Here is a 72,089-nt window from a genome sequence, read left to right as displayed (position 1 = left end):
GTGAACCTAGATGTCCATCAACAGATGAATGGATCAAGAAGATGTGGTATATATACACAATGGAATACTATGCAGCCATCAAAAGAAATGAAATCTTGCCATTTGCGACAACATGGATGGAACTAGAGCCTATCATGCTTAGCGAAATAAGTCAAGCAGAGAAAGACAACTATCATATGATCTCCCTGATATGAGGAAGTGGTGATGCAACATGGGGGCTTAAGTGGATACAAGAAGAATCAATGAAACAAGATGGGATTGGGAGGGAGACAAACCATAAGTGACTCTTAATCTCACAAAACAAACTGAGGGTTGCTGGGGGGAGGGGGTTTGGGAGAAGGGGGTGGGATTATGGACATTGGGGAGGGTATGTGGTTTGGTGAGTGCTGTGAAGTGTGTAAACCTGGTGATTCACAGACCTGTACCCCTGGGGATAAAATATATGTTTATAAATAATAAAAAATTAATAATTAAAAAAAATAAAAATAAAGGACACTTCACTCAAAATTTATTTAGTAGTAGAAGGACCTAGAGAAGCCAAAACAAATTTTTGTCACGAGGTTAGACTTACAGATTAGAGGAACCAAATAGAAAATCAAGAAATAGTCCCACACATAAATAATCAATGAGTTTCGACAAAGGTGCCGGGAAAATTCCATTGAGAAAGACAGGAGTTCAACAACTGGAGCATTTGGGTTTCCATATATAGAGATGAAGCAAAATAAAACCTCAATTGGTATCACATTCCACATACAAAAATCAAATCGATGATAGACATGAATGTAAAACTAAAATTATGAAACTTCTAGAAAAAAGCATATGAGAAAATTTTCTGTGACCTTGGTTTAGGCATGGATTTCACAGGACAGGAAAAAAAAAAACAAAACCCTGAACAATAAAAGTATATGATTCATAAATTGTTCTCCATCAAAATAAAATGTGAGCTCTTTGAAATAAATTTAAGAATCATTTTTAGGGGTGCCTGGGTGGTTCAGATGGTTAAGCGTCTGCCTTGAGCCCATGTTGTGATCTCTGGGCCCTGGGATCCAGCCCTGTGGGGGGCTCCTGGCTCAACAGGGAGTCTGCCTCCCCTCTCCCTTTACCTCTCTCTCCCCTGCTCATACTCTTTCTCTCTCTCCTTCTCTCTCTCTGTCTCAAATGAAAAAGTAAAAAAAAAAAAATCTTTAAAAAGTATTATTATTTTTAAAGCTGTGAAATAGAAGAAAATATTCACCAAAAAAACCCTATAACTTATAAAGGACAGGTATCCAAAATATATAACAAACTCTTCCAACTCTATCATTATAAACAATCCATTAAGCACTTTGGCAAAGCTTTGAATAGACCCTATACCAAAGAAGAGACTTAGATGGCAGATATGCTCAACATCATTAGTTATTAAGGAAAAGTCAATCAAAATCACTATAAGATACATTACACTCCTGTTAGAATGACAAAAACAGAAACAAAGTAAAATAAGAGAAAATACAAAGTCCTATGGAGGATGTAGAACAACTGGAACTCTCACATGCTACTGATGAGAATAAAAATTACATGGCCTTGTTGCAAACAGGGTGCCAGTGTCATAAATTCAGGCATACCTTATGTCCCTTACAACTCATTATTCACACTTGTAATACATATCCGACAGATATGAAAGCACAGGTCCCACAGAGACCTTTGTGCAAACGTTTATAGCCACTATTACTGATAGTGCCAAATAGGATGTATCCCAAATGTCGGCCAGCTGGTGCGTAAACCCATAGTGCTGTGCCCATGTAAAGGGGTACACTCAGCACTACACAGAAAAGAGCCATTGTGACATGCAGTGACATGGAGGACTCTCAAAATGCTTCTGCCAAGCAAATGAGGTAAAGGAAGGCAGAACGCAAAAAGCTATATATACTATATGATTCTGTTTTTATGACCTTCTAGAAAAAGCAAAACTGTAGGGAAAGAAATCAGTGGTTGCCAGGGGCGGGGCACTGATGACAAAGAGGCATTTGGAGGATGATGGAAGGATTTTCTACTTTGATCGTGATTGTGGTTAGATGATACTATACATTTATCAAAATTCATTGACGTGTGCATTTAGGAAGAAAACATTGTATTTATATCTTAATGCATCTATATTAAAAAATGTCAAAGAAAGATAAAGAACAGAAATAAGCCTGACCTTAAAGGAATCCTGGCCTCCTTTATAAATTCTGCTGGAGGTCTCAAAACAGACTTACAACTTCAGTTTTGAATGGCATGCAAATTAGTCTAGGACACTGGTTCACAACCATGTCTACACATTGGAATCACTTGGGGAGTTTTTAAAAAATCAATGCTGTCTAGTTCCAAACTTAGAAAACTAAACCATATGTGGGGGTGACACCAGCATTTTTAAAAAAGCTTGCCTGGTATTTTAATGTTAGGCAGACTTTGGAGCTATTGATCAACTTGTGAATCTCAAAATCTTGAATGCCTCAGAATCACCAGGAGGGTTGTTATAACTCAGGGGTCCTGCCAATCTGGGGACCACTAATTCAATTCAACTACTGCTTCAGAGGTGTTATATGCTTGGGTAGCTATGTGAGAACTAGAATTTATTCTTAATGAGGTCTTTTAGAGAAGTTAATAAGGGGGCACCTGCATGGCTTACTTGGGTGTCTGACTCTTGTTTTCAGCTCAGGTCATAATCTCAGGGTGGTGAGATCGAGGCCTGCATTGGCCTCTGTACTGGGCGATAAGCCTGCCTGGGATTCCTTCTGCCCTTGCTCCCACACCTGTCTGTCTGTCTGTCTGTCTCTCTTTCTCGCTCTTTCATAAATAAATAAATAAGGTTAATAAAGTAGAATTACTTTAAAGATATGCATTGAGATTCCTCTGGATCTACGTTAAATTTTGACCACTGATTTGCAAAGGTGCTACATCCTGCATACGAATCATTTATTTTGTAAGAACAAATGCCCAAGGACATCAGCAATCTTACCAGTGGTTTATGTGGTTCAAGTGATCGGTAAAGCTAGGTTAGTTGTTACTGAAAAAAATTGAAACAGCAGCTTATCTAAACGTATCTTCTTTGCTGTCTATTTTTCTAAATCATTCCAATGACTCAGTGATTTTAAAGACATTGGAATACTGACAAATACACTGATGCTTTGGTCACTGTGATCATTTTGTTTTAGGGTGTGTCAGTGACTGCCTGTTTTTAAAACACAGGTTAAGCTCCATCGTATTCAACAAGAGTTCACTGGGAGCTTGCTATGGACTGAGGTGGCTATGGTGTCCCCCTAATTTATAAAATTTATAAATTGAATTTATAAACTGAAGCCCTAAACTAAAATTTGACTGTATTTGGAGATGGGATCTTTGGGAAGGTAATTTAGATTAGATCAGAGAGACTTGCCCCCTTATAAGAGGAGAAAATAGCACCAGAGATCACCCTCCCTCCCGCTCCCCCACCTCTTTCCCTCTCTTCTCCCCTGCCCACCCCTCTTTCCCTCTCTCTCTGCACAGAGAAGAGGCCTTGTGAGGTACAGCAAGAAGATATCCATGTGCCAGCCAGGAAAAAAAAAAAAAAAAACCTTCACAAGGAGCTACCCCGGCTGATGCTTTTTTCCTTGAATTTCTAGCCTCCAAAACTTTGAGACAATACATCTATGTTGTTTAAGCCACTCAGTCTGAGGTATTCTGTTATGACAGCCTGAGCTAATAAGTACAGACCCCAATCTACGCTAAGTAACGTGGAGTTTGAAAAAAGAAAAACGAATCATAGCGTTTTACTTCAAGGAGCTTACAATTAATGGGAAGATATGACCTGCACTTAGAAACCAATTTAAAGATAACAAAATGCACACTGCAATTAGATGTCAAGCATACAATGCAACACGTATACTGCCAGAGTTCACTGGAGGGAGAGAAGGGGGGATGAGCTGGAAATAGTACGGAATTTGCGCTAATAGTGGCCATCAGGTAGGGTTCCATTTCTAATGAAGACTCAAAGAATGAAAAAAAAATGCTTACAAATGTACTTTTTTGCAGGAAAAGGATACATTATCGTAATAGCACTAAACTAACCATACAATTCACAGCCCAAGGCTGCTTCACAACAAGATGTGGGAGAGACCAGGCAGAGCACCCGCTGTCCTCAGTGAAGGCCCCACCAGACACACTTTCTCTCTGGACCATGAATCACCAACGTGCATGGAACATCTCACACCCGGGAAGCATAGAATTAAATCTTCACTGATGTTTCTTACACCTTACTGGTCCTGCAGGCATATTCTTGCTATGTCATCAGGCCCAGCAGCTGACCTTTGTGGAGGTCTCATTAAGACCAGATGCAGGAACACCTGGTTGGTTCAGTGGGTTAAGCATCTGCCTTCTGCTTAGGTCATGATCCCAGGATCCTGGGATAGAGTCCCATGTCCGGCTCCCTGCTGTGCGGGGAGCCTGCTTCTACTTCTGCCTGCAGCTCCCCCAGTTTCTGGGCTCTCTTGCAAGCGGTCTCTCTCTCCCTCTCTGACAAATAAATGAATAAAGTCTTAAAAAATAAACTTAAAAAAAAAAAAAAAGACCAGATGCAAATCATCCATCAATCTCTGTTTTCAATATACAATGCTAGCAAACTGTATAAAACATCCTCAGAAGATTCTCAGACCTTCATTACAAAGCATCACTATTAATTAGTACATTTCAAGCCAGGTCCAAGCAGATTATTTCAGCAAAATAGGCCAGGTCAATTGATGGCCTGCAGGAATTAACCTCAGGGCACAGAGGTCTTAACAAAAGAGGTAGATCTTTGTAAAGAGATCAAAGAACTGGTAGCATGCAGGTCAAAAGGACAGAAAGTTATTTCATAGTTCACTTTGTCTGTTGCTGTCTAGTCCAGCATCTCTCAAGATGTGGCCGGACAGTGTCAGATGGTCCTCAAGAACTTTTAGGGAATCTATGAAGTCCATGCAGTTGACAACATAATACTGTCATTAGCTACTTTTCATTCTTCTCTCAGTTGTTACAGTGGCTTCTCCAGAAGTGACATCCCATGTTTGCAGGATGCCACAACAGACTGGACATCGAAACAGATATGAGATTCTGTCTGTTGAATATTATAAATTATTATTATATTACAAATAAGTATATTATAAATAAGTATATTATAAAACAACAAATAAAGAACCCAACTATGATAGGTAATATAGAGTTTAAAAAAAGAAAAGCAGGGTGCCTGGGTGGCTCAGTGGGTTAAGCCTCTGCCTTTGGCTCAGGTCATGATCCCAGAGTCCTGGGATTGAGCCCCACATCGGGCTCTCTGCTCAGCCTGCTTCCTCCTCTCTCTCTCCCTGCCTCTCTGCCTACTTGTGATCTCTGTCAAATAAATAAATAAAATCTTAAAAAAAAAAAAAAAAAAGAAAGAAAGAAAAGAAAAGCAATCAGGGTTCCTGGGTGGCTCAGTTGATTAGGTGTCTGACTCCTGGTTTCAGCTCCGGTCATGATCTCAGGGTTGTGAGACTGAATGCCACATTGGGCTGTGCACTGGGTCTGGATCCTGCTTAAGATTCCCTCTCTCCCCCTACCTCTGCTCAACCCCTCCTCCCCCTCAAAAAACAAAAACCAATTATTATTTAAAAAATAAATGTTATTCCTCTCACTTCTTGAGAAAAGTTATCTTTTATAAATATATTTTTGTTAATTTGTTATGGGTTTATTATTATGTTAAAAAACAAATAAATAGTAATTCTAATAATAAACATTATATACCTATATTTTATCTTTAATGTTTAATATAGATAATATTGCACATGGATATATGCATATAGATATAATGCACACAAAGAGAAACTGTTATTGATGTATAATTGACGTGTATAACATTGAGTTAGTTTCATATATGTATATATCAAGTAGTGATTAACAGGATGAGTTTAACATCCATCACCATACTTAGATACACTTTTTTTCTTGTGATGAGAGCTTCTAAGGTCACTGTTTAGCAATTCTCAAATATACAATCCAGCATTGTTAACTATAGACACTATACTATACATTACATCCCCAGGACTTAATTTGTCTTATAACTGGAAGTTTGTACCTTTTAACCACCTTCATTCATTTTACCTGCAACTTTACTTCTTGCCTCTGGCCACCACCAATCCAGTTCACCAACTGAACAGAAACTCCTCCAGGTCTTCAATAATTTGTTATGAATGTAAAGGGATTTGCAGATTTAAAAAAAGTTTGAGAACAGTTAACTTATCCTAAAAAAAAGAAAATCTAGCTATTGATTGGTCAATAAATCTATAAATTAGGTTGGGAAGGAGATGCAGAATTTTTTTTTAGTTGTATTTTTATAATTTTATTATTCTGTCCATAACAAAGTAAAACTAAGAGGTTTAATATGCAAATATACAAAAAAAATCCAAATCTACAGTAGGTCTTGGAATTGAAAAGTGGGAAATACTAAAGATATTTTATTAAATGACTGTCATCCATCCATACTACAAGAGCACAGGTTCAGCTCTCAATAATCTAGCCAAAGAGAAACTAAAGTCACTTCTTTAATATGCATAATCCCACATGTATGTTTGGATAATATACTGATGAACACTGTTCTCACAGAGCATACACAGATACCAAAGTCAGTTCATGTGCATTGACATAAATACAGCTAGAGTATGCCTTTTAATTATGATTATGTAGAGATAACTGGACTGGGGAGGACCTTAACTCATAGGATCAAGTGCCCATTGTCCAGAGAGGATTCAATCAAGGAAGCTGATTCCACTATAGAGCTTTTACATTGTTTCATTTGACCTAAGGGTTCTATGTTTCATACAAATGTTCTCAATAGATAAGCAGAATGAGAAAAGACACAAAATTAAGACCACTGAGGGGACTGAGTAGAATGAAGAGTGTTCATATAAGGGAGTAGGAGCAAATCAAGTTGAGTAGGTAAAGTGTACCCAATTAAGATGACCAGTTGTAACAGATGGAGAAATATACTTAAAAATATACTACGGGGGTGCATGGGTGACTCATTTGGTTAAGTGTCCATCTCTTGATTTTTGGCTCAGGTCATGACCTCAAGGTTGTGGGATCAAGTCCCACACTGAGCTCGGTGCTTGGTGTGGAGCCTGCTTGGGATTCTCTCTCTCCCTCTCCCTCTCCTGCTCCCCCCCACTCTATCTCGCTCTCTCTAAAATATACATATAAAACTTCAAATAACAGGTAATGAGAAGTGCGAGGAAGAATGAAGTTTAGCTTGGTAATCATAGCAGATAACATCAGAGAGACTATTCTAGAAATAAGGGAAAATGTTCATTTCATTTGTTTATTAATATATCTATTTGCTGAGTGTAGGGAACAAGCTACGTACTGCTCCAAAAATACAAGGTAAATACAAAGCAGATTTTGTCCTTGAAGTTCAGGAATAAGACTGCTATGCTGATATATGTAATGAAAACAAAAGATATCCTTAAATCTAAAGTTTTTAAGCTCCAAATAAGATTATCCACCAAAGGATATTTGCATCAAGAGTCTAGCTTGATGTGGTTGGTTTTTTTTTTCTTTGAACTGTATAATAAATTTAAATTTCGACATGTAACTCCTTCTTTCCCCACCCGAACTTGGAAGAAATCTCTGGCTACAAATAAGTCTAATAGAAATGGCATGCAGAATAATTGGGGCCCCAAGTTTCACTTAATCACAAAGATGACAAGTGACAACCCAGTCCCTGTTCTGTAACAGTAGAAATTGTCCTGGTACAACCCCTTTCCCCTACTGCCCCACTGTGAGAGTCAGTATGAAACATCCAGTTAGAAGCAAATTTTATTTTATTGATGTACTGCAAAATGTCACACATTTCCATACAACTATGTTAATAAAAAATCCATTCTTTTAAAAATGGGAAAAGACTTTATCCCAACTGGATTGAGTTACCTGCCAGAAAAGTCCAATTAAAAAGTCATGTTCGATATTTATGGTGAAAAATGAAGACTAGCACTGGGGCACTAAAGTCAGCAAATGGAGACCATGTACATCCTGTAGTCTGCATGGTGGGATCATCAAACCCTCACAAACCCTGCCAACTACTGACTCACTCTGATCTCCATTACACATTTCCCTCCAACTTTCCTGTGAGGAAGACCAACAAAGCTTTCAAAATGATTTACACACACACACACACACACACACACACACACACACACAGAAGGAAGCACCTGAAAATATATCTGGCAGATAGCTTGCTAAGAAAACTCATTACCAAAGAAAGCTGCTAGGTAAATGAAGCTACTCATTTACCCACAATGAGGAGAAGCTCACGAAAATTATAGAAAAATTTGAATTCAGCCCTTGTCTCTTTTTTTTGGTCAAAACCCACACATATTCTTCATCCAATTTTTGCTACTCCAAATCATGCTTATGAGCTACTCAGATGATCAACAGCCCCTTCAGTGACTCCTTCCTAAACATGCTTCACACAAGAAACCTGTTCTCTCCCTTTCTACTGAAACTCCCAGAACATAGAGAAACATAGTCCATCTGGCAAGCTAAGCAGTATGGTCAATGGGCATATCACTGTAAAGGGCTGATATCTGATGCTGCATCACCCAATTTCCATGTTTAAAAAGGAAATATCAAATTCAAAGCAATCAATTTGTTTTTTGAAAATTGAGGTAAAATTCCCTTAACATAAAATTAAGCATCTTCACATTGTTAAAAGCACATTTTTGAAGGCAAAAGTATTTAGTGCATTCACAATATTGTGGAATCACCACCTCCATCATTCCCAAACATTTTCATCGCATCAAAGGAAACCGCATTTCCATTAAACATGTGGTCTGCATTCCCCCCTTCCTCCAGCATTGTCTCTATGGATGTATGTATTCTGAACATTTCGTGTAAAAGGAATCAGGGAATATGTGATCTTTTGTGTCTAGCACTGTGAATTAGCATAATGTTTTCAAGATTCATCGATGTTGTAGGGTGTATCAGATACTTCAGTCCTTTTAATAACTGAATAGTCTTCCATTAATATGTATAAACCACAGTGTATTATTTCCATCTGCGGATGAACTTTTGTGCTGTTTCTACCTCGACCTTTCATGAATAATGCTACTATGAACGTGTGTGTACCTGTGTATTTTTGAGTACCAGATTTCAGTTCTTGGGGGTACATATTGAAGGGTGTAATTGCTGGGCCATGTTGTAGGTCTTTGTTTAACTTTGGAGGAACTGCCAAATTGTTTCCACAGTGACAAAACCATTTTACATTCCCACCAGGAATGTACCATTGTTCTGATCAATTTTTCCATATCGTTGCCAATGCTTATTTTCCTTTTTTTTTTTTTTTAAACAGTAACCTTGTCACTGGGCATGAAGTGCTACCTCATTGTGGTTTTATTTGCTTCCCTAATGAGTAATGGCTGAGGATATTTTCATGTACTTGTCGGTATATTTTCCTTGTATATCTTCCCTGGAGAAACGTCTATTCAAGCCCTTTGCCCGTTTTTTAACTGAGGGCAGTTGCTTTTAACAGCAGAAGTTCTGTGAAATGTTTAGAAATATGACAGAGGAAGAAAGCAAGGAATACAATTGTTCCTGCTGCCTTCCTGTTGTCATTCTTAAAACCCTCACACAATGCCCTTTGGTTTTGTTTTTCATACATCCCAGGTAACATGGAGGAGATGGGGTTTATGCCCAACTTGATACATGGTAATACTTCCAATCACTTGAAGAAATTACCATCTATCCATGTCTCAAAAATGAACAAAAACCCACCTTGCTCCTGTCATTTGAAAGTATGCAGTTCTGCCGTGTGTTTACACTGTCACCAGCCTGCCCAGGTTCAAACTTGGACTCCTCCACTTTTTAGCCCTGTGATATGTGGAAAACTGTCATTGTTTCCTCTCTATACAATGGAGATATTTAAAATGCCTGTTTTAGGAACTCCTGGGTGGCTTGGTTGGTTAAACATCTGACTCTCAATTTCAGCTCAGGTCATGATCTCATGGGTTATGAGATCGAGCCCTGTGGTGGGCTCCATGCTCAGTAGGGAGTCTGCTTAAGATTCTCTCTCTCTCTCTCTCCTTCTGCTGCCCCTTCCCCCACTCACTCTCTCTACTAAATAAATAAATCTTAAAAAAAAATTCTGCTTTATAAAAAATATTGTGAAAATAAGAAAGTGTCCAGGAAAAGGGTCAATATATTCACACAAAAATACATATAAAGTCACCTGTCATAGTTTAAGGCTCTCCTATACCATCTCTCCACTGCTGCTCTCCTACCATGTCCAGGCTCCCACGCCATCTGCGAGCTCCAGAATGAACTCTTCATTCCCTGAATGGATTTATCCTGGGCTTTCATATCCCTCTCAGCTCAAAGGCTAGCTGGTGTTTAACTCTGTTTCCTTTCCCTCTCTTTCATCCCTTCTTGGCCAAATATTTTTGAAAATTACAAAATTTCAAATGCTATCTATAAGTACTTTATACATATTCTCACCTGACATTCATACTTTAATATACTCTGAAAAAGTCTTTTTCTCCACTCAGAGTGCTCCTGTTTCAGTCATTATATGCCAATAATATATTACATATAGATAATATACTTCAGCCATCATCCAACTCTAATCCATCGTGATTGCCCACACTCTTTCTGAAGTTGTGCCTTCACTTATTTCTACAGGAAAGACTCTCCCGGTTTTTTGTACTCTTTAAGTACTGCTTCTTCTCAACTTACTTTGAAAATTTATGCCTTCTCTCTAGACATTAAATTTTGGTATTCCTTAAGTCCTGCTCATAGATCCACTTTGATCTACCCTCAAGCCCAAATCTTCCAGGGAATGAATCAAGATGATTTTCTTTGGGAGCTGTCAATTTACAAATATGTTTTCTTTGGTAAGGTTTTTGTTGCTTGGTCTTACTTAATACTGAGACTTGTTATCAAATCTACTGCCTGCAGATACTTATCATCCAGGAGCCTCTAATGGACCCTGCATAACAGTTTAATAACTTCCATTTATTTTTCCACAAGTCTTGCTAGACACTTGATATGTTTCTCATGTAATTCTCACCACAACCTTGTTAAACATGTATTAACAATCCAATCTGAAGGTAAAAATATGTTTCAGAGTTAAGTCAGCTGCACAGAGTGGACCCATCCACTTAATGTTGGAGCCAGTATAATATTTTCAGCCAGTATAATCACTTCTACTTTCATAAAATTAGACCAGTCACATTTGTGCCTTCACATAAAAGCTGATTTTAAGGAAAACAATGATAAAACACAAACATGCTTCTTTTGAAAACCAGAAAAAAATCACGAGATGTTGTCAAAGCCTGCGTATGTGGGTCCACATAGCTAGCACACCCAATCCAGAACATCCTGAGAAACTGATAAATAGTAACAGGGACACATAGAAACTAAAAATTCCTCATTAAGTATTATTAATGAGAAATTGTCACATACACTAAACCACTTTAAGCTATATGAAATTAGGACATCTAATATAAGATACACAGGAATCTGTATTTGAAAAATATCTGCGAGTGATTTTGGAATCAAAGACTATTGAGGGGGGTGCCTGGGTGGCTCAGTGGACTATGCCTTTGTCTTCAGCTCAGGTCATGATCCCAGAGTCCTGGGATTGAGCCCCACATCTGGCTCTCTGCTCAGCTTCCCCCGTCTCTCTTTGCCTGCTTGTCTGCCTACTTGTGATCTCTGTCTGTTAAATAAATAAATAAAATCTTTAAAAAAAAAAAAAAAGACTACTGAGGACTTTCTTCAGAAAATTAAAATTTTCTTTCTTCTTCTCAAATTAAAATTTGAGACAGTAAATATAATAGTACCTAGCTATTCAACAGAGGACATATAACTCAATAAAAGAACTAAGAAAATGCTAAGTTTTACTAGTCTGAGCACACTTGGCATATTCAAAAATGTCATCTTGTACAAGTGGTGAAATTATGTGAAGTTCCTTATATTCTATTTGCACATGTGATTATTTGTGGACAAAAAAGTAGAATTGCCTGCACTTAATAGAGACAAAAATTGAATGTGTATTATTTTCAGACTTGATAGTACTTAGAGAGTTTTTCACACAAGAAGTTCAGATTATGATCTGTCCCTGTTCTGTACAGCAATCTTACTTTTTGTTCTGTGTATATATCAATATATATTCAAGGGTATTCAAATGATTCAAATGAATTGAGTTTGGCTGATCAGATTAGGAAGTAGTGCTTTCGGGACGCCTGGGTGGCTCAGTTGGTTAGGCAGCTGCCTTCGGCTCAAGTCATGATCCCAGCGTCCTGGGATCAAGTCCCACATCGGGCTCCTTGCTCGACAGGGAGCCTGCTTCTCCCTCTGCCCCTGCCTGCCATTCTGTCTGCCTGTGCTCGCTCTCTCTCCCTCTCTCTGACAAATAAATAAAGTCTTTAAAAAAAAAAAAAAGGAAGTAGTGCTTTCATGAAATATTTGATGTTTGGAAGAGTGATATTTAATAATTGAGCTCTTGTCTTAGTTTATACCTCACCTAGGTTTCTTCAGTAACTTAGATGTTATATAATAGTTGCTTGGGTCTTCAGAGTTAACTATTTATGGTCTGGTGAAGTTGGACTATCAGAGTAGCAGAAGCAGTCCTGAGATAGAGAAATGTATTGGTTCCCCTTCTCTGACAAGGAGAAACTGCTATCCTTGCCTAAAGAGGTAAGAGGCAAAGTAAACAGTAATACAAAGTGGGAAATTGATTACAGGTAGAAAATAATAGACTCTATTTAGTCTAGAGAATTGTGTAGCCATTTTCAGGGGACTGGCTTGGGCTTTGGGGAGTTATCTGGTCATGTGGCACAGTAGAAGAAAGCATACCCCTCCTGTGTGTTTCTTCTTTACCCTCACACTGATGATGTGCTTCACTCACACCTGACACCAGTTGTGTGTGCTTTCCACCAACCAAGACATCTGTGCCACACCAGCTTGGTGTTCTATAATTCAATTCAATTCTGACACTATCTACCTGGAATTAGCATCAGATCCCTGGAGTTACCATCAGATCCCAGAAGTTAGGGGCTCTGTCCCACAAGACTGATCCCACCCCTCACTTCAGATGTCAATCACAAGTCCCAGTCACCTGTATTACTGACAAACAGCTATAAATTGGGCTTCCCACAATGCCTTCCTTAGGTTTCATAATTTTTTAGAATAGCTTGCAAAACTCACATATACCAGTTTATTATTAAAAAAAATATGATGAAGGTACAGAGAAACACTGAGTTGGCAAAGATATTCAAAGTAAGGTATGAGGGAAAGGGCACAGAGCTTCCATGCCTTCTTCAGGCTGTGGCACTCTCCCAACACCTCTAAGTGTTCAACAACCTGGAAGCTCTCTGAACCCCATTCTTATAGAAGCTTCATCATGTAGACATGACTGATTATTAACTCCATTTCCAGACTCTTTCCACTTCCTAGAGGATGAGGGGGTAGAAAGTTATAAGCTTCTAATCATGACTTGGTCTTTCTGGTGACCAGCCCTATCTGGTAGCTCACCAAGAGTCACCTCATTAAAACAAAAGATGCTCCCACCACCCACAAAATTCCAAAGTATTTAGCAGCTTGGTATCATCCACTTCAGAGTGGATGATTAACAAATTAACAAAAGTCTTAGAAGTTCTGTGTTAGGAACTGGGGTTAAAGACTAAATGTTAGAACAAAAGATACTCTTATCACCTATATTTACAAAGGTCTTAGGAGCTCTGTGTCAGAAGTTGGGGGCAAAGATCAATACCTATATTTTTCTTTCATAGGTATCATTGGGATATTAAAAATGCTTATTACCACCATTCATGAGTAAGATAACAAAGTGTAGATAGATTTGCACATGGGAATAGTAAGATGGTAAAATGAGAGAACAGGAGGAGTATTAGATCCAATCCACTCAATAAATATACAGTTCACATGAAAATGGCAGAAGTCAAATATTCAGACATTTGTTCCATAAAGGCAGTAGTATCTAAACATAGTAAACCACTTGGTAAGGATTTTTTTTTTTTAAATGACATCTTCTAGATTCCTCTCCAGACCTATGGTGTTAGAATTTCTGTAGAGGGGATTTGAAAACGTGTAGAGCTTTCCAGTTAATAAGGATATGTGACTACTTAGAAACCACCAAACTTAAACATTAAAGCCTCCTACAATCTAATTGTCTCTTATACTCTAGCTAAATTAACATTTCTGTTGAGGCAAAAAAGGAACTTCTTCCTCTATCTTTTAATTTTCATAACTAGTCAACTACAAACTCTTATTAATTATTTACCACAAGACCCTAACCCATATTAAGCACCTACCAACAAAAGTCTACAGGAAATACTTTACATGTGTTACTTAATTTTATTCTCAAAACAACCAAAAAGCTAGGTACTATTATTAACATTTTTATTTTACAGAAGAGGAAATAAAATTCAAGAGACTGAATATCTTCTCAAGGTCAAAACTGATAAATTTTAACACTTTAATTTTTGGTGCCCCATGGATAGGGAGGTGCCCCATATCCCCCCACCCTAAGCCATTCTTCAAAGAAAGATTTCTTTCCCCAAGAACTGGGAGTGCCATTAGCAGACAGGCTTCAGCTGACAGCTTTTTCAGGGCTGAACAGTCTTGCCAAGGGCATACTCCTCCCAGAGCCTGTAGTACCAAGGACTAACTGATACAAGCTTATGAAGGTCTGGCCATTCCTGGAAGTTGGCCAAGTCTCCAGACATCCCAGTGGGATTGAGATTAGGTGTTGGTCCCTAATAGATATCACACATGTTAAATTCTGTCTCAGTATCTGCTCTGGAGATAATACTCAACACTTGGCAGTATGACTCCTGAACCCATCATTTCAAGTATGATATCCTTACTCTCTCCACCCTTTTCCTGTTTCCCATTGGCCTGTGTTGCAGGTTGTTGGAAAATAAACTCCAAGATGCAGATTGGTACATAGGAGATTTACTGGGAGGTACTCTCAGGATTAACACATATCCTCACGGGAAAATAGGATTAACTAGAAAGAGTAGTGAATTGCAGTGCAGTTCACAGCAAAGACTTCAGCTGGGCCCACAGAACCCTGGAGTTGGTGTGACTACTCAGAGTCACCCTGCATTGACGCAAAGGGGCCAAATCATTATACCCCTGCATTATCATCAGTTCCAGGCTGTGTCTGTCTGGAAGGAGAGCATAAATGGCTCCATTCAGCGGAGGCTAATTTCTGGGTGTTGGGGTTGTGTGTGTGTGGTGGGGGGCGCTGCTGAGCTGAGAGTTGGCAATCACCAACAATGCCAGACACAGGGAGAATCAAGCTTCAGTCCTGCAAAGGGAGAGGCTCTATGTGGCCTGCAAAAAGCAACCTCTATAATCTACCCCATACTCTACTGGATTCACCAGCTTTGCTTAACATATTCTAAGAACAACTACTTCAGCAGTCTGGTGGCCTCTTTCATAGGAAAACTTACAAAAGGAAGGTTGGTAGATGAACTATAGGCCCCTTCCACTACAAATTTTAGGCGAGTGCAGTCTCCAGAGCTTTCTGGGACTTGACTGATATGCAGAGTTCCTTTCTTTTCTATCGATGTTTTATTACCCTCCACCCTCAGCTAGCAACTCTAATAAGAAGATCCGCTCTCATCCATTAGGAATCTAGGCCCCTGGAGACTACAGTCTTAGGTCACAGACGCTATATTGATTTATTTACTATTACTACTGGGCTGGGAGTATCAAGGTACACCAAAGTGCATCATCTGGGCACCAAACAGATTCTTCCTTGTACCCATCATGTAACAACAACACCCTCATGCCCAGGGTTAATTACACCTGATAGTGTTGTGATTCCTTTCCTTGCCTGAGAGTCTCTTGGCATGAGGAGTCCAAAGTGACAGAGTGGGAGTGATGAATTAAAGCTTAATGACATTCCTCTGCTGGAAGAAATTTCCTTGGGGAAATTGGGATTTTTTTTTTTTTAAACTCACAGAGCTCAAAGTTGAGGGGAAAATGCAGATTTTCCAAGATGGTGCCTGGAAGGGATGCTAAACAGACACTCCTGCTTTTACTCTTTGGTCCTCTGGCCCACACGTTTGTCTTTTGGACACAAAGTATCATTAGTGACTGTTAGCTTAGAGTATAAGCTAAAACCTGGAGGACGGTAACCCATCTACACAGGTATTGTCTACAAGTTGAATTCTCAGCCATGATTCGACCTGTGCCATGTATCTACCAAGACAGCAACTTCTGAATAATGGAATATAAGACCAGTGGACTCAATGTCATGAGTCTACTGCCACCACTCCTTGCTGAAAAGTGTGTCTCTTTTAAAAAAAAATATATATATATTTTATTTATTTATTTGAGAGAGAAAGTGAAAGCATGAGAGGGGAGAAGGTCGGAGGGAGAAGCAGACTCCCCATGGAGCTGGGATCCCAATAATGAATCCCAGGACTCCCAGGATCATGACCTGAGCCGAAGGCAGTTGCTTAACCAACTGAGCCACCCAGGCGCCCCTGAAAAGTGAATCTCTTGGTTTGATGCAGCATAATTCAGAATCCTGTGCTAACAGATCAAATATCTCTCAGTCTTTAAATATTGGTCCTGGCGGAGGATATGCACATAGGAAAGGAAAACAGACTTGGAATATGTGTGAATCAGTCAAGATAAATTATTTTGTCCTCAAGGGTGGAAGGAATCCAGCATAATTAACTAGATTCCAAATAACTGGTTGAGGTTCTTGGAGGATCTTTGATGCTGGGGATGAGACCTTTGTGTAGCAGTAACTACATTAGCTTTGATTAATGGACGTTCTTGGTGTTGGGCCCATGCATGGCCTCTATGTCTCCTAACATGTTCTTTCTTCATGTACCCACTTTCCCAGCAGTGGGGTGGTAATGACAGAGGCTAGCTGACATCAACTTGCAGGCAACATGGTCCTGCTTTCTTTGTTGTCTAGCACTTCATCTGTAAGTGATGTTCTTTAGTTTATATTAACATATGATGCATACTTATATCAGATCCCTATAGGTCTGGCCAATTACATGCCTTTTTCTCAAACTTCTTTGACCCTGATTTTTTAAGGTTTCTCCTTTCCTCCTTACAGACTCAGCACTAACCAGTCAAGCCATTTACCACCACCTGTAGTCACATACACACACACACACACACACACACACACACACACACCCAGGCCACTTCTTTTTACACAGAAAATGGCATGCCAGATGCACAGACTGAATTCCTTCTGATTTTCCTTTACTGCTGGCTTTTTAAAATTTCTAAATTCGTCTTTAGTGTAGCTACAGTGCACTTTTGTCTTGCATCCAAAATTCAAGCTGACTCACCTGTAAAATGAGCATGTTTTTTTCTTCTTCTCCATCAGCTCATAATAGGGATGATACTTGTCACTACTGGTATCAGCTGATGGAGAGCTGTGGGGCAAAAGTGGCCGGTGGCATAGGTGTCTAGGCCTCCAGCTTGTGTGGTTTACTTGTGACCTTCCACCCTGCTCTTGTTTGATCCCAGATGTTTTGTCTTCATCTTAGGTCATGTTTGTCTACTTAACAAAGTTACCACATTTGTCATAACAGCTGCATATGATGCTACTACTCAGCTGAGTTTTCAGCAATCTGCTATAATCCTCCATGGTGATTTAATTTTTTACAGAGGTGATGGAAATATCAGAAATGTTATCCATGTATATTTCATGTTGTAAAGGCTGACACCAACTTCTGCCAAGCATAACAAATATATACACATACTTAAACATATATGTAATACATGTAGCTGTACACACACATATATAGATACATACTTACATATATAATATATATGCATACATATATATTTTTAATTTACTATTTAGGCTAAAGGGTAGTCAGGTTCAGATGGAGGCTTCTTCTACTTGGCCTTCTCTACTATAGTTGCATTATAATAATTCTTACCATATCCTATATTAGTCAAGATTTAAGAGAAAGAGAACCAGGAGATTTGACACACGAACACACACACACACACACACACATATGCAGACACGGTATATGTATATAGTATGGTGTAGTCCTATGGAGATTTAAAATTTAGCAGGACTCAAAATACATATTCATTTCCATGTTACCTAGAGTAGAGAAGGGAAATGAAAGGACTTTAAATAAATAAGTGCATTTCTAATACCAAGTCATATCATATTTGCATATTGAATTATTTAATTTTGTTATTTTTTATTTTATCTTCAGGTCTCATAATGTGACATTTAAAATACCCATTATTATTGACAGTAAAAGAGAAGTGTACCAGTGGACTTTGGAATGCTCAAAACACAGCTGATCTGATTAAATGATTTAAGAGCTTTGCTCTGAAAGGAAGACTAAAAAGCTAGCGTTAATTATGAGGATGTTGGCAAGAATGGTACAACGTCAGGTATTATAATGAGGGGTAAGAAATAGGGGCTATTCGCCCTCAGCATAGCACATGTTATTTGGCATGGGAGGGCATGAAAGAAAGACGGACCGACATCTTTAGGTGAATCTCTTCATGTGCTCCTGGAAGAGCAAGTGGGTTCAAGTGGAAGCTGGAGAGAGAAAGCTTAAAGTTTGGTAGGGGACAAATATTCTAAGAAACAAAGGTGCGCATAAAACAGAATAGCTGGCTCATGCCCCATTCCCTGGTTCATTCATCCTTTAAACATTTGTATTGATTGCATACCTGGTGGTAAGACTCTGCTAGACAGATACAAAAAGGAATCAGGTTTGCCTGATTCTTATTTTAAGGACACAACATGGTCTTTGGGAGAAAAAAAAATGGGTACATAAATGACTGCAATCAGTGCTATCCACTTAATGACAGGGAATATTAGGATCACGAACTGGGCAAGGCCCATGGTACTGGGACAGGGCAAATGAAGGAGTGATTTTCCTACCAAGGAAAAGTTTCAGGGGTAGAAGGTATGCATGTTAAGGCAAGATTATCTCTTCCCTTCAGCAGGGTGATCATGGAGATTCCTATATTGAATAGAAGTTGGAACTAGCTACTCTTCCCTTCTGCTCTTTGCCCCCCCCCCCATCATTCCCATTTTCTGCATAGAATTGATAGCTAAATAAAATGATTTCATCCTCTATTTGTTAATAGGCTTCCTGTCCTTCTTCTACCCCAGTAGAAGGCAGGCTTGCTGAGGGCTGGGAGCCCCTTCTCTTCTCAGCTCTCTTCCCAGTGCTTGGATCATTGCCTGACCCATTATAAGTACTCAATCAGTGTGTTGAGTTAAAGAATTAAAATAATTTCAGATTTCTCTGTGATTCTGATGCCCTGCAATTCTATGATCCTTTAAATAAGATGTATCTATGAATTGTCTTATATTACATGTAGTATCAGTCAAGGAGGCAAACACAAAAATTCCATTTTGAAGAGCTGTCACATCCAAGTATGATTTTACATTGAAAAGTAGCATGTGTTTTACCTCAATGGCAATTAGACTTAAAGCCTGACTCTATTGATTAAAGAGAAACAAACTGTAGCTCTCTTGTCGTCAATATTAAGCATCCAAGCCAAGTTCTTGTGATTAATTGGGAAACAGCATGCTGGTCTATGTGTCCCCAGGCTCAGCTACACAAACACATTGCAGGTTTTCACAGTAAGGCAAACTTTTCTCATCTTGTTAACTACTAAGGTCTAAGTTACTTCATTTTCATACCAAGAAGACATGCTACCAAAATGGGTCTTTTCAAAGCCACATATAATAGATCTTTGAGGCTAAACCTCAATACTTTCACACAAAAGTTTGCACAAATGGTGCAAGTCAACTAATAAACAACTTATGGATTTGGGAAAACTAATGTTATAGAGTAAAAATCAAGAATCATTTCTGCTTCTCTGAGTTCTCTGCCAGATCCAGAAGCAACTCCAAAAGATGGTTCATTCATCTCCTTTTTAAAAAAGTGCTCCTTTTCCTTTTAGAAAAAGGTGGGGTTCTGATACACCTATGGTCGGTGCCTTGTGAAACATCATTTATAGCTGTTCGACTACAGAACCTTAGAAATCAGTATTTTGAAGCATTCGACATAGAATGGATGACCTCTAGCTTGATTCCATGCCACTTATTATCTGGCTCCACAACGCAGCATGAAATAACCCCAAAATAAGGCTGATGCCAGAGGAAGGGGTATTTGAAGAAATTACCTCTAATAGGAGCAACAGTATAATTATTATTTTTCCACTGGTCTGGGAAGGAAAAAAAATACTCACCAAAGATTAACACTTGACTATTTTCTTCTTTCTAAAAAATATAAATAATAATAATAATTAATAATAGTAATAATACTTTCTCAGAGTCAGAAATGTCTCTCAACATAGACTCACCAGTATATATCTGGTTCAGCAACGTGATTAAGTGTCACAAGCTATGATTTCTGTGAGGCTGGTCCTCTCCTTCTGCAGCTTAGGTTAATTATAGGATTTCTTGTTGTTTTGTTTTTGTTTTTATTTTTTTTAATCTTTAAGACAGTTTGAGTTAAGATGAGACAACCATCCAAACTGATTCAGGACATCAGACTTTACTTCTTCTATATTTCTTTTTTAAATTAATTAATTAATTAATTATATTTGACAGAGATCACAAGTAGGCAGAGAGGCAGGCAGAGAGAGGAAGGAAGCAGGCTCCCCGCTGAGCAGAGAGCCTGACCCGGGCTCGACCCCAGAACCCTGAGATCATGACCTGAGCTGAAGGCAGAGGCTTAACCCACAGAGCCACCCAGGTGCCCCTCTCTTCTATATTTCTATCATTCCTTCTGGTCATCCTCTTTTTCACGAAGCTAGAACACTTCTGGGTACTCTTCTCTTGTCTAGTTATGTACTGCCTGATTTAGTCATCTGTGACTTTGCTGAGGCAATTATTCAAATCAGTTATCTTTTTGTTGCATAGGCAACAGAGGCTGAGTCAAGAGAATTTGAATTATCTGCATATTTTTTAGAGTGTTTTTGCCTACAGCATAGTTGATTGAAAAGGTCATGGACTTCAGTGTCCCAAATACTTGTGTTTAAGCTCAAGTTCTGCCTTTTATCACAATACAAATTTTTTTGTGATTTCCTTACCTACTTGAGATTTATTTAAATTATTTTATAATTTAAATTACTTATATTTCCACTTCCTCATAGTGGGTAGGAGAAGAATCAATGAAACAAGATGGGATTGGGAGGGAGACAAGCCATAAGTGACTCTTAATCTCATAAAACAAACTGAGGGTTGCTGGAGGGAGGGGGGTTGGGAGAAGGGGGGTGGGGTTATGGACATTGGGGAGGGTATGTGGTTTGGTGAGTGCTGTGAAGTGTGTAAACCTGGCGATTCACAGACCTGTACCCCTGGGGATAAAAATATATGTTTATAAAAAATAAAAAAATTAAAAAAAATAAAATAAATTACTTATATTTCATGGAAAATTACTTATATTTCATTAAATTACTATATTTCATGGAAAATGTTAGAAACAGAAATAGGAATCAGGTATGGCCCTTGCTTTCAAAAGGTCCATGATACAATGAAAAACACATTAATTAAATTATTTTAATACAGTAAAATTCTAAGATATGTATAGGTATTAGGATATCTTAGAGAAACAGAGGATGGGAAGAATTTTCTCTTCTCTAACATTTTTACAAAAGTACAGTTCTTAAACCTTAGAATAAAGATTTTCTGTACATATATTTTCTTTTGACAATTTCTGACATTCAACACTTCAAGATTACAATGTAAGTGTGTTTCTTCCTTCAAAATGAAGATACAGTTTAACCTTCACCATGAACTCTGTGGCTACTTCTTTCTGCATTGTTAACTCCTTCCTTCCAAAGCCCTTAACAACTTGCTTGCAGTAGCTCACATTTTATCTCTAATTCTTATGCTGCTTTTGAGTTTATATTAACCATTTCATCTGTCTTTCCTCCACAATGATATTAAAAGTTTTTAGAAAGTTTAAGTACACATGAACTTCATTTTATCTCCTCCACTGTAACACTTATAATGCACTTAGGAAATGTTCAATAAATAGTGGATGGATACACTATAATGGGATATCTTTTGTCTCATGTTCCTGTTGATGAGAGGAATACTATAGGCGCCCAGTGACTGTTCTTGACTCAATTACTTTTTCTCCTATTTCCTTGAGGGCCTCTTTCACTGGTAATATCAAAGTGAACTTTAACAAAACTATATATTTCAAACTTATCTGTATCTCAGTTCTTATGTCCACATTAAATAGTAACAAGAATATAAAAGTTCAGACCTTATAAAAATTATATTCTTCCTTACAATAGTGTAAAGTGTGTGATGAAAGGCTGTCAGAACAGTATTCTGTAGACTGCTTATATTGTAATTACTCTCAGAGAAAGTTAAATAGTCATAAAATGGAAAATTATTATCACAGTCTTGTCTCTTTGAACAGAATATATGAAATGTACAAAGCACTGGTATTTTCCAAAAGTGGGATAGCAAGATTTCTCTTAAAATCAAAACACAATTATTTCAATAAAAGTCCATGATGGATTTATTAACTCTAAGGATGTCTTTCATATTTCCTTTTCAGCATAATTCACCTGCTTATAGAAGAGAACGTATCAGAAGTATTTCTGTGGAATTTAGTTTTATGTAAGTATGAGCCATTTGGTGAATTAAACCTAAGTCTTTTTTTTTTTTTTTTTTTAACTTTTAAAGACAAGGTCACAGCATGCTAGCCATTTGGGGAGGCATGGGATGAGACTGGATTTAGGTAGGGCGTGAGTTTCTTATTTGTTCAATGGACATTATTCTCAGCCATCCATGTAAGATTAATTTGAGCAAAACTCCTTGGACTTGATGGGTGAGGATCTAACATTGTTGAATACTTGCTATTTGTTAGAAACTGCCAGATTGTTTATATTCATTTTCTGTCTTAACTGTTAGAATTCTATAAGATGATGGTCTTATTTCTAGTCTGTCACTCCAGTTATCTCTTGTTGAACAAAAAGCCCCTCAAAATTAGTGTCATAAACTAAGCATCCCTTCATGATGCTCACTGATTCTGTGGACCAGGGATTTGGACAGGAGACATAGCCTGCCTCTCTTCCCGTGCCCCAGCTGGGAAGACTCCAATGCAGGGGAGCTGGAATCGTCTGAATGCCTCCTCACTCAGATGTCTGCGGTGGTCACCAGAGTGAACTGGTTACAGTTCACTCAATGTCTAAGCTTAGCTGAATCAATCAAGTAAAGTCCCCAGAGGTGGCATCTCCTTGTAGCTTTGGTTTCTTATAGCACGGACAATAAAGCAGTAGCAGTATGGACTCTATCCCATACCAACCAAAGAAAAACTATGGGGCCACTCTTATTCTAGCACAACTCATCCAAGGCTTACTTTTTCTTTTATTCTGCTATCATCCAAAGTGGTAGTATCCTACTATTATATTCTTAGAGTAGATTAGGAGACATTACACTCTATGTATACTTATCTATATTGATGTATTTATATACACACACACACACACACACCCCAAACCCAAACCCAAACCCAAAACCAAAACACTAAATTATGTAACAAGAAAGAAAGGAATTTTTTTCTCTGAATGTTTTGAGAAATGTTCTCCAAGATGAGAAAGCTCTTCTCAGAAATAAAAGGAATCAACAGATATTGAACTCAGACCTTAAAAGCTCCAACTAAATTATTTAAAATCTCCTTTGAAATGTATACAGAGTTGTTAGAGTCTATTGAGAGAGAAGAAATGTATCAAGATCAGTTAGATGGACCTCTGTTATCTCTTTAAAAGGAGGAAAGGAAGTAATTCTAGTGAAAAAGCTAGTTCCAAGGGTCTGTTTCTCCATAGAAACATTGAAAAAAAAAAAATCAAACACAACTGTCATAACCAACCTGGTCAGAATTCAGGGAAAGCATCTAAGTAAACACTGAATTAAGAAAAAAGCAAAGTAAAAATGGCTGTGAAGCTCTATGACATTTTTATTTACCTTTGTCCCATCCAATCCCCAACATAGTGGAGAAGAGCAGACCTTACTCAAAGAACTGTGTTTCTCTCTTCTAATCTGCCTGATGTCCACCTTAAGTACTGACTTAAGTACAAGGTGCTTGCCTTTATTTTCACCTAAAAAGAGAACACGGAGTAAAAAAAAAAAATGGTGGTTGACATTCCTCAAAAATGTAGTATGGTAAATAAACCACCCGTGGCTGCTGGGAGAAAATGATTATGATTCAGGCAAACAAATAAAGCACTGAAACCAGGAAAGGAAAGATGGGGGAGAGTTGTTTTTTGGGACTTCTTCTTTTTTTTTTTTTTTTTTTTTTTTTTTTTTTTTTTTTTTTTTTAGGAAATTAAGGAATCAAAGGTGCACGTGTACACTGTTGATTTGGAACATCGAATGCCTCATCAACACTGAATGCGTACTTAGAAAAGTTCTGAGATGCTAATAAACACATTCAGCAAAGTTGCAGTATATAAGATCAACCTGCAAAAATCAGCTGTGTTTCTACCAACCAAAAATAAACAATCCAAAGAGGAATAAATAAAACACAGTGCCATCTACAATGGCATCAAAAAGGAAAATTACCTAGGAATAAATTTAACCAAGAAGGTAAAGGCCTTGTACACTGAAAACATTAAAAAATTATCGGAAGAAATCAAAGATCCACATAACTGAAAGACTTTGCAGGTTCTTAGATTGGATCACTTAGTACTGTTAAGATGTACATGCAGTCCCCATTAGAATTCCAATAACCTTGTTTACAGAAATGGCAAAAGTGACACTCACATCCATGTAGAATTGCAAAGGACTTGAATGGCTAAAACAATCTTGAAGAAAAGCACTAAGTCAGAGGACTCACATTTCCTGATTTCCAAATTTACTAAAAAGCAATAGTTTCACAACAGTATGATACTAGCATAACAATAGCTCTATAGACCAATAGACTAGAACTGAGTGTCCAGAAATAAACCCATACATCTGTGGCCAACTGCCTTTTGACAAGAAAATGAAGATTGTTCAGTCGTAGTTGAATAGTATCTTCAACAAATGGTTCAGCAACATCTGCATAACTACATGCAGAATGAATTTGGACTCCTATTTTACATATATAAAAAATTAACTCAAGATGGATCAACAACCTCACTCTGGAAGCTAATACTATAAAACTAACAGAAGAAAACATATGGGTAAATTGTCATAACCATTGTATTTGGCAACGGATTCTTAGATATGACACCAAAAGCATGGACAACAAAAGAAAAAACAATAATTAAATTGGACTTCATCAAAATTAAAAATGTTTGTGTACCAAAAAACATTATTAGAAAGTGAAAAGACAAGCTACAGAATGAGAGAAAATATTTGTGATTCTCATCTAAGGGTCTAATATCTGGAATATATAAAGAACACTTGTAACTTAACCACAATAAGAGAAACAACCCATAAAAAATGGGCAAAGAACTTGAGTAGATACTTCTCCAAAGAAGATCTATCTGGCAAATAAGCACATAAAAAGATTCTCAATATCATTTGTCATTAGGAAAAGCAAATCAAAAACCCCAGTGAGATACTACTTCATACCCAGGAGAATGACTGTAACTTAAAAAAAGTAAAGGAAAGTAATAAGTGTTGTTGAGGATTTAGAAAAAGTGGAATGCTCATGCATTGTGAGAGAAATGTGGAATTGTTCAGCAACTTGAAAAATTGATGATGCCTCAAAAAGTTAACGATAGAATTACCATATAACTCCACAATTTCACTCAAAGGCACATACCTAAAACTACTGAAAACAGAATTCAAACAAGTGCATGTAGATAATGTAAACAGCAGCTTAGAAATTGTCAGAGTTAGAAGCACAGGAAGTATGTATCAGTGGATGAATGGATAATCAAACTGTGATATATGCGGAAAATGGAATATTATTTAACCATTAAAAGAAATGAAATACTGATACATGCTACAGCATGGATGAATCTTGAAAACATTATGTTAAGGGATTGAAGCAAGACAAAAAATGTCATGTATTGCATGATTTCATTTATATAAAATATGCTGAATAGACAAATTTTAGAGATTGAAAGCAGATTCACAATTTCCAGGGACTGGGAGAGAAGGAAATAGAGAATATCTGTTTATAGACAAAGAGTTTTCTTTTAAAGTGATAAAAATATTTCAGAACTAGATGCAGGTGATAAATTGCACAACACTGTGAATATGGTTAATGCCACAAAATTATTCTCTTTAAAATAATTAATCTCATTTTGTGTCAATTTCATCTCCAAAATGTTTTAAAGTGTGAAATCTTCAGGGGGGAAAGCCCAAACATTGGGATTTTCATGGCCCATATGAAGATCTAGATTATATCTGTGACATTAATCTCACACACGCATTTTTCATTTATTTGAGAATAGCTCATGCACATAAAGACTCTTCTGTAATATATTTAACACATAATATATAATTATTCATTGAGTCCATTGATTTTGGGGGCAGTAATGATATACCATAGGCTATATCTTTGAAACTTATGAACGCTTTCTCTCAGGTCTATCTGCCCTACTTAGCCCTATTTTTGTTGCATTCATGCATAATATTTAATAAAATTTGCTAATAGAAATTAAAGTTACATAGGAAAATATTAATGCTTAGCATTTGCAGATGCAATTTATTATTTGGACTATGCATATTGTCAGAATGTGGATTTTCCCTGAGGGAGAACATGCACCCCAATGTTTATAGCAGCAATGTCCACAATAGCCAAAGTGTGGAAAGAGCCTAGATGTCCATCAACAGATGAAAGGATAAAGAAGATGTGGTGTATATATATATACATATATATATACATGTGTATATATACATATATATATACTCACACACATATACACACATATATATATACATACACACAGACACACACGAAATATTATGCAGCTATCAAAAAAAAAAAACCCAAATCTTGCCATTTGCAATGACGTAGATGGGACTAGAGGGTATTATGCTAAGCAAGATAAGTCAATCCATATGATCTCACCGATTTGAGTAATGTGAAAAACAAGACAGAGGATCATAGGGGAAGGGAGGGAAAAATGAAACAAGACAAAACCAGAGAGGGAGACAGACCATAAGAGACTCTTTTTTTTTTTTTTTTAAAGATTTTATTTATTTATTTGACAGACAGAGATCAGAGCAGGCAGAGAGGCAGGCAGAGAGAGAGGAGGAAGCAGGCTCCCTGCCGAGCAGAGAGCCTGATGCGGGACTCGATCCCAGGACCCTGAGATCATGACCTGAGCCGAAGGAAGCGGCTTAACCCACTGAGCCACCCAGGCACCCCATAAGAGACTCTTAATCTCAGGAAACAACTGAGGGTTGCTAGAATGGAGGGGACGGGAGGAATGGGGTAGCTAGGTTATGGACATTGGGGAGGGGATGTACTATGGTGAGTGATGTGATTTGTGTAAGACTGATGAATCACAGAACTGTACCCCTGAAACAAATAATACATTATATGTTAATAGAAAGGAAGGAAGAGAAGGGAAGAAAGAATGGGGATTTCCTTTCTATAATGATTACCTGTGAAGCCTTCACAAGAGGAATAGCTGTTTGAAGTTTGCTAGTAAGTTTACCCACTTACATAAGCTAGATTAGTATTATATGACCTCTTTATGTCAGTGCAATTCCCAGCACTTGTGGAAAGTAACCCCCCCAAAAAAGGTATTACAATAAAAAATAAGAAATGCCATTTTCGATATCCATGTGTCTGGCAAAACAATGCCCATTATATTTCCCACATTATATTTCCCACATAGTCAACCCACATAGATATGTGCATTTTGTTTTCTCACTGGAAGCATTCTAAAGTAGAGGACATTTAAGTAGTAACATTGCTAAGAAGATAAAAATTCCATTAAATGCTATTAGAATCCTTTCTCACAAATGATTCATCTACTCATTTGTTTATTCAACAAATATTTCACAAGCATTTGGACATTTGCTAAACACCCAAAGAGAAGAAAAACACAGCACATTCCAAGCACATACATTAAGTCAACATGGCAGAAACCTAGTATGTCAGGAAATCTGGGTTTCAGTGTATGTAAATTAAGGGAAAATTACTTCCTTGTTTTGATCCTTGGTTTCCTCAAGAAAGGGTAATGTCAGTTCAAAATATACTTCAAAATATACTTTCAAATGCAACAATCCATTAAAGGTTAAGAGATGCAGTAAACTGTAAGTAAATATTTTCAGGTTAAATGTAGCCATTTCAAAACTGAGAGGGACCATAACAAAAGTATTAAATTCTGTCACTTGAGTTTAGATATCTTTATTTTTGATCCTTAGGGGGACATAAGATCCTATAATCAATATGGGCAATATGTGTTTGCTACAAACGTGAAGATCAGGATCCAAAAAAGTGACATCGTTTTTCCGAGTAATACAGATTATTAGTGACAGAAGCAAGATTAGAACTGGGATGGCCTGAACTTTTTCATAAAACTAGAAAATTATTTGTGATGGTTAATTTATGTGTCAAGTTGACTGGCCAGAGTGCCCAGATTAGACATTACTCCTAGGTGTGTCTTTGAGAGTGTTTCCAAATGAGATTAACATTTGAATTAGTGGACTCAATAAAGTAGAAAGCCTCTTCATATGGGTGGATATCATCCAATCCATTGAGATCCTGAGTAGAACAAAGGATTCACCCTTTTCTCCTCACTTTTGGGGCTCATCTAATTTTCTGTTCTCAGACTCAGACTGAATTATACCACCATCTTTCCTGGATCTCCAGGTTGCAGATGACAGATTGTGGGACTTCTCATCCTCTATAATCATGTGAGAAAATTCCTCACAATATGTAAAAGCATATCTGTAAGTAGATATATACAGAGAGAGATCTGATTTTTTCTGTTTCTCTGTAGAATCCTAACAGATTTTGATACCAAGAGTAGTTCCAGAAGAATAGAATTTTAAGGATGAATTTTCTGAATTGGTTCTGGGATATCTGCAGTTGTTCTAACCTGATTATATTTAAAGATGCTGGGCGCCTGGGTGGTTCAGTGGGTTAAAGCCTCTGCCTTCAGCTCAGGTCATGACCCCAGGGTCCTGGGATTGAGCTCCACATCTGGCTCTTTGCTCAGCAGGGAGCCTGCTTCCCTTCCTCTCTCTCTGCCTGCCTCTCTGCCTAGTTGTGATCTCTGTCAAATAAATAAATAAAATTATATATATATATATATATACATATATATATATATTTAAAGATGTTAATAACTCTATTTCTAGTAGTAGAGCACTTATCATCCATAGCATAAACTATTTCATAAGCTATGCAAAATATCCTCATTAGATATCTAATTAACCATTTATAAATAAAAGGGAACTGTATGACTCTGTCTATAATCTTTCGGAACATATTTGAAAAACTACGGAATATAGTGACATTGTTTGGTTCCTTCTAATGTCACTGAACAAAGTGGTAAGAAGTGGAATTCAAGGATTTGAATTCTTACCTCAAGTCAAGCACAAATAACCTAAAAACTTCTATGTGTGCATTGAAGGAGTATGCTTTGAAAGAGTGAAAGCTGTAAAACTAAAGTTGTTGAAAATGAAAAGCAAAAACCTCATCCTATGACTAGCTGAATTAAAACACAAACTGAACTTCCAGAATCACTAGGTGCCTGCTGTTCAGTTGAGGGCATTGATAGGGAAAAAGTAAGATTTCATAAATTGGAAAGAGGATGTGTGGGAAGATCCTGATGGAGCTAGTGACACTGAACCTCTAATTTCTGATGAGTCTTCTTGATAAAGAAGGGGAAGTCTCCCCAACCTGAGTAGAAGTGGACTTTCTATCTTTCCAATGGCAGTAGCATCCTTGTCCCCAGTGGACTGGCCTCTCCACATACAGTGGTTTGGGCGTTTCCACTTCCCAGTGAAGAAATTAACTTTGCATTGCTGGAGGAAATAGCAATGACTCCCTTGAAAGAGTTGCCATGAAAGACAATATTTATCCCAGGACCCCTCCTTGCTTCTAGACCAGTAACTAGACTCACATCTCAGCAGGCTTCTACAGGTGTGGTATAATGTGTGACTCATGATAAAACATGTTATACTCCAAAAGAACTACTTAAATTTTCTAATTTATAAAGACAGAAGTTTAGGGAACATGGGAATAGATACTAAGAGTATGGGATAATGGCAGAAGGAACTTAAATTTAGATCAGGCAGAATTTATTGACCATGAAATCACTGAGCAGAGATTCTGCACTGAAGGTTATAGCTTAGAGAGTTAGAAAGGGTTCTAACAGTTTGTTCCGTTGGTTGGCTGAAACATGGACCAAACGATGACCCCTGTGAGTTGATTTGGTGGTGCCAGGCAGGCTTTGGACTAATCTAGAAGGGATTCAAAGTCTCAGGGGGATTGACATGTTAGTGTGGATTTGTGAGTTAAGACCTACCCATACACACTGGGAAAGTCCAGAAGACATGCCTTTCACCTATACTGTGAGAAATAAGTATGTGAAGAGAGCCCAGGATTCTTCTTTCCCTTCCTCTTCTTCTTGAAGAGCATTATGATCACTCTTCTCAAAAGTCTAGACTTCGCAATGGGAACTGTAGTCACCAAACTGGAAAATCTAAATTCAGTGGGATTAAGTAGATGCTGGGGTATGTGTGGGAGATGGCAGGCAGGTGTTTGCATACAACCAATTAAAGGCAAAGGGGGTGTGGTTACAGAAATGAAGAGCAGAATCAAAGCAGCAATCAGAATATTCTGATTCATGCAAACATATGACACTGGCTAGTTGATCATGGAATTTCTAGAAGTGAAATAGAATGGAAAGTCTCAAAATTCTTTTCTGATATGTAGAAGCAGAAAACCTCTAGATCAAGTGAACAAAAATCTAAACTGATTTATATAAACGAAGAGTCATGGTTCTTTGATGAATTCCAAGACTTGAGCCAGTTTATGGACCCAGAGTCCCTTGAATGAAGAGAAGCCAAGTCCTCTGATGGAAGGACTCTGGGACACTACCAAAAATTTATTAGTATTTCTCTCAACCTTCCCCAAAGGGACCTATTGACTTTTACTAAGGTAACTGTGCATTGGGAGATGGGAACCAATCAGACCTCTTAGGGACTATTGGACACTGGCTCTGAACTGACGTAATTCCAGGAGACACAAAATATCACTTTTGGCCACTATTCAGAGGAGGGGTTTATGGAGGTCTGGTGATCAATTGTGTTTTAGCTTAGCTTATCTCACAGTGAGTGCTGTGAGTCCCCCAACCCAACCTGTGGTTATTTCCCCAGTTCAGGAATACATCGTCGGAATAGACTTTTTAGAGGCTGGCAGAATCCCCACGTTGGTTTCCTGATCCATGAGGTGAGGGTTTTTATAGTGAGAAAGACCAACTGGAAGCCATTAGAACTGTGTTTACCTAAGAAAATAGTAAATGAAAAGTAATATTGCATCCCAGAAGGAATTGCAAAGATTAGTACCACTGTCAAAGCCTTGAAAGATGCAGAGTTGGTGATTCCCACCACACCCCCCTTTAGCTCTCCTATTTGTCCTGTACAGAAGTCAGAGGAATTTTGGAAAATGACAACAGAGTATCGTAAATTTAACCAGGTGGTGACTCCAATTGCAGCTGCTACACCAGATGTGGTTTCATTGCTTGAGCAAATTAACACATCCCTTGGTACGTAGTATGCAGCTATTAATCTGGAAAATGCCTTTTGCTCCATACATGTCCATAGTCCCACCAGAAGCAGTTTGCTTTCAGCTGGCAAAGCCAGAAATATACTTTCCTTGTCCTACTTCAGGGATACATCAACTCTCCAGCCCTATGCCATAATTCAGTTTGCAGGGATCTTGATACTCCTTTTCCTTCCCTGTTACGTCACACTGATCCATTATACTGATGACATCATGCAGATTGGACCTGGTGAGTAAGAAGTGGCAAACTGCTGTAGACTTATTTGTAAGACATTTGTGTGTCAAAGGATGGGAAATAAATCCTATTGAACTTAAAGGAACTTCTACCTCAGGGAAATTTCTTAAGGACTAATGGTGTGGACATGCCAAGATATCCCTTCTCAAGTCAAGTAGAAATTGTTGTTTCTGACCTTTCCTGCAACCAAGAAAAAGTCATAACACCTAGTAAGCCTCTGGATTTTGGAGAAAATATATTCCCCATTTGGTGTGTTATTTTAATCCATTTATTAAATACCCCCCAAAACTGCTAGTTTTGAGTAGGGCCCAGAATGAGAGAAGGCTCTGCAACATTTCCCGAGTACTTTGCAAACTCCTTGCCACTTGGGTCATAATGATCCACCAGATTCAATACCACTGACGTATCAGTGGCAGCTCAGGGTGTTGCTTGGAGCCTTTGTCCGGACCCCATAGGTGTTCTGCAGCATAGGCCTTTAGGATTTTGGAGCAAGACCCAGTCATCTTCCAAAGATAACTATTTTGTTTTTGAGAAAGACTTTAGCCTACTATTTGGCCTTTGTAGAGACTAAAGGCTAAATGATGAGCCACCAAGTTACTATGTAATCTGAAGTATCCACCATAAACTGGTGTTATCCGACACTCCAAACCATAGAATTGGGTGGGCACAGCAACACTTTACTATCAAATAGAATGTTTATATACGTGATCAGGCCTGGGCAGGCCCTGAAAGCACAAGTGAGTTCCAGGAAGTGACCCAAATATCCATGATCCCCACTCCTGCCAGTCTGCCTGCTCTCTCGCTTAAAGCATCTCAGGGAGTGTCCTAGGATCAGCTGAGAGAAGAAGAGAAAACCGGGCCTGTTGGCAGATGGTTCCGCAGGATATGCAGATACCACCCACCACTGGATAGCTGTAGCAACACAGCCTTTCTCCGGAACACCTCTAAAGGACCATGGTAAGGGAAAGCTTTTCCACAGGCAGAGCTTTGGGCAGTGTACCTCGTTGTTCATTTTTCTTGGAGGGAAAAAGATAAGATTGAAATTATATATGGATGCATGAATTGTGATGAGTAGTTTGGTTAATGGTCAGGGCCCTGGGAGGGACAGGATTAGAAAATTCACAACAAAGAAGTCTGGGGAAGAGGCAAGTGGATAGACCTCTCTGAATGTGAAATATCCTGAAGATATTTGTGTCCCACATGAATGTTTGCCAAAGGGTAACCTTAGCTCTGTGGCTGCAAGTCAACCTCTTCCCCCAGCCATCCCTGTCATCACTCAGTGGTCTCATAAACAAAGTGGTCATGGTGGTAAGGATAGAGATTATGGGTGGGCTCAACAATATGGACTTCTGCTCACCAAGGCCAGACTTGGCTGTGGCCACTGCTATGTACTCTGTCACCAACAGAAACCAATGCTGAGCCCTTATTATGAAACTGTTCCTTGTGGTGATCAGCCAGGTGCCTGGTGGCAGATTGATTTCATTGAATCATTTCCATCGTGAAAGGGACAGCATTTTTTTCTTAATGGAACAGACACTTATTCTGGAGGGATTTGTCTTCCATGTGCTGAAAAGCCACCAAAGCCACCATCCATGGGCTTAGAGTACGTATTATCTACCATTACAAAATTCCACACAGTGTTGTTGCGGATTAAGGAACACACTTCACTGCAAAGGAAGTGCAGCATTGGGCCCATGCTCAGGCAATTTACTGGTGTTATCATGTTCCCTACCATTCTCCAGCAGCTGGCTTGATAGGGTGAGGAAATGACCTTTTGAAGCTTAGTTACAGTGTTAGTCAATATTTTGCAGGGTTGGTACAAGGTTCTCCAGAAAGCTGAACATGATCTAAACCAGCTCAATTCTAGTTCTCAATTACAGAAATAAAAACTAATTATCATAAGTATTTCCTCATTATTTTATTGTGAATATGTTTGTGTATCTGTGTGTATGTGTGAATATGATTGTGTATATATGTGTATGTGTGTATGTTTATATATGTGTATTTATATATATATGCATATATATATAATTATTGCATATATCAACTTTACGTTTAGTATTAGGTTATGGGATGCTAAGAACAGTAAGCATCACTCAAGGACTTTACTTCCTCCTCTGGGGAAAAGGTTGTGTATTTTGGTTGAATGCATGATAGTCATGTCAAGTTAGGTAATATTATGACCCTATCTTTGTTTTCATTTGGAGATTAGGTGTAGTGTAAGGAGATGCATATTGGTACCAAGTTGATAAGGTGTGGACTTGTAAGGATTAATTTCATGTGTTAACTTGACTGGCCATGGGATGCCCAGATTAAACATATTTCTGCCTTGTGTCTAAGAAGGTCTTTCTGGATGATTAACATTTGAATCAGTGGACTCTGTCATATAGATGGACCTCCTTAATGTGGGTGAGCACCATTCAGGCCTTAATAGAACAAAAGGTTGAGAAAAGACTAATTTATCCCTTTTTTCCTGCCACGAAGCAGGTACATTTCATTTCATCTTGGGCTTGGACTGAATTAAACCATCTGCTTTCCTGGGTCTTCAGCTTGCAGACAGTAAACTGTGGAACTTTTCAACCTCCATCATTGTTTGAGCAAGTTCTTCATAATCTCTCTTTCTCTCTCTCTCAATTTCTGTCAAATCATACCTATACTTATATCTATCTATATCTACCTATTATCTATCATCTATCTATCAATCATCTATTTATCTATCTAAACTTCTATTGGTTCTGCTTCTTTAGATAACTCTTTTTACCCCTAATCATTTTCAGCCTAAAATTATTATCATAATCTTTCCAATATAATGCAGAGAATATTTAAGTTATATGAACAATGTTATACAAGTTACTGGGAGACATTTGAACCATGATATAGGCCATCAAATATAAGTGATGTTCTCTCTAAAGTGTTATTATTTATAGATATTTTAAGTCTAAGGAGATCATAAAAAATAATTTAGAAAGTCAATGAAATTATGATATATAGTAATGGCCTATATTCCAATTGTAGAAGAAACAGAGAAAATACTGTAATCTCCAAAAGACATTATTCTAGTAAGAAATGTAAAGGGAGTAATCTAATAATATGAGGTGAAAATATTTCCCCATTCAACTGAGTAGCTGAAGGCAAAAAACTCCTTTTGTGGAATATGATGAACCCTAAAATGTGAGTAGTTTCCCTTTATCTATGAAGAGGGCTACAAAAATCCAAACATGAGTCTAGTTTCCATTTGGTCCTCTTGTCAATATGATTAACCAAAGTCTTTAGGTGGTTATTATAAGTTCTAATAAGTAGTCTGTGAGTGGATTTTTATAGTTTTTTTGAATAACACTTCTGCTTGCCTAACTCTGAAGCAAACATTACAAGACAATAACAAAAGATTGCTAGTGAAAGTATAGGCTTCCAAGATAACACAATCAACTTCTTGAACCTAGAGTTTATTACTCACAGAGGGCTATGTCCCCTTTTACTTGCAGAAGTTTTCCACCAGATGCACCTGGGTGACTTGGTTGGTTGAGGGTCTGCCTTTGGCTCAGGTTGTGATTCTAGGACCTGGAGCCCCATGTCAGGCTCCCTGCTCAGTGGGGACCCTGCTTCTCCCTTTCCTTCCTACTATGCTCTCTCTCTCTCTCTCTGGTTATCTCTGTCCCTCTCTCCAATAATAAATAAATTCTTTAAAAAAAATTTCCATCAGTTCAGGAGATAATACAAGGCTTGGTGACATCTCAAAGACTTCTATGCCCACTTGCACTATCATGATTCTCCAAGTTCACAGGATGCCTCCAAAATCTAATTCCTAAAGCCTGCATTGTGTCTTGCTGAGTTTATATCTACCACACACATTGAAAATCATGGAAAAATAGCAAGCATCTAATGAAAAATCCAAGCTTTAATTTGGACAGCTACTGTGAATCTTACTTTCTGAATCTAAATTCCCTATTTAAAAAAAATCAAATATCAACTCACTAGCTTTAAGTTTTTCAGACTACTTTGGCTAAAACCAATGATTCATTTGTTTGCCTCAAAAAAGAAGTATGAGGGGGCTCCTGGGTAGCTCAGTGGGTTAAGCCTCTGCCTTCAGCTCAGGTCATGATCTCAGGGTCCTGGGACTGAGTCCCGCATCGGGCTCTCTGCTTGGCAGGGGGCCTGCTTTCTCCCCTCTCTCTCTCTCTGTCTGCCTATCTATCTACTTGTGATCTCTGTCTGTCAAATAAATAAATAAAATCTAAAAAAAAAAAAAAGAAGTATGAATATGTATACCCTTACAAATTACAAAATTCCATTTTTCCATTTTTATTCTCTTCTTTTCTAAGATTAATCTTTCTTTACCAAATGAATGAGTTTTAAGCACATGAAATATCATCATTAAAATATATGTACATATATATTCATGCTTATACACATACATATGTGCGCACGCATGCACGCACACACACACGCACACACCCCGTATTGCAAATCAATCCAAGAACAGTCCCTATGTTTATTTTCAGGTTAATTCCACTCTCAGGTTAGTACTGAAGCTACTGATTAACATAAGGCGCAATACGTTTAAAAGTGTTTAAGAAACTGATGGCATCACAAGAAAAGGCTAAATTAAGATCTGCATATCATACTTTTTCACCTTTTTTTTCTACATTTTCATGTAAAAGTTGTCTTTTTTCTTCTGAGATTCCTTTTTAAATATCTTTTCTGTATACTTTTCAATAGGTGAACAAATTTGCTAATTTGCTGCCTAAGCAAGATTATTGCTGAGAGGGCCTTATCTCTGGCCTAACACTGAACAGCTTAAAAAAAAAAAAAAAAAAAAAGAGTTCCTCATTTTGATTTGACTCCTGGATCGCCTTTGTATCTATTAATAGGGAATTTGAGTGGTTGAAAATTTTCTAATACAGTATTTTGAAATTGTGTGTCTTTGGAAGAACTTATAAAGAGGGTCACCCATGTGGTTCAGCTGATTGAGCATCCAACTCTTGCTTTTGCTCAGGTCATGATCTCAGAGTCATGAGATTGAACCCCATGTCAGGCTCTTTGTTCAGTGGGGAGTCAGCTTAAGATTCACTCTCTCCTCTTCTGCTCCTCCCCCTTCTCTCTCAAATAAATAAATTAATTAATTTTTTTTTTAAAAAAAGAACACTTATAAGGATGTCATGAGGAAAAATGAAGGTTTTTTGGAAGAGAGGCTTATGTTTTGTTTTGTTTTTCCTATCCAAAACAGAGCAAAGGAAGACCTGAACAATATTTAGCTCTGATATCAGTCTCATCTGATTTCATGATGCCGCTCATTTTCAATCACACACATTCATCGGCAGCGTTCTGACATTTCCCAAAGTAGAAGTCATATTATCAAATTAAATCCATCATGTTATTATGTCTATTTACAAATTCATGGCTTTTTCAGGGAGACAGAATCCCACTGTGGCCGGCAAATCACCCTGGCCAGTTGTTGCTGTCACACAGAGTTCTCAGAACCTAACACAGTGCAGAGACGGCCGAGATGGCGGAAGGTCTGCTCTGCTTTGGTAATGAATTAACCAACCCATGAGTGTGTTTACACATGGACACCAGTTTGAGATATTATGGATAGTAAATGAGGAAAAAAATGAATTGAGTTAAGGAAATTAGGTTGTAATCTCCAAGCGTCCTTTGATACCTAGGCTATGATTCTAAGATTCTTGCCTACAAAAAAATACCTGGTTGAATTTAATTGACCAAATATATTTGTGAATATGATTGTGTATATATGTGTATGTGTGTATGTTTATATATGTGTATATTTGTTCTACTCAAAGCAGTAGATACTGCAGATCTGACTCCTGGACTAAAGTTTATTGTGTGCATTGCTTTCTTTTCAGACAGCCAAAGAGAAAGAGTTAATCATTAAGTGCTTATTTGGAAATGGAACTTAAGGAAAAAAGACAGTCTAACTATCCTGCCTAAATTATAGTGTTCTAGTGCATTCCACTTTCTCTCATATAATTTTATTAGGCCAAACCTGATATTTTTCAATTATGTAAGTTTTAAAAGGAACATCAGTAGTATATAAATACTCCATATGCATCTAGTATTTAAGGGCAAACCAATATTAATAATATCTATTTTATACCTAACATCTCTCATTAGTTTTGCCTGATAGTTTTTAATGTCTTTTTAAATGTCTTTCATCCAGATGGCCAACAGACACATGAAAAAGTGCTCCATATCACTTGGCATCAGGGAAATACAAATCAAAACCACAATGAGATATCACCTCACACCAGTCAGATTGGCTAAAATCAATAAGTCAGGAAATGACAGATGCTGGCGAGGATGCGGAGAAAGGGGAACCCTCCTACACTGTTGGTGGGAATGCAAGCTGGTACAGCCACTCTGGAAAACAGCATGGAGGTTCCTCAAAATGTTGAAAATAGAACTGCCCTATGACCCAGCAATTGCACTATTGGGTATTTACCCTAAAGATACAAACGTAGTGATCCAAAGGGGCACGTGCACCCAAATGTTTATAGCAGCAATGTCCACAATAGCCAAACTGTGGAAAGAACCTAGATGTCCATCAACAGATGAATGGATCAAGAAGATGTGGTATATATACACAATGGAATACTATGCAGCCATCAAAAGAAATGAAATCTTGCCATTTTCGACAACATGGATGGAACTAGAGCGTATCATGCTTAGCGAAATAAGTCAAGCAGAGAACGACAACTATCATATGATCTCCCTGATATGAGGAAGTGGTGATGCAACATGGGGGCTTAAGTGGGTAGGAGAAGAATAAATGAAACAAGATGGGATTGGGAGGGAGACAAACCATAAGTGACTCTTGATCTCACAAAACAAACTGAGGGTTGCTGGGGGGAGGGGGTTTAGGAGAAGGGGGTGGGATTATGGACATTGGGGAGGGTATGTGGTTTGGTGAGTGCTGTGAAGTGTGTAAACCTGGTGATTCACAGACCTGTACCCCTGGGGATAAAAATATATGTTTATAAAAAAATTAAAAAATAAATAAATAAATGTCTTTTAATCCTTAAGTTCTGCTTTCATTGCCCACCCCTACCCCCAAACAATATATTTGTAGAAGAAACAAGGTAATTTATCTTGTATATTTTCCTCCAACCTGGATATATTAATTTCTACTAAAAAGTCAACTAAAATGCTATTGATAATAATGCTATACATTTAGCCTATATATTCCACTTCGTATGTTTCCTAAGTTCTTTTACAGACTCTGAGTCAATATGTTTGGTCCTCGTACCATAAGAAAATCCTAAATGGGGATGGCACATCTGGGGACTGTATGAGATACCAGGTGATAGAAGCCATCGCAGACAAGTGGTATGTTCACCCTGAGTTGTTTGAAGAAAATAGGTGAGTTGTCATCAAGGTGAGAACCAAGGAATTGTTACCAAACTTCAGTGCCAATAAGCAAGACAAATTATTTTTAGGGGAAATTAACATTATTACATTTTAAAATAATAGAAGTTGTAGAGACAACAGGATACAGATCAAGGGAAGACTTGAACAAGTAACTGAGGAGAGGCTATAATCAATACCAGTGTTTTGGAAATGTAATTTTTTCCTTTTCTTCTTTTTTTTTTCCACTTTTAGTACCAAAATGCTGTTACATTTCTTTTTTTTTAATTTTTTATAAACATATATTTTTATCCCCAGGGGTTTGAAATCAAAAAAGGTATTAATGAGGTGCAATAAAAAATGGAGGCTCTCGGGATGCCTGGGTGGCTCAGTTGGTTAAGCAGCTGCCTTCAGCTCAGGTCATGATCCCAGCGTCCTGGGATCAAGTCCCACATCGGGCTCCTTGCTCTGCAGGGAGCCTGCTTCTCCCTCTGACTCTTCCTTCCACTCTGTCTGCCTGTGCTCGCTCTCACTCACTCTCTCTCTGACAAATAAATAAATAAAATCTTTAAAAAAAAAATGGAGGCTCTCACTGCTAGGATAAATGAGGCAGAAGAAAGAATTAGTGATATAGAAGACCAAATGACAGAGAATAAAGAAACTTTTCTTTTCTTTTTTAAAGATTTTATTTATTTATTTGACAGACAGAGATCACAAGTAGGAAGAGAGGCAGGCAGAGAGGGGGTGGGGGAAGCAGGCTCCCTGCTGAGCAGAGAACCCAATGCAGGGCTCTATCCCAGGACCCCAGGATCGTGACCTGAACCAAAGGCAGAGGCTTTAACCCACTGAGCCACCCAGGTGCCCCTGGAAATGTAATTTTATGTGATGCTTTCTCCAAGGCCAAGTTTGAAGGTTTATATAAATCATAATGGACTGGAGCATTCTACGTTATATTGGAAATCCAAATATTACTTTATTCATCTTATAGAGAAAGTTTCTTTAAGTAGATCCACGCCTCCCCCACAACATGCAGTCCAATGCAGGGCCCAAACTCACAACCGTGAACTCAAGACGACCTGAGATCAAGAGTCAGGAGCTTAACACCCTGAGCTACCCAGCCACGTAGGGTAGGTCTTAACCATAGATTGATTTCTTATTTCAATAATACTTTAATTTCAGCAAACTGCTTTCAAATGATCTTAGTGGGGTTTTCTTTTCCAGAATTCTATGTTGCCTAGACCAAGAAAAATACTGTTTCAGTGAATGTATTTATCATTCCCAATAAAAAAACTGATACCCACAAAATCAACCAAAAGAAAAATTTCCTTCAAGTTTCTGATTTTGTTGATCAACCAAGGTTAGAATCTGCTTTTGTATCACACCAAACTTCATAACTCTTTTTTTTTTATTGTTTGTTTGTTGACAATGTAAACAAGACTTGAAGTAGCAAGATGTACCAGAAAGTTTTCTGATTTTGGAGTCAAGCTTGTTTAATAACCTTGGGCAACATAGTTTCTAAAAGCCTCCCTTTTGTCTTCAAGATCAAAATAAAAATACCCACTTTAAAGGGGAATACCAGTGGCACCTGGGTGGCTCAGTTGGTAGGACACATGACTCTTGATCTCTGGGTTGTGAGTTTGAGCCCCATGTTGGGTGCAGCAATTACTTAAAAAGAAAATCTTAAAAAAAGAAATAAAGGTGAATAAAAAATGCAAGTTAAGAGACTGGATGCTAGTTAGTTTTAATAAATACTAGTTCCCTTTCTTTTAAACAATGATGAATTGTCTTAAAAAAAAAAAAAAGATTACAATGGTGGCTATGTTAAATACAAATCTAATGTTGCCATAAATTATTTATAAAATAAAAGGAGCAATGAGTAGATATATTTTATTTTTTATGCCTTGCCTTTGAATTTATTAATTCATGTATTTATATTTAGGACAAATAAATATATCCTAGGGAATTAAAAGATGTTTCTTCTCCTCAACAACAAAGTCTTTAAAAGGCAATCTTACAAAGCATCTGCACACTTTAAGGATTCTAAAATTTGTTGATGTAAATATGAGAGAATACATATAATAAAAATGACCTATTGGTCAAAGGAATTAGAAGTGTTTCCTGTGGTAAACGAACCATGAGAAGTTTGTTTAACAAGGAATATGTCAAGAAAAGATCTTCCATGACCTTCTTATTCTAATCCCTGACAGTCTCAGCTGGGACATGAATCACGCAGACAGTAGACACATGGTCAAGAGCTGGCCTGATGTTCTGTGAACTCCTGGAATTTTCTTACATGATTTTGACTTACAGTACCAGCCCAGAGAAATGCTGGATGGCTCCAGTGACTGGGGAGGTATGAAAGTTTTCTCCATTTGTCTGACCCTCTGGGGAATGAATTCTTTGGGACCTGGAACAAACCTAGCTTTTTTACTATCCAAGAGGCATTTGTGTTATCAAACTAAACTCAGCATAGACGTAGCTTGCCAAGGAAAACCTCCCTCCTTCGAATTCTTGCATTCTCCTTTATACTTAAATTTCACATCTGGTAGCAGATTGGAAGATTTTCAACCCTTACAATTGTCACTTTTCCTGGAAAAAGGAACTATTAACCACCTAAGTCAAACTAATATTATCACATTTTACAGAATTAATGAGATGGTGTAATTGTCGACATTGTTTACCTGCTACTTTGGGAGTATATTTCAAAGGCATATGAATTAGCCATCGCTGGCTTCATAATTAGCGTGTGACAACTTTAATTCCAACGGCATGTTTAATCAACAGCAACAGATGGAAATGTGCCTGGTGGTAAGTCATCCCCTTCACAGCTCCTAATAGCGGGTTTATCCCACTGGCTCTGAGTTATAAGCTGTTTAGCATAGTAAGTGCTAAATTACTGGTAATACTCTCTTTCTTTTTTGGACTATCAGAGTTTCAATACATGAAAATAATTCTAATCACCAACATATACTGAGTACTTACTACATACCACTATTTTTGTTTTTAACTTAATGAAGTCTTCAAATAACCTCTCAAATTTTAATATTCCCATTTTATACTTGAGGGAAATCGAGCCTAGAAAAACAAAGTAACTTGTCAGTATTGCACAGCCTGCAAGCCAGAGGTCCAAAGTCCAAAGCCAGCTCCTTGACTCCCAGCGTCCATCTATTAGCTCCTATAATTCTGCTGGTGTTCTGCGGTAGGAGGCTGGTTACTGTAGCAGTTTGGGGTCTGCTAACAAAACTGTTATTTTGTGAATCCTATGATGACTTTCCTCTTCACCAGGTCCAGCCATATACATTGATGAGAGAAGCTGTGTGCTCAGTTCTTTATTCCATACATGTGTTAACTCAGTCGTTCACTATGCAGATTAGACTCAACATTATTTATCTCAGACAACAGCTCCAGGCTGCTTTTAGGTAACTCTCTCAATGATGTTCCTTCTACTTGCCCCAGGTTCAGCGGATGACCAAGCCTTCCATAAATATAGCAGTTTGTGACTTTACCCCAGTCCCCATAAGCCAGCCTCATCTAGGATTTTGCCACTGCAGCAGAAAAATGGTTTAGCAGGTTGGGATCACCATCCTTAAAGCTTCCAGACCTAAGATGCTAAGGAAGGGATGCCCATGTTTAGGAATTTGGAGCACTTTGATCTCTCCATCCCAAAACACACATTCTCTTCTTCTCTACCTCAAAGGACAGTAGTCACCAAACATAAAGCTTCGCTAAGCTTCCTTAAATACTGACAGTATTTGAGGATAAATACTGACATTATTAATTTCAGCAAGTGTGCCCAAATCCCTATCAGTTATTCTGAATCTCTGGAAATGGAGCCTGCACATCTGTCCTTGTGAAAACTTCCCGGTGGATTTCTCCTGAAGAGCTGGGGTTCATATGTACAGCTATAGATGTGCAAATGCAGAGCTTCTTTAAAGTTTTTCTAAGGAAAAATGTAGTGCATTTATATTAAATCCTGAAACTTGTGGCTAAATTGCCTGTAACAGTCATTTCTTCAGCACAGAAAGTGTAATCTGAAAAGGTTCTGGCCCCAACAATAGTGCCGAGGTGTTTCATGGCCTCTAATTTGGAATGTGGTGTTGTTAGAGAAATGACAGCTGTGATGTGATCAGAACAGATACTACTTTCATTTCTTTGTAATTAACCCCAGGAAAGACCTTTATTTGTTTTGGAAATAAAAGTATCTAGCTGCCAAACATGGTTTAATAGCCTTAGAATTAGAAAAGAGTAAATTAGTTTTTTCTCTTTTGTTCCTCAATGAACGCTGGCTTTTTCTCCTTCACTTGGTTAATAAAGAGCAATTCTAAGAGGCTGTGGTCCGTTCCCTAATCTTTATACCCATTGTGAAATTCTTTGCAACAAAGGTGCACAGGCACACACAAACACATGTTCTATCAATGCTAGCATGGGATGGAATTTAGAGAGCTTTGATTTACAAATAGGGAAATGTGTGCTTTCTTTCCAGTAGTTTGATTCACTTACAGACACGAACATAATATTAATTTTACAGGTTAGACTTAAGTAATTTAATTCTTTCACCTCATATATCTTGGTAATACAACCAAAGTGTAATCTTTAATGTACCCTGCAATCTCCCTGAATTTGAATGATGAAACTATCCTTTACATTACTCAGTGGCCTGTGGACTAAAGTAGACTACAAGCTAAGATTATCAAGTAGTTAATTCATCTTAAATAAAGTAAGAGGCATTATGGAATCACTATTTTACACTGCGCATTCAATAATTAAGTAAGAATGAAAAGATGCCTTGATGTGGATCCTTTGACTCTGCCCCCACTGTCACCTTCACGAGGTGGGGATCCTGGTGATCGGAGAAGAAATGATGAGGGAACTATGAGCTGATGATCAGTAGATGACTTTATTTCTCACAGTCACTTCTTTTATACTTTACACAAGATCCAGTTACAAACAGGATATAGAGCTACGTGAGGGACATGGGCTACATGCAGGCAATCACGTGTGACAAACGAACAACAACAATTATTCTTAGCTTTAAATGACAAGAAACAAGTCTATAGGAGGACAAGAAAGCACTCCAGGGATCCTCCCATGTCTACTGTGGGCTTTGGCCCAATAAAACCCTTGCCCTCCATCTCCTGGAGCTTTCTTACAGGATCCCACACGGCACCAGTCACGCTGGCGAGGATCGGGGTTGTGTTCCAACACCCCAACCCAAGCCACCTTGATGTGTGTTGTTCCTGCCCAGGGCTCTGCACATAGAAAGGCACATGCTGGGTTAACACTCTTCCGTTAGAGTCTTGAAATTCTTAATAATGATGAATAAGAGGCCTTATACTTTTATTTTGCAGAGCCCTGCAAATCATGTAGCCACCCCTCTCTTCCTCTCCTCTCCACTCCTATCACTGCCAAATTTATGCCCCAAATATCTCCAGCATTTCCTGACTATGCTCAACCCTTGATGGCAAAACCTGACTGCCTCTCCAGGACAAAGCTGACACTTACTTCCTTTTGCTCCATGTTCCTTACCATTCCAACATTCTCAACACTTCAACAACCTCAGGAAGCCTAAGGATGCATTCCAGTAGTATGGCTGTAGCCTGTGATAACATGCTAGGGTTGCTCACACTTTCCCTCATCACCTATCCTTGCCACCAGTAAGAATGAAGGCAACACTTGAAAAGTGGAAGTTATTTTGTATATTCAGTACAACCATTCCATGCAAAATGCAGAAAACAAAGACATATACATATTTGTTGCATCTCCACCTCCCTTTTCCATGCTTTACACATCACATTTAATCTTTACAGTTAGTCTTATTTCTTTGAAAACACACTAAGAAGACATCTACGCCTGAGAATGGCTATTCTGTTCCCTCTTATATTGATACTACCAGCTTTAGTTTCAGAAGATGACATGATATTGATATTTCTTCAAATTCTGATCTCATATTCCATTTTTAATCTTACTATAGAGAGATGGCACACATAAACAAAGTCATCCTAATGGCTAAAATTTGTTGTTTTTTTTTTTCATGAAAAAAGGCATATTTCTCTTGTCAAAAAAAAAATAATTTCTTAGAAGCCAACCAGCTCATTGGATTTGGGTGAGGTATCTTCACCCTAACAAAATGACTTGATCAACACACACACACACAAACACACATAAATTTGCCAACTGAGGGGCACCTGGGTGGCTCAGTGGGTTAAGCCTCTGCCTTCATCTCAGGTCATGATCTCCTCTCTGCCTACTTGTGCTCTCTCTCTCTCTCTCTCTCTCTCTGTCAAATAAATAAATAAAATCTTTAAAAAAAAATTTGCCAACTGAGAAATTAATGGAGTCTACATTCAAGATGTTTAGTTATTTTCAGCCGTGCTGGCAAATTGAGCTATCAAGGAAAGAATTGCAAACAAGAAAATCATATCACAGCCATTTTATTAATATAAAAGAACACTTCAATATGTGAATAGTCCCAAGTTCAAAAACAGTTTGTAAATATTTTCTCAAGGAAACAATTTGAATCCCATAGAAATGAATATAAGAAATAAGAGCAAATGGCAGAGGATACAGAGGTTCTGGAAGTAATATCCGGGCTGTAAGTGTGTTTCTATATCTTTGAAACTGCATTCAAAATGAAATTCACTATCCTCAAAATAATTGGCTTTTATTTTTTCTTGGACTGTACATACTCTTGTACTTTTTACTCACCAAACTACATGTCTCATAAAATAACTATTACCTCTTCTGGTTTTACTAAAACTTTTGAAAAAATAATCTTTATGCAAACAATTGTGTATGTATATTTGTTTGAAATAAAATTGTTATCTGCAGAGTGGGTTACTATGATGAAAAACTCTGAAATTACACATTTCCTAGAACTTCTACTCAAATGTGTGTGTGTGTTTCCCAAGAGTTCATCTATTCAAACACTCTGATACATTATGAAAGTATTTATTGCTAAGATAGTGTCATTAAATGATCCAGACCAGTCAAAATCAGTTTAAAGACAGCCCTTGAGCACTTCATATTGGTGTTATCAGGGTACATAGGACAATTCTCTGGAAAAAGACATTCCCTTATCCTTATGGTACAGTCATTGTCTGTATCTCTCAAGTTCACAGTTGCCAATTAGACTCTGATTATAGAGACAACAAATAACAAGACCCCCAGCATTATTTTAATGACATGCTTTGGTTAATTTTTAATTGATATGTTCCTTTTACATGGGCACACTATCAAAGATGTGGCCAATCTGACTAACTTGCTTACCTGTCATTTATCAAATTGATTAAAAGCTACATTTGAATACTGAAACTTCATTAGGTGGATAATTTAATAAGCCATGTATGATTAGGTGTGGAAGAATGTACCAGAAATGACAGTAAAAAATATTTACTTTTTATGGACTATGTGTTGATAGAAAAATATGTGTTCATTTACATTTTAAGACCTCTGTGAATACAAGGTCATCTTAAGTGTGTGACATGGCTTTTCATTTAAATGAATTTGAGAAAGAGAAGCAATAGCAGTTAACCATGAATATAATGCAGTCACTAGATGTATCTTACTGAGCAATTACTCTAACAATCTACCCTTGGCTATATAAAAATGACATCCCACCAACTATACCATTTTTGCTCCCTTAGGAGTATTTTCATCCAAGGAAATATATAGGGCCACCATTAAGACTAAGCAGCTTCACTACATTTGTATCTTTAGCGAAATAAGTCAAACGGAGAAAGACAACTATCATATGATGTCCCTGATATGAGGAAGTGGTGATGCAACATGGGGGCTTAAGGGGGTAGGAGAAGAATAAATGAAACAAGGTGGGATTGGGAGGGAGACAAACCATAAGTGACTCTTAATCTCACAAAACAAACTGAGGGTTGCTGGGGGAGGGGGGTTTGGGGTTATGGACATTGGGGAAGGTATGTGCTTTGGTGAGTGCTGTGAAGTGTTTAAACCTGGCGATTCACAGTCCTGTACCCCTGGGGATAAAAATATATGTTTATAAAAAATAAAAAATTAAAAAAAAAAGACTAAGCAGCTTTATATGTGACACTGGTATACCTCTCTTTTTAAAAATAACACCCATTACTTAGCAGTAAACTAATCAGTCATAACCCCTTTGTAGATTGGAGACAAAAGCAATTCATTAAAACTAAATTCCCAAGAGAAAAGGCTCATGCTTCTACTACCTCACTTAGCGTGTGACATATCCCTGGTGGTAGAGCATTGTCATTCTTTGGGGGAGGATTTGCATTGGACGGATACTTTACATTTGTATGCTAGTGTGATGAATATGAAAAGGATCAAGCAATGATACTCTATTCTTCTCTTTAAAATATATGCATTTACATTGCATGGACTCTGCATATAGTATTTTCTTTGTAGTCATTAAATGTCCATAAGTTTAAACACACACACACACACACAAACACACAGAAGAACGAGGAATTAAATTAATTAGGCAGGTTACTTATTTTATGTGCTCACATACTATATATATTCACAAAGAAGTTGAGAAAAATTGCCTGGAGTAATTTCTAGACTCATTTGTGTCCCATGCATCTTGCTTGATTTTATTATTATCCTCATAACATGTAGTAAAATAAACCAACATGCATTAATGTTAGTGAATAATTATAAAGCAGCATGACAACTCTATAATTTCTTGGTAACGAAGAATAAAAACAATGAAAGCAGCAGAAAAACAAAGCAGAAAGGAATTTGAAAATAGTCTTTTTCTGATAAAACATGGGCACTTTATGGTTTTATACACATTCAAATTCACCACACTTATTGATTCCCTGTTGCTTTTGGAACTGTGGATATTCAGAGTTGAATATTCCTCGATGAGCTTACGATCAATTAAATGATATTAAATAATTGAAAATTGGCTAACAGGTTGGCATTATAGGTAGAGCGTAAACTATCAAGCTATGGGGAATTAGAAGTAGGAACAAGGAAAACTCCTCAGAGGGATGTGATGGTTTAGCTTTTCTTGCAAGGCAAGGTGAACAAAATAGCTTAAGGATGTACAGGTGTCAGTGGATCATGAGGAAATTATTTAATATCAGTTTTATCAGCTACACTCTAAAATAATCTAAGCTCAAGATGAGTATCAGGTTTACCCCCTCCTGTTGTCTCAGTGCCTGGCAAAGAGTAGGTGTTTAATAATATCTGTTGAATGAATAAATAAAATACAACAGCCCGCATTTTTTTAAAGATTTTATTTATTTATTTGACAGACAGAGATCACAAGTAGGCAGAGAGGCAGGCAGAGAGAGAGAGAGAGGAAGAAGCAGGCTCCCTGCAGAGCAGAGATCTGGACACGGGGCTTGATACCAGGACCCTGGGATCATGACCCGAGCTGAAGGCAGAGGCTTTAGCCCAGTGAGCCACCCAGTTGCCCCAACAGCCCGCATTTTTATGTCAAAAGTCAAGACAGAGCTTCAATAAAGACTTATTCTCAGGGGCGCCTGAGTGGCTCAGTCATTAAGCGTCTGCCTTTGGCTCAGGTTGTGATTCCGGAGTCCGGGAATTGAGCCCTGCACCAGGCTCCCTGCTTGGCAGGAGGACTACTTCTCTCTCTCCCACTCCCTCTGCATGTGTTCCCCCTCTCTCTGTGTCTCTCTCTGTCTAATAAGTAAATAAAATCTTAAAAAAAAAAAAAAAGAATTATTCTACCAATAGCAAAATTTGGCCAAAGCTTTGTTATTTATGGAATAGAAAGTTTAGAACTTTGGCTGCTAGAGATTAGGTATATGGTGCCATTAGTATAAATTAGGACAAAGTTTGTCTTGAGTGACAGGAGAAAAATGTAAGCTTAAGACATGTTGAATTTAGAGTTCTAGAATACCACACATGATAAACCATATAGGGTCAGTAGTTTGAAATACAGAGGTGGATGCCAGAAGAGATATTTAAGCTTTAATCTGCAGAATTCTGTAACTTCTCCTACATAATAGATAGGTAGGTAGAGAGATAGAGATAGAGTTGCAAGTATAGATTCAGATTTATAGGTTGGTTTAGGTGTAAATACAGATTTTTATACACTTAGATGTATATAACCCATAAGGTTTATTATTTTTTTTAAAGATTTCATTTATTTGAGATAGAATGAGAGTGACAGAGAGAGAGAGAACAAACACAAGGAGCAGCTGGCAGAGAGAAGAAGACTCCCTGCCAAGCAGGGCACCTGATGCCGGGCTCCATCCCAGGACTCCAGGATCATGACTGAATGGAAGGCAGGTGCTTAACCAACAGCCACTCAGGTGCCCCAGCCCATATGGTTTAGAATTCATGTGGAAAGGGGTAATAATTAGTCCTAAAGGCATGAATAAGATTTCTAAGTAATATAAATTATTTAGAATAAAATCTATAATAAATTAGAATAAAATAAATTTAGAACAAAACATATAAATAATTATTTTAATATATACATTAATTTTAATAATCAGTATTATGATATGTGTATGTCAAAATGTCAAAGGAACATATAAATATACTATAATCTTATAGAATTAAAGACATTTTGGTTAATTTTTGAAATGATGTTTATTTTGCTCATATCTAAACCAAAAAGCCAATATAGAGGATAAAAGCAGAAACTAATTTTCCTCTAAAAGTAGCAGTTGAGATTTTAAATCACCAGTCATGTGATTTATTAATCTAAATTTCATTCAAATTGTCTTGGGCCAGCCATATTGGCAAAGTATGTGATGGCTTAATTACTTCTTTTTCCTCTTTATTCAGTAACTGTCCTTATCAAATGATCTCTTGCATAAGGAAAACTCCAGCAAGCCAGAAAATAATATTGCTTTCAATAATAAACTATTCATATATTATAAAATCCTAATTCAGGGCATAAAAGAAGACTTTAAAAAATAGTAAATGCTCTCTTCTTTAGGATTAGAATATTTACTATTTAAAATCGTTGTGTGTATACCAAATTAACCTGTAAATGAAACTCAACTGAAATCAAATTCCCAAAGTGTTTTCCTATTTTTGTAACTCATCAAAATCATTCTAAAGGTTTGTAGTATAAAAAAATTAAGACCCCAGGTTGACGTATAGAGGACCTTGCCCTATCATGCGTAGAGCATGTTCTTAGTAAGTTACTATTGAATGAATAGATGAAGGAATGAATGAAAGAAAAAGATGGAAGAGTTGTAAGAGGGTAAAAAGGAACACTCTGAGATACAGTGCAAAGGGAAGACCTAAAAATCAGGGTGGAGCAGATATTGAGAAAAATCAGCAGTAATCTCCCACACTAAACATAAGGGATCATTGGATAAATTTGAAGAATGTGCGGTAACGTGAGTGTAACCATAGCAACATCAAGTCCCAAATCCAACCCAACACCTAAATAAATTAAACTAAGTCCCCATAACAAAGACAAAGCAAGTAGAAAGGCATGTCCACTTTTAGGCCTAAAATTTATTTATCTCTGTTACTACTGTCCTACATGAGAAGTTTGGGTTTAAAGAATAAAAATTATAAGGCATAAGGAAAGACAAAATAATAATTTTTAAAAAACATACTGCCAAGAGACAAAGCAATCAACTAAGTATGACTCACATATTACATAGATGTTGAGACTATCTTGTCAGAAGTGTAAAATAAATGATTAAATGTTTAAAGGCATTAGTGGGAAGGTAGACATAAGACAAGATCAAATGGGAAAATTCAGGGAGATATCAAAGCTATATGAATGAATTGAATGGAAATGAGAAAAAAGAAAACACAGTAATGTAGATAATACAATATCTTCAGCAGGCTTATTGGTAGACTTACCTCAGACAAGGAAAGAATGAGTCGACTTGTAGAGAGGTCAACACAAACAAAGCCACTAGAAAAACAAAGAAAATAAAATATAGGAGAGCATCCAAGGGCTATAGTACAATATAAAGTAGTCTAATATGTTCATTAATATAGGAAACAAGGGAAAAAGAAAAATTAAATTTCCCTACAACCTACAGTCCAGTGACAAGTCCTTGAAACAGGCGGAGTGACATTCCTTTAGGAAATCAGTTGTCTTTAAGTTAGTATTTCATAAAGGGAAAAAGGCAATCCTAGCCCCACTCCTAGGATCCTGTAAATCTACTTTAACACTTAAAAATTCCTTGGGAAACCTCCTTTATCTATAGCCCCCAATGGTATGTTTTCACATCTGAAGGATCTCATGACTAAGGTTTTATTAGACAGTAGTAAATGACCTTTCCCAACAATAGCTAGCCTCCTCAAGGTCCTGGAAACCTTGCTTCCAAAATTCCTTAGGGACTCATGCTTTTCCCAACTTGAAAGTATATAATGGGCCACTCCTCATGACCCCAGTGCAGCTCTTTCTGCCCGCAGGTTCCATCCCTGTGCTTTAATAAAATTACCTTTTGCACCAAAGACATGTCAAGAATTCTTTCTTGGCCATTAGCTGCAAACTCCAACATATTTCCTACATCTTTCATGATTACAATACTAGAAATGAGAAGACAGAAAAACTGACAGAAGAAACATTTGAAAAAAAAATGGAGAGAAAGAATATTCTAAAAATACAGCCAGATATTAAATCACAGATCCAAGAAGCTGTAAGAGAAGCAAGTAAACTAACAGTTTTGTTGTTTTTATTTTTTGTAAGGTTTTATAATTTTGGCAGAAGATATCCCAGTTATAAACCTGCTCTTTTTATGGCAGCCCTACATGCAACTTCTTTAACCTTTGATGCTATGGCTAACAGAATGCAGATTATACTTTCCAGGCCCCCTTGACAACTGGCTTCTTTTAGTTTCTGCCAATAAGAGGCACAGATGCGTGATCAGTTGGCATGAGTATGGGAGAAGCCACTTTCTCATTCTGTGTCTGGCAGCATTTCTAGATGTGTGTATCTGTTAAGAATTTCTATCTTTAACCACAAGACTCAACTTATTCTGTTCTAACAAATGATAATTCACTCCTGCCCCTTCTAGTACTGACCATGTGCCCCTTCCTCAGTCTTTGAAGGCTCTGAAAGCTCCTCCCATTTTAGTTCATCCAGCTGGGTTGCAGGGGCAAATCATTGAAGCTTATTACAATTATTAACATCTGAGTTAATTCATTGATCCCTTTTCTCTCTGTGCATTTCCAATACACACAACTAGTTTTCTTTACTGTGGCTTTAGTTTTCCTGACAGGACAGTAAAGAAGAAAAGATATACGAGGGTACAAGGTACCTCCCCTGCTCTTGTTTGGTCAATGATCTATTGTTAAAACTAAATCCAAGTATATATAATTTTACAAATCTTTGAGCAAGAGGCAGATACTAAAATTAATTGTATGTTATAATATAAACATAGGCTTCTATTGACAAAAGAATTATTATTCAAAATACCTAATGTACTAAAAACATACTACCATTAATATATGTTTACCAAAAAGCACTCAAGTATCCACATTCCTATCTGAGAAGGACTCCCAAACTCACCATTGGAAAATGCCCTTATGTTAAGCCCTTAGAGACTCACGCTAGGAAATTTAAGGAAACTAATTCTGAGTAAGTCTCTTATTTTTCCAAAGTTTACATGCATATTTGATTTGACTTAACTACACAACTTCAGACATTTATTAAATATATACTCTAATCCTTTTTTATAACAATGAAAGATGATTAAGTGGCTCTTTTCAATGTGAAACAAGTTCTGTTAAGACTTCAAGTTCCAGGTTGCTTCTATTATCATTGTTTTTTTTTAATTCACCTTCTGTAACTCTTTTAGCTTTGGAAGAACCATTCTCCAGACAAGTAATATCAGAAGAGAGTATAATACATACAAAATAAGCTATAAGATCTAGAACTGCTCTTTAAATATAGTGAACACTAGCTATATGTAGCTATTTAAATTTAAATAAGTAATGAACCTTAGGTAAAATTAAAAATGTTATTTCCTGATTAGCACTAGCCAAATTGCAAATGCACAATAGCCACATGTGGCTCATGAATATAATATTTATTGGCTAGCAGAGCTGTAGAACTTTTCTATCAGCTCAGAAATGCTATTAAACAACATTGATTTAGAATATAAGATATTCACAAAGGGAAAGTAAGCACATCCTGTATGCTGTCTGGAATTAATTCTGGGTCATTCCCAATGCTGCTCTTTAATACATTTCAAGGGCATGTCATAGAATTTCTAAAATGAGTTTCCAAGTGACAAAGTAAAAAGAATAAGATCTTCAGGCCAAATGTCCAAAACCCTTAAAATCCAATATTGTATCAAGATTTCTTGAGCATATTGACAAACAGACAAATGGAGTGGTCAGGATTCAGTACCATTTCTCAAGTGGGAAATAATGAATATAATTCAGACAAAAAAAAAAAGATTAATGCACATAAGAAATTATTGCCTAGAATATCTGAAATGAATTTCTTTCATTGTGTTAATGAACCAGGAATAAATCATCAAAATCATTTTAATGAAGAAGGAGTAGGACAGCTATTTGTTAAGAAGGTCAACACTCATCTTCAAATATAGTATGTTGATACCATGCCTAAGAAAGAAAATCATACTGAATGGTGCTTAAAAAAGATCAACTCAGCACAAACCAAGAAAAGCTGCTTTCTTTCTCTGGCAATAAGTAACAACATATGGATAGATAGCAATATAAGAAACGGGGAAATGATTAGTCACACCCAAGTTAATAATAGCAGCACCAAGACCACTGTCACTCAAAAAGCCATTTGCACAGTGCCAAGCAAGAGACACTTATTGCCACCCCCAAGAGAGAAGCTCCCCATACCCTACCCCACCACTCCACCCATTGTGGAACATAGGGAAGAACTAAACAATGCTTACCCCCAAGAGGAGTAGTAGTTTGGGTGGGGGAGCAAGATAGCAGAGGAGTAGGAGTCCTTAATTTCATCTGGTTCCAGGGATTAAGCTAGATAGTTATCAAACCATACTGAACACCTACAAACTCAACAGGAGATCAAAGAGAAGAAGAGCAGCAATTCTAGGAACAGAAAACAGACCACTTTCTGGAAGGTAGGATGTATGGAGAAGTGAATCCGAGGTAATATATGGAAATAGAGACCACAGGGGGAGGGGTGGATCCTGACAAATGGTAAAGCAGCAGAGTATAAAATCAGAACTTTTAGAAGTCTGCTCCACTGAGAGACATCGCTCTGGAGGCTAAGCAGGTGATGAAGTCCCAGGTGAAGCCCTTGCAGGGACAGTCTGGTCTCAGGATCTGTGGAGTCACAGAAAGACAAAGGGTGTCTGAGTGTGGCAAAGCTCCCAGATATCAGAACTGGGAAGCCAAGTGTACAGACAGAGCTGAGGAGTGAGCTCTCAGCTGGGGGTTACCTTAAACCATGATCCAAGGTACAGTTGGGCCACTGCTCTTCAAGCAGGGACCCCACAAGTGGCAGATCTGGAGAGATTGCCTCCTTCCTCCTCTGGGAGGAGTGGCATGGGAGCATGCTACAGGAATCTGCTAGGTTTGGAGACTCCAAATGGGGCCATGCGCCAGAGATGGAGGAGCTTAGTCATAGGCCGGGTGAGCAGAGTGCAGCTAGAAGCCAGGGAGACAGGAGGGATTGACGGTTTTTCTTTCAGGGCGTACTGAGGAATGGGAACCTGAGCTCTCCACTCCATTGGGAAGGAGATTGGGAGGCCACCATTTTCATTCCTGCCTTCCAAAACTGTACAGAAAGCATTCAGGGGACAAAAGCTCCTAAGAGTGAACCCAAGCAGATCACTTTGGCCCCTGGCAAGGATGGTACAGTTCTGCCTCTGGCAAAGACATTTGAGAATCACTGCAACAGGCCCTTCCCCCAGAAGATTAACAAGAATATCCAGCCAAGACCAAGTTCACCTATCAGTGAGAACTGTAGAACTCCAGAGCTGGGGGAATGCAAGCCATAGAATTCATGCCTCTTTCCCCATGATTTCTTAGTCTTTCAAGGCTAAATATTTTTAATTTTATTTTTTTCTTATTCTATTTTTTTAAATTTTTCCTCTTTCCTATTTTAACCTTTTAAACTATTTTATCTTAATACCTTTTTAAAAAACCTTTTTAAATTTTCATTGTTATAGTCATATTCTATCCCTTCATTGTATTTAACCTTATTTTTTGTATACTTTTTTTTTCTTTAAAATTTTGGAATAAAGTTTTTTCTTTCTCTTTTTTTAAAATTTTATTTTAGTTTTTCAGTGTTTCAAGATTCATTGTTTAGGCACTACACCCAGTGCTCCATGCAATATGTGCCCTCCATAATACCCACCATGAGGGTCACCCATCCCCCCACTCTTCACTCCTCCAAAACCCTTTGTTTGTTTCTCAGAGTCCACGGTCTCTCATGATTCTTCTCTCCCTCTGCTTTACCCAAACTTTTCCTTTCCTTCTAAGGTCCTCATGTTACTCCTTATGTTCCACAAGTAACTGAAAACATATGATAATTGACTCTCTCTGCTTGACATATTTTACTCAGCATATTCTCCTCCAGTCCCATCCATGTTGATAAAAAAGTTGGGTATTCATCTTTTCTGATGGCTGTGTAATGTTCCATTGTGTATATGGACCATATATTCTTTATCCATTTGTCTGTTGAAAGGCATCTTGGCTCTTTCCACAGTTTAGCAACTGTGGCCATTGCTGCTATGAACTTTGGGATACATATGGCCCTTCTTTTCACTACATCTGTATTTTGGGGTAAATACTTCATAGTGCATGCAGGGTCATAGGGAAGCTCTATTTTTAATGTTTTGAGGAATTGCCACACTGTTTTCAAAAGTGGCTGCACCAACTTGCATTCCCACCAGCTGTGGAAGAGGGTTCCCTTTCTTCACATCCTCTCCAACACTTGTTTCCTGTCTTGTTAATTTTGGCCATTCTAACTCATGTAAGGTGTTATCTCAATGTGTGTGTTTTTTTTAAGTTTTTTAATTTTTTAAATTAACATATAATGTATTATTAGCCCTAGGGGTATAGGTCTGTGAATCACCAAGTTTACACACCTCACAGCACTCACCATTTCAGTTTCCAAGATGGCTAATGATGATGAACATTTTTTCATGTGTCTGTTAGCCATTTCTATGTCTTTTGTGGAGAAGTATATGTTCATGTCTTTTGTCCATTTTTTGACATGATTATCTGTTTTTTGGGTGTTGAGTTTGAGGAATTCTCTATAGATCTTGGATATCACCTTTCTGTCTGAAGTCACATTTACAAAAATCACCCATTCTGTCAGTTGCCTCTTTTTTTGTTGACTGTTTCCGTTGCTGTGCAGAACCTTTTGATCTTGATGAAGTCCCAAAAGTTCATTTTTGCTTTTGTTTCCTTCGCCTTTGGAGACATATCTTGAAAGAAGTTGTCGTGGCCAATGTTGAAGACATTACTGCCTATGTTCTTCTATAGGATTTTGATAGATTCCTGCCTCACATTGAGGTCTTTGAGCCATTTTGAGTTTATATTTGTGTATGGTGTGAGAAAATGGTCAAGTTTCATTCTTCTATACATAGCTGTCCAGTTTTCCCAGCAGCATTTATTGAATTCACTGTCTTTTTTCACTGGATATTTTTTCCTGCTTTGTCGAAGACTATTTGACCATAGATTTGAGGGTCCATATCTGGGCTCTCTACTCTGTTCTACTCTACTCTCTACTCTACTCTGTTCCATTGGGCTGTGTATCTGTTTTTGTGCCAGTATCATGCTTCTTGGTGATCACAGCTTTGTAGTAAGCTTGAAGTTAGTCAACATGATGCCCCACCTATGTTTTTCTTTTTCAGCATTTCCTTAGTGATTTGGGGTCTTTTCTGGTACCAAACAGATTTTAAAATTGTTTCTTCCAGCATTTGAAAAATGCTGGTGGGATTTTGACTGGAATGGCATTGAAAGTATAGACTGCTCTGGTCAGTATAGGCATTTTAATAATATTTATTCTTCTGACCCATGAGCATGGAATGCTTTTCCATCTTTTTGTGTCTTCTTCAATTTCTTTCATGAGTGTTCTATAATTCCTAGAGTACATATCCTTTAGCTCTTTGGTTAGGTTTATTCCCAGGTATCTTATGGTTCTTGGTGCTATAGTAAATGGAATTAATTCTCTCATTTCCTATTCTATAATTTCATTGTTCGTGTTTAAGAAAATAACTGATTTCTGTGCATTGATTTTGTATACTGCCACATTACTGAATTGCTATGTGAGTTCTAGGAGTTTGGGTATGAAGTCTTTTGGGTTCTCCATAAAAGTATCATGCCATTTGTGAAGAGAGAAAGTATGACTTCTTCTTTGCCAATTTAAATGCCTTTTAATTGTCTTTGTTGTCTAATTGCTATTGCTAGGATTTCGAGTACTATGTTGAACAACAGTGGTGAGAGTTTGTTTTTTTAACCACATATCATGCAGTCTTCACAAAAGCCCACTGAGTGAAGTATTTACTATAAAATAGTGTAAGAAGTAGAGAGGTTATTTGCCATGCCCAACTTGTGGGGGTTCAGAATCTCCAGACTACAATTTTATTTCTTTTTCAGCTTGTACCAAAGAACCGTTATTTTGTTTTAATTTGTCAAGATAAAAAGTGATACCCACTTTCCTTGGTGGATAAGCCACATTTTCCTGCCAAATTTAACAATGCCTGATATTTTTCTCTTAAACTATTTTATTCTTAATGTATGAGCCCCAACTCCTACAGTTTTCCTTGGTAGCCAGTTGTAAAGAGGTATATGATATGGAAATGCTTTATTATTTAACAGGAAGTCATCTTACCTTGTAAACAGGAAAAACTATATATATATATATATGTACACACACATATATATTTATATAACATAAAAATGAAAATATTTATATAACATAAAAATATAAATGCAAAACAAAAATATGCATTTTATATATATTGTGTGTGTGCATATATATATATATATATATATATATATTTTTTTTTTTTTTTTTTTTAACCCCTGAAACCACCTGGGTGGCATGACTATAACTTCAACCTGATTAGGTAAGAGAGTCCAAGCTATTTTCCCCTCCAACATAAATTGGAATGAACATTATATAAGTAAGATGGTGTTGTTTGTAGCTTGAAACTCTCTTTTCAATTTCATTTTATAGATTCTCAAAATACAAGTTGCAAGCGGCCCCTTTTATTGTTGGTCCAAATAATGCTGTTGCCCAGTTATTCACATGCCACCTTAGCTGTGCATATATTTACACTTCACAAATTGCTTTGATTGTGAAAAGTAAGCTTTTCTTTATTTCATTTAAAAAATGTCTTCTCCTAGAAAACAGAACTCTATTGTTGTAGATTTGTTATATTTACTTAGTCTTCAGTCTACTAGTGACACTAGTCAACTCTTTCCTTTGTATATATTATTTTTCATCATGGTTTTGTTTTTGCTTTTGATTTTGCTTTTCTCGAATAAATATGCGAATTAACTTTAACTTCACATTTTTTTTTTTTCTAGTAGGAAATTATGATCAGGGTCCAAAGTGGCAGTATTTGGAGAGATGATTATTGGGACTCAATGAATACTTTTCTGGAAAGAACTTGAAATTAGGAGTAAGATATGTATTACAGTCTACCATTTACTTGCGCTGTGACTCTACAAAAAATCTTAATTTCTGTAAAGCCAAGGATTCCTTTATTATATGATGGAGACAGTAATACCAAATCTTGAAGGATTAGTGTAAGATGCAAATGAGTTCATGGAAGTGGAGTGAGGTACATAGAGAAACTTTGTAAATGAGGGTTAATATTTATTATTAGCTGTACCATCATTAACTAATGCTTCTGATGCAGAGCAGAGTGAAAGTCTATAAAGTATCCCCACTGAAATCAAACAGGCATAGAGCTGGACACACGTTGGAGCCAATTAGGCCCTTGCTTTCTAGTCTTTGATATACCTTGCTAATTTCCAACTTCTACAGGCAAGATACAGGGTAGAAAAAACAGATATTAGCTATTTTCCCCTGAATCTCTGTGTTTTTCTCATGGGAATCTCTCCATATTTCTTCAGAATGACTCTGCTTATAATCAATATAACGATTTCATCATGTAACTCACTATTGGGATGGAAATCCCCAGTGGTATGGTATGAGTCAAGAAAGTCAAACATGTTAGCTAATGACAATTATGTCCAATTGTGCTGCCATGCTTTCTATACATTTATGTTCTTAACAAGAAATTGTCAAATTCCAATTTTAGACATATGTGACAACAGCTGTATTTAAATAGCACCCCCTCATTTGATAAACTGAAGTTTTCTTAAAACTAGTATTTTCTTTGTTTTCCCAGTAAACCTATGAGTTATTTAAAAAGAAGAAACACACACACACACACACACACACACACACACACACACAACATTATCATCCTATAACACATAGAAGATCTAATGAAGAAAAGAAAAAATCAGTTTGTGAGAATGTGGGTAGGAAAGGCAGTCCTCCACAGCCTAGCCACCCTTGCCTGGCCTCAGAGAGTGTGTCTTGGGTCTAGAATCATTCCCGACATGGAGATAAAGAGCCCCTGTAGTCTATGCCAGGCATTTTGCCTTGTTTGATAATATCTTTCCTTGTTCCAGATTTGATACGTACTCCTTTGTTCTGCCTAACTGTGTGTTATTTGGCACCTGCCTAACCCCAGTGCTATCTCTATTCCTGGTGGGGAATAAATGTGGTTCTTTGCTTGCAGCACAAGAGAGTGTGTTGAGATGATCTCTGTGCATTAGCTGTATGGTGGAGCCCTCCAGCTATGAGGGACCAATGTTTCTTAAAGAGACTAATCTTGTTCTGTTTATTTTCTGGTAAAGCACATGAGTGGTGTCCTTACTAACAACATTTGGACCTGCAAGTCACTGGGCTGACATCTTGGACTACTGCTCCTCTTTTTATTTTTTTCCTTTTTATTAGCATATAATGTATTATTTGCTTCAGGGGTACAGGTCTGTGAATCATCAGTCTTACACAATTCACAGAATTCACCATAGCACATACCCTCCCCAATGTCTATAACACAGCCACTTATCCCTACCCCCTTAACCCCCAGAAATACTCTGTTTATTTCCTGAGATTAAAAGTCTCTCATTGTTTGTCTCCCTCCATGGTCCCATCTTGTTTCTTTTTTTTTTTTTTCATCCCTTCCCCCCACAACACTGTGCCCTGCCTCTCAAAATCCTCATATCAGAGAGAGTATATGATAATTGTCCTTTCTGATGGACTTATTTTGCTCAGCATAATGCCCTCTAGTTCTATCCATGTCATTGCAAATGGCAAGAGGTCACCCCTTTTTTTTAAGAGGTCCCTTTTTGATGGCTGCATAGCATTCCATTGTATCTATAGCCCACATCTTCTTTATTCTTCCGTTGATGGAAATCTTGGTTCTTTCCTTATTTTGGCTATGTTGACATTGTTGCTATAAACATAGGGGTGCACAGGCCCCTTCAGATCACAACATTTGTGTCTTTCGGATAAATACCCAGTATGATTAGTGGGTCATAGGGTAGCTCTATTTTCAACTTTTTGAGGAACCTCCATACTGTTTTCCAGAGTGTCTGCACCAGCTTGCATTCCCACCAACAATGTAGGAGGATTCCCCTTTCTCTGTATCCTCGCCAACCCTCTCATTTCCTGACTGGTTAATTTTAGCCATTCTGACTGGTGTGAGATATTATCTCACTATGATTTATATTTCCCTGATGCCGAGTAATGTCGAGTACTTACTTGTTCATGTGTCTGTTGGTCATTTGGATGTCTTCCTTGCAGAAATGTCTGTCATTGTCTTCTACCCATTTCTTGATTGGATTCATTATTCTTTGGGTGTTGAGTTTGCTAAGTTTTTTCATAGAATTTGGATACTAGCCCTTTATCTGATATGTCATTTGCAAGTATCTTCTCCCATTCTGTCAGTTGTCTTTTGATTTTGTTGACTGTTTCCTTTGTTGTGCAAAAGCTTTCGATCTTGATGAAGTTCCAATAGTTCATTTTTGCCCTTGCTTCCCTTGCCTTTGATGATGTTTCTAGGAAGAAGTTGCTGCCGCTGAAGTTAAACAGGTTGCTGCCTGTGTTGTCCTCAAGGATTTTGATGGATTCCTGTTTCACGTTGAGGTCTTTCATCCATTTTGAGTCTATTTTTTGTATGGTTTAAGGAAATGGTCCAGTTTCATTCTTCTGCATGTGGCTGTCCAATTTTTCTAACACTATTTGTTGAAGAGACTGTCTTTTTTCAATTGGACATTCTTTCTTACTTTGTGAAAGATTAGTTGAGCACAGAGTTGAGGGTTCATTTCTGGGTTCTCTATTCTGTTCCATTGATCTATGTGTTTGTTTTTGTGCCGGTATCATACTGTCTTGGTGATAACAGCTTTATAATAGAGCTTGAAGTCTGGAATTGCGATGCCTCCAACTTTGGTTTTCTTTTTCTACATTCCTCTGGCTATTCAGGGTCTTTTCTGGTTCCATATAAATTTTAGGATTATTTATTCCATTTCTTTGAAAAAAGGTGATGGTATTTTGATAGGAATTGCATTAAATGTGGAGATTGCTCTAGGTAGCATAGACATTTTCACAATATTTGTTCTTCCTATCCATGAGCATGGAATGTATTTAAATTTCTTTGTGTCTTTCTCAATTTCTTTCATAAGTACTTTATAGTTTTCTGAGTACAGATTCTTTGCCTCTTTGGTTAGGTTTATTCCTAGTTGTCTTATGGTTTTGGGTGCAATTGTAAATGGTATTGACTCCTTAATTTCTGTTTCTTCTGTCTTGCTGTTGGAGTATAGAAATGCAACTGATTTCTGTGCATTGATTTTATACCCTGACACTTTACTGAATTCCTGTATGAATTCTAGCAGTTTTGGAGTGGAGTCTTTTGGGTTTTCCATGTAAAGTATCATATCATCTGCAAAGGTGAGTGTTTGACTTCTTCCTTGCTGATTTGGATGCCTTTAATTTCTTTTTGTTGTCTGATTGTTGAGGCTAGGACTTCTAGTACTATGTTGAAAAGCAGTGGTGATAGTGGACAGCCCTGATGTGTTCCTGACCTTAGGGGAAAAGCTCTCAGTTTTTCCCCATTGGGAATGATATTTGCTGTGGGTTTTTCATAAATGGCTTTGGTGATACTGACGTATGTACCCTTTATCCTTATCCCTACACAATGAAGAGTTTTGATCAAGACAGGATGCTGTACTTTGTCAAATGCTTTTTCAGCATCTATTGAGAGTATCATATGGTTCTTTTCTTTATTAGTGTATTGTATCACATTGATTGATTTGCGGATGTTGAACCAAACTTGCAGCCCAGGAGTAAGTTCCACGGTTGTAGTGAATAATCCTTTTAAAGTACTGTTGGATCCTAGGGGCTCAGGGTGGCTCAGTGGACTAAGCTTCTGCCTTCAGCTTAGGTCATGATCTCAGGGTCCTGGGATCAAGTCCCGCGTCAGGCTCTCTGCTCAGCAAGGAGCCTGCTCCCCCCACACCCACCTTTCTGCCTGCCTCTCTGCCCACTTGTGATCTCTCTCTATGTCAAATAAATAAATAAAATATTTTAAAAATGTTTAAAAAAAAGTACTGTTGGATCCTATTGGCTAGTATTTTGGTGAGAATTTTTGCATCTGTATTCATCAAGGATATTGTTCTGTCATTCTCCTTTTTGATGGGATCCTTGTCTGGTATTGGGATCAGGGTAATCCTGGCCTCATAAAATGAGTTTGGAAGTTTTCCTTCCGTTTCTATTTTTTGGAACAGTTTCAGGAGAATGGGTATTAATTCTTCTTTAATATAGTCTTATAAAATCATGAATTAAAGAGGAGAGATCACAACCAACATCAAAGAAATACAAACAATTATAAGACTATATTATGAACAACTATATGCCAGCAATTTTCACGATCTGGAAGAAATTGGTGCATTCCTAGAGACATATAAACTACCACAACTGAACCAGGAAGAAATACAAAACCTGAACAGACCCAGTAAGGAGATTGAAGCAGTCATCAAAAATCTCCCAAAAACAGGAGCCCAGGGGCAGATGGCTCCCCAGGGGAATTCTACCAAACATTTAAAGAAAAATGTTTGATCCCAATACCAGACAAGGATCCCATCAAAAAGGAGAATGACAGAACAATATCCTTGATGAATACAGATGCAAAAATTCTCACCAAAATACTAGCCAATAGGATCCAACAGTACTTTTTTTTAAACATTTTTAAAATATTTTATTTATTTATTTGACATAGAGAGAGATCACAAGTGGGCAGAGAGGCAGGCAGAAAGGTGGGTGTGGGGGGAGCAGGCTCCTTGCTGAGCAGAGAGCCTGACGCGGGACTTGATCCCAGGACCCTGAGATCATGACCTAAGCTGAAGGCAGAAGCTTAGTCCACTGAGCCACCCTGAGCCCCTAGGATCCAACAGTACTTTAAAAGGATTATTCACTACAACCGTGGAACTTACTCCTGGGCTGCAAGTTTGGTTCAACATCCGCAAATCAATCAATGTGATACAATACACTAATAAAGAAAAGAACCATATGATACTCTCAATAGATGCTGAAAAAGCATTTGACAAAGTACAGCATCCTGTCTTGATCAAAACTCTTCATTGTGTAGGGATAAGGATAAAGGGTACATACGTCAGTATCACCAAAGCCATTTATGAAAAACCCACAGCAAATATCATTCCCAATGGGGAAAAACTGAGAGCTTTTCCCCCTAAGGTCAGGAACACATCAGGGCTGTCCACTATCACCACTGCTTTTCAACATAGTACTAGAAGTCCTAGCCTCAACAATCAGACAACAAAAAGAAATTAAAGGCATCCAAATCAGCAAGGAAGAAGTCAAACACTCACCTTTGCAGATGATATGATACTTTACATGGAAAACCCAAAAGACTCCACTCCAAAACTGCTAGAATTCATACAGGAATTCAGTAAAGTGTCAGGGTATAAAATCAATGCACAGAAATCAGTTGCATTTCTATACTCCAACAGCAAGACAGAAGAAACAGAAATTAAGGAGTCAATACCATTTACAATTGCACCCAAAACCATAAGACAACTAGGAATAAACCTAACCAAAGAGGCAAAGAATCTGTACTCAGAAAACTATAAAGTACTTATGAAAGAAATTGAGAAAGACACAAAGAAATTTAAATACATTCCATGCTCATGGATAGGAAGAACAAATATTGTGAAAATGTCTATGCTACCTAGAGCAATCTCCACATTTAATGCAATTCCTATCAAAATACCATCACCTTTTTTCAAAGAAATGGAATAAATAATCCTAAAATTTATATGGAACCAGAAAAGACCCTGAATAGCCAGAGGAATGTAGAAAAAGAAAACCAAAGTTGGAGGCATCGCAATTCCAGACTTCAAGCTCTATTATAAAGCTGTTATCACCAAGACAGTATGATACCGGCACAAAAACAAACACATAGATCAATGGAACAGAATAGAGAACCCAGAAATGAACCCTCAACTCTGTGCTCAACTAATCTTTCACAAAGTAAGAAAGAATGTCCAATTGAAAAAAGACAGTCTCTTCAACAAATAGTGTTAGAAAAATTGGACAGCCACATGCAGAAGAATGAAACTGGACCATTTCCTTAAACCATACAAAAAATAGACTCAAAATGGATGAAAGACCTCAACGTGAAACAGGAATCCATCAAAATCCTTGAGGACAACACAGGCAGCAACCTGTTTAACTTCAGCGGCAGCAACTTCTTCCTAGAAACATCATCAAAGGCAAGGGAAGCAAGGGCAAAAATGAACTATTGGAACTTCATCAAGATCGAAAGCTTTTGCACAACAAAGGAAACAGTCAACAAAATCAAAAGACAACTGACAGAATGGGAGAACACACTTGCAAACGACATATCAGATAAAGGGCTAGTATCCAAATTCTATGAAAAAACTTAGCAAACTCAACACCCAAAGAATAATGAATCCAATCAAGAAATGGGTAGAAGACAATGACAGACATTTCTGCAAGGAAGACATCCAAATGACCAACAGACACATGAACAAGTAAGTACTCGACATTACTCGGCATCAGGGAAATATAAATCATAGTGAGATAATATCTCACACCAGTCAGAATGGCTAAAATTAACCAGTCAGGAAATGAGAGGGTTGGCGAGGATACAGAGAAAGGGGAATCCTCCTACATTGTTGGTGGGAATGCAAGCTGGTGCAGACACTCTGGAAAACAGTATGGAGGTTCCTCAAAAAGTTGAAAATAGAGCTACCCTATGACCCACTAATCATACTGGGTATTTATCCGAAAGACACAAATGTTGTGATCTGAAGGGGCCTGTGCACCCCTATGTTTATAGCAACAATGTCAACATAGCCAAAATAAGGAAAGAACCAAGATTTCCATCAACGGAAGAATAAAGAAGATGTGGGCTATAGATACAATGGAATGCTATGCAGCCATCAAAAAGGGACCTCTTAAAAAAAAGGGGTGACCTCTTGCCATTTGCAATGACATGGATAGAACTAGAGGGCATTATGCTGAGCAAAATAAGTCCATCAGAAAGGACAATTATCATATACTCTCTCTGATATGAGGATTTTGAGAGGCAGGGCACAGTGTTGTGGGGGGAAGGGATGAAAAAAAAAAAAAAAGAAACAAGATGGGACCATGGAGGGAGACAAACAATGAGAGACTTTTAATCTCAGGAAATAAACAGAGTATTTCTGGGGGTTAAGGGGGTAGGGATAAGTGGCTGTGTTATAGACACTGGGGAGGGTATGTGCTATGGTGAATTCTGTGAATTGTGTAAGACTGATGATTCACAGACCTGTACCCCTGAAGCAAATAATACATTATATGCTAATAAAAAGGAAAAAAATAAAAAGAGGAGCAGTAGTCCAAGATGTCAGCCCAGTGACTTGCAGGTCCAAATGTTGTTAGTAAGGACACCACTCATGTGCTTTACCAGAAAATAAACAGAACAAGATTAGTCTCTTTAAGAAACATTGGTCCCTCATAGCTGGAGGGCTCCACCATACAGCTAATGCACAGAGATCATCTCAACACACTCTCTTGTGCTGCAAGCAAAGAACCACATTTATTCCCCACCAGGAATAGAGATAGCACTGGGGTTAGGCAGGTGCCAAATAACACACAGTTAGGCAGAACAAAGGAGTACGTATCAAATCTGGAACAAGGAAAGATATTATCAAACAAGGCAAAATGCCTGGCATAGACTACAGGGGCTCTTTATCTCCATGTCGGGAATGATTCTAGACCCAAGACACACTCTCTGAGGCCAGGCAAGGGTGGCTAGGCTGTGGAGGACTGCCTTTCCTACCCACATTCTCACAAACTGATTTTTTCTTTTCTTCATTAGATCTTCTATGTGTTATAGGATGATAATGTTGTGTGTGTGTGTGTGTGTGTGTGTGTGTGTGTTTCTTCTTTTTAAATAACTCATAGGTTTACTGGGAAAACAAAGAAAATACTAGTTTTAAGAAAACTTCAGTTTATCAAATGAGGGGGTGCTATTTAAATACAGCTGTTGTCACATATGTCTAAAATTGGAATTTGACAATTTCTTGTTAAGAACATAAATGTATAGAAAGCATGGCAGCACAATTGGACATAATTGTCATTAGCTAACATGTTTGACTTTCTTGACTCATACCATACCACTGGGGATTTCCATCCCAATAGTGAGTTACATGATGAAATCGTTATATTGATTATAAGCAGAGTCATTCTGAAGAAATATGGAGAGATTCCCATGAGAAAAACACAGAGATTCAGGGGAAAATAGCTAATATCTGTTTTTTCTACCCTGTATCTTGCCTGTAGAAGTTGGAAATTAGCAAGGTATATCAAAGACTAGAAAGCAAGGGCCTAATTGGCTCCAACGTGTGTCCAGCTCTATGCCTGTTTGATTTCAGTGGGGATACTTTATAGACTTTCACTCTGCTCTGCATCAGAAGCATTAGTTAATGATGGTACAGCTAATAATAAATATTAACCCTCATTTACAAAGTTTCTCTATGTACCTCACTCCACTTCCATGAACTCATTTGCATCTTACACTAATCCTTCAAGATTTGGTATTACTGTCTCCATCATATAATAAAGGAATCCTTGGCTTTACAGAAATTAAGATTTTTTGTAGAGTCACAGCGCAAGTAAATGGTAGACTGTAATACATATCTTACTCCTAATTTCAAGTTCTTTCCAGAAAAGTATTCATTGAGTCCCAATAATCATCTCTCCAAATACTGCCACTTTGGACCCTGATCATAATTTCCTACTAGAAAAAAAAAATGTGAAGTTAAAGTTAATTCGCATATTTATTCGAGAAAAGCAAAATCAAAAGCAAAACAAAACCATGATGAAAAATAATATATACAAAGGAAAGAGTTGACTAGTGTCACTAGTAGACTGAAGACTAAGTAAATATAACAAATCTACAACAATAGAGTTCTGTTTTCTAGGAGAAGACATTTTTTAAATGAAATAAAGAAAAGCTTACTTTTCACAATCAAAGCAATTTGTGAAGTGTAAATATATGCACAGCTAAGGTGGCATGTGAATAACTGGGCAACAGCATTATTTGGACCAACAATAAAAGGGGCCGCTTGCAACTTGTATTTTGAGAATCTATAAAATGAAATTGAAAAGAGAGTTTCAAGCTACAAACAACACCATCTTACTTATATAATGTTCATTCCAATTTATGTTGGAGGGGAAAATAGCTTGGACTCTCTTACCTAATCAGGTTGAAGTTATAGTCATGCCACCCAGGTGGTTTCAGGGGTTTAAAAAAAAAAAATATATATATATATAGGGGCGCCTGGGTGGCTCAGTGGATTAAGCCGCTGCCTTCGGCTCGGGTCATGATCTCAGGGTCCTGGGATCGAGTCCCGCATCGGGCTCTCTGCTCAGCGGGGAGCCCGCTTCCCTCTCTCTCTCTCTCTGCCTGCCTCTCCATCTACTTGTGATTTCTGTCAAATAAATAAATAAAATCTTTAAAATGCAAACTGTTTTAAAAAATATATATATATATATGCACACACACAATATATATAAAATGCATATTTTTGTTTTGCATTTATATTTTTATGTTATATAAATATTTTCATTTTTATGTTATATAAATATATATGTGTGTGTACATATATATATATATAGTTTTTCCTGTTTACAAGGTAAGATGACTTCCTGTTAAATAATAAAGCATTTCCATATCATATACCTCTTTACAACTGGCTACCAAGGAAAACTGTAGGAGTTGGGGCTCATACATTAAGAATAAAATAGTTTAAGAGAAAAATATCAGGCATTGTTAAATTTGGCAGGAAAATGTGGGCTTATCCACCAAGGAAAGTGGGTATCACTTTTTATCTTGACAAATTAAAACAAAATAACGGTTCTTTGGTACAAGCTGAAAAAGAAATAAAATTGTAGTCTGGAGATTCTGAACCCCCACAAGTTGGGCATGGCAAATAACCTCTCTACTTCTTACACTATTTTATAGTAAATACTTCACTCAGTGGGCTTTTGTGAAGATTGCGTGATATGTGGTTAAAAAAACAAACAAACAAACAAAAAACAAACAAAAGAAACCTTGGCAGATTATTAGCTGTTTTGAAGATCATTGTTATTATCTTTGTCAATAATAGGGATGGAGGAACTCATACACAAATAAGTAAGTAAGTAAATAAATAAATAAATAAATAGGATTCATCAAATTAATGACATTTTTGCTTAAAAGAACTGCATTGACAAAAAAAAAAAAAACCAGATAACAGCACCAGATTGCACTCTTAAAAAATTTGTACAGAAGATAAATCCTACGTTAAGTGTTCTTAACACACACACACATAAGAACTCATACAATTCACCTACCAAAGACCCAAGGAAAACACTTAGAATCCAAAAAAGGTAAGGTTCTTTACCTTGCTGCAACAAGGAAGAGAGAAATCGTGTGGAGAGTACATCCAGAGAAACCCTGGGGCATTCTGATGAGAGCAAGTTAGTATAGACTGAATGCTTTTTGTTATAATAACAATATTATTGAGATACCATTCACACACCATAAATTTGACACCACCCCCCCCCCCAACTCCTGCAAAACTCAAAACCCTGAGAGCAAAAAAAAAGAATCTAATCCAGGGGGCGCTTGGGTGGCTCAGTGAGTTAAAGCCTCTGCCTTTGGCTCAGGTCATGATCCTAGGCTCCTGGGATGGAGCCCTGCATTGGGCTCTCTGTTCTGTAGGGAGCCTGTTTCCTAGTCTCTCCCTGCCTGCCTCTCTGCCTACTTGTGATCTCTGTCAGTCAAATTAAAAAAAAAAAAAAAGAAAGAAAAGAATCTAATTCAGTGCATTTTAGTATATTCAACAAGTTGTGTGATCATTATTATCTGATTTCGGATCATCTTCATTAATCTAAAATTAAACACTATCACCAGCAGTAGTCAGTCCCCACATTCCACTACATCTAAACTCTGGCAACTACAAAATTGCCTCTGTCTCTGTGGATCTGCCTATCCTGTTCCTTTCTTACAAATGGGATCTTGCAGTTTGTGGATCTTTTAATTTTTATTTATTTATTTTTTTTGTAACTAGCCCCTTTCATTTAATAGGAGTTTCAAGGTCCATATATGCTATAACATGTCTCAGTACTTCATTCCATTTTACTGTAATATCTTATTGAATGGATAAATAATTTGTTTTTCCACTTACCAGTTGATGATAATTTTTTTTTCTGCTTTTTAGCTATTACAAACAATGTTGCTATGAACATTCATGTATAGATTTTTGTGTGAACATATGTTTTTAATTCTCTTGAGTAAACATCTAAGTATAGAATTGCTGGCTGTTAAACTAACTCTAACATTTTGACAATTTGTCAATCTGTTTTTCATCCACAATGACTGCCTCATTTTACAATCCCACCAGTAATGTAAGAGGATTCTAATTTCTCCACCTACTTAAAACACTTGCTTATTATCTGTTTGTTTTTTGTCATCCTATTCTGTGTGAAATACGATCTCATTGTGGCTTTGATTTACATTCTGCTTATGACTAGTCATTTTGAAACCGTTTTCACGTGTTTAGCGGCCATTTGTACATTTTTCCATGGAGTAATACCTATTCACAACTTTTGTCCATATGCTACTGGATTTTTTATCTTTGTATTACTTAGTTTTTAGAGTCTTTATATATTCCAGATACCAGTCTATTACTAGATGCATGATTTGCAATATTTTTTCTATTCCACAAAGTTTTTTGTTTGTTTTTACAGTTTTATTGAGCATACACCAACATACCATCACCACAATCAAAATAATAAAAACATATCTACCATCTCCAGAAATTTTCTTATGCCCCTTTGGGAAGATGTGCTTATGTGTGTGTGTGTTAAGAACACTTAACGTAGGATTTATCTTCTGTACAAATTTTTAAGAGTGCAATCTGGTGCTGTTATGTTTTTTTTTTTTTTTTGTCAATGCAGTTCTTTTAAGCAAAAATGTCATTAATTTGATGAATCCTATTTATTTACTTATTTATTTATTTATTTATTTATTGTTTGTGTTGTATCTAAAAAGGCATTTCTTAATCCAGAGTCATGAAGATTGCTCCTATGATTTCTTCTGCCACATTGTGGAACTCACTAGTTGTAATAGTTTCTCCCAAGTTCACATGTGTGCATGCACACGTATGTGTGTGTGTGTGTGTGTGTGTGTGTGTGTGTGTAACTCAGCATTTTCTGTACACAAGGTAATGTTTTTTGAGAATAGGGATAATTTCATGACTTCCAATATGGGTGCCTCTTATTTAATTTTCTTGCCGAATAGCTCAGTCTGAACCTCCAATATAGTGCTGGATAAAGGGGGTGAGTGTGAACATCTTCTCTTTCCAAACATAGGAGAAATGCTTTCAGCCTTTCATCATTAAATAATGTTAGTTGTGGATTTTTCATAGGTGTTCGTGTCTTCTAGTTCTAGTTTGTTTGGTGTTTTTATCAGGAAAAGATGTTGGATTTTCTCAGATTTTTTTTTTTTCTGAATCTGTTGAGATTATCATATGGATTTTGTCCTTAATTCTATTACTGTGGTATATTACACAGGTTAATTTTTGTATATTGAACTAATCTTGCATTCCTAGGAAAGGCTCCCTGGTTGTGGTATATAAATCATTTTACATATTGCTGGATTACGTTTGCTAGTATTTTTGCTGAGGAATTTGCTTTTATAGTCATAAGAGATAATTGGTCACTAGTTTCCTTCACTTGTGGTACTATTGCTTGTTTTGGTAACAGGGTAATACTGCCATCATAAAACTGGAAAATAATTCATCCTTTTCCATTTTTGGAAGAATTTGTGAAGTATTAGTGTTATTTTTTAATCAAACATTTGGTAGAATTCACCAGTGAAGTCACATGGCCCCAGACTCATCTTTTTGAAAACAAATAATTTGTTAAAATTCAATCTATTTATTTGTTACAAGTCTACCTTATTTAATTTTTATATGCAATTGCTCATAGTATTTTCTTATAGATTTTTTTGTTTAAGTTTCTGTAAGGTCATTAATAATGTCTACCATTTCATTCATGATTTGAATCTCCTCTACATTTTTTGGGGGGAGTTAGTCTAGTTAAAGATTTTTCAGTTTTGTTTGTTTGTTTGTTTGTTTTGTGAAGAACCAACTTTTGGTATTATTGATTTCTATCTATGCAGTTACTTCGGCTGTGCTCTTTATTTCTTCATGTGGATTAGAATTATTATCCAGTATTCTTTCATTTTAGCTTAAAGGACCCCAATTTGTATTTCTTGTAGAACAGGTCTGCT

This window comes from Mustela putorius, unplaced genomic scaffold (assembly GCF_011764305.1).
Source record: "Mustela putorius furo isolate JIRA1106 unplaced genomic scaffold, ASM1176430v1.1 tig00003867_pilon_pilon_pilon, whole genome shotgun sequence".
Taxonomy (NCBI): domain Eukaryota; kingdom Metazoa; phylum Chordata; class Mammalia; order Carnivora; family Mustelidae; genus Mustela; species Mustela putorius.
The sequence above is the reverse complement of the archived record's forward strand: the minus strand, read 5'-3'. Positions refer to the sequence as shown.